The sequence below is a fragment of the Pinus tabuliformis genome, chromosome 2_2 (genome assembly GCF_031772625.1).
Source record: "Pinus tabuliformis cultivar Carrire ecotype Pingquan chromosome 2_2, CPIR1, whole genome shotgun sequence".
NCBI lineage: Eukaryota > Viridiplantae > Streptophyta > Pinopsida > Pinales > Pinaceae > Pinus > Pinus tabuliformis.
In genome coordinates this window covers 565,336,021-565,408,109 of record NC_142300.1, presented here as the reverse complement: position 1 = coordinate 565,408,109, position 72,089 = coordinate 565,336,021, and the positions used below count along the sequence as shown (strand labels likewise).

At 36.5% G+C, this 72,089-nt stretch overlaps 1 protein-coding gene across 1 annotated transcript; it reads left to right on the top strand.

Moving 5' to 3' along the window:
- Positions 1–38,953: 38,953 nt before the first annotated feature.
- On the top strand, positions 38,954–39,594 carry LOC149193919 (uncharacterized). The gene has a single exon (XM_089407057.1). The coding sequence runs from the start codon at positions 38,992–38,994 to the stop codon at positions 39,592–39,594; it is 603 nt and encodes a 200-aa protein (XP_089263183.1). The 5' UTR covers positions 38,954–38,991.
- Positions 39,595–72,089: the final 32,495 nt, after the last annotated feature.

The following is a 72,089-nucleotide window of genomic DNA, read 5'->3' as shown; positions in this document are numbered from 1 at the left end:
ATAACATGTCTTCTAAAATTTGATTTACTCTTTCGATCTTCCTATGTGTTTGAGGATGGTAGGCAATGTTAAAACTTAACTGGGAGCCTAACCCTATAAATAATGACCTCCAAAAATTTGAGGTAAATTTTGGGTCCCTCTCAGAGATGACTACTTTAGGTATTCTATACAATCTAAATATCTCCCTCATGAACACATCAACTACTTGAGCCACCTTGAAGGTGGATTGTATTGGTAAAAAGTGTGCAACCTTTGTCAACTTGTCAACTAAAACCATTGTGGAATAATGTTGTTTCCGAGTTCATGGTAATCTAGTAATAAAATCTAAGGTAATCACCTCCCACTTCCATTTTGGTATGGGAAAAGGGTGTAACAGTCCCACGGGGTGCTAGTTTTCCACTTTTACTAGTTGGCATTTGTGGAATTTAGTCAAATACCCTACTACCTATTTCTTCATTCTATGCCAAAAGAATTAATTTTTCAAAGTTGTAATCATTTTTTGATAACTTGGGTGCCCCATGTAAGGCATTTGATGTCGTTCATCCATAATGGTTTTCTTAATTTGTTCTTGATCAGGTATATATAGCGTTCCTTTATAAGTCGACAATCCCTCATAATTAAAGGAGTAATCCACCCATTTACTTACATCAATTTTTCTTTCTAAGTTTTTATATACCAAGCTATACTTCAAATTTCCTTTGGTAGCTTCCCTTAACATTTCCAGGACATCTGTCTAACTTTGATTGACATAAATTGCATGTACTTGTCTTGTATTTGTGCTTATGGCATATGTAACTTTATTCTCCTTACATATAATATGTTTAATTTCAAATTCATACTCACTCAGGAAGTCCATCCATCTGGCTTTCCTAGCATTCAGGTTTGGCTGACTGAAAAAACACTTAAGACTTACATGATCTATGACTAGAATAAATTTACTTCCAATCAAGTAGTGCTTACACATTTTAAGGGTGTGTTGTAGCTACTGCAACACCCTCCAAAATTTTGGCTTTCACTCAAATTTTGTAGCCTTCCTTGGTGTTTCCTTAATTGTTGCAAACACTCAAGCTCATTCCATGAACTTTCTCAAAGTTCTTTGCCCCCTTTTTCCTGATGGATTAACTATTGTATTTGAGCATGTTTGATAGTTATGTAATCTTTGTGAGCCTTTTCTGGTGGTTTCAAAGGTCGATCCTTGTGTAAATGATTTTTCCTCACGATGTAAACATATGTCTCACTCATACATAATGTCTTGAGTGCTATCACACAAGTGTCATCACAGTCGTCCCAAAGTCTATCTTAAGTGTCACACTTATCGCATATTGTCATGAGATAGTCTCACAGAGGGGAACAATTTGTTTGTTTGTTCCGATGATCTATGTTGTCGTGTCGTCAAAGTATGTTAAGTGTGAGATCACATTTTAGGTTCATCACGAGTCCATCTCCCTCCCACACTTCGCCATTTTCAGATTATCTTCCCAAATTAGAAACATAGCTTCATCGAGCCCTAACTAAGTTGCGCACTTTGTAGTCTCAACCCTTATTGATGTGACCTTTATTCTTGGAACTGGACAGTACGCACTCACTATCCTCAAGGGTTGTGATTCTATACAATTCCAGAGTCCAACAGCCTCCCTTGACCTCTAGAATTGCGCAGTTGTGCCTCTGAGTCTTCCTTGATTTTCAACCCTTAAATTTTCCCTTTCCTATTGGAACTGCATAATTCGTAGGGAGCCTAGCCTCCCTTGGCCTCCAAAACTATGTAGATGCTTCCTCTAGTTCTCTTCCCTTAACTGCAACTCACTTCTCCTAGAAACTGCGTAGATTTTCCCTTTAGACCTCTCTGTTGCCCATTCCCCCCTTGCCTCTTGAAACTATATAATTTTTCCTCCTATGGTCACATCCCAAAGCAACCACTACCTGATTGAACTACATAATTTTGACCCTCAATGGGCAGTGCACAATTTTTCTCCTTAGTGAGGACTGTGCAGAAAAGTTCCTCACTCAAGCCTGAGTTGCACTCTGCGTAGTCTCAGTGATCATATCTCTCCCTATCAGTTGGAATTGAACAATGCATAGTCATTGAGCCCTTCCTCCCAGTATGTGACCTGTCCCAGGCTCAGTTCATGGATAATATTACATCACCTTAGATTAGGGAGTTTTCGGATTGATGGCATCTCTTCATGAGTGAATTGTAGGAACATGTACACTATCAAGTCATGGCGAGATGATGAAGAAGGAGAAGAAGGAGGGAAGCATGCCTGCAAAATTTATTGTAGGTGAACTTACGAGTGGAACTATCAAGAGCAAGAAAAGGGACACAAGTTTGAAACCACCTTCCAGACCTTGCATCACCAAGCTATGCAGAGGAGAAGAAAATGAATATCCAAGTACACATCCAACAATCAGCTGCAATAGTGACATGGCATTGGCACATCATCAAGTCAGTCCATATCAACAGATTCATATACATTCGTGTCATGATTTGTCATGTTCCACATCACTAGTGTGGACCATGTATATTGTAATCAAATATATTGTAAAGTGGAATTCCAAAGGACACACATGAATATGAAGAGTCATGTAAGTTGAAAATTTATAGGAAGTTGAACAATGATAAGTGTAATCAAAGAGTCGTCAGGGGGAAGCATCACCCCTTAGTTATATATACCCCCTCATTGTATGAGTGAGGGACTTTCACCTTGGCTCCTCCCACAAGGCATTAGAGAGACCAACTAATTCTTTAAGGAGAAATGAGTTGCTTCAGTGTCCCACTACTGGGGCTAGTGATGTATAATGTAAATATGTGTCTTGGAACTTTTTCTTAATAAAAAGATCCTTTTAAGGCCAACATGTTCTTCATGAATGAAATATGAATGTTTGTAAGACTATTTTGTCGACGTTTGTATTTCATGTTTTCTTTCAAATGTACTAAGATAGTTGAACTATTTCAGTTATTTTAGTGCTTATCTTGTTGGGAATGTGTTGTAATGATTGTTATCGTTGTCCAATCCTTGTGGAATATTCCACAGGATACTCGATAGATCTTTCCTTCTTTATTAGTTATAATGATTGTTGCATCTACTGTGGACTATTTTGCTCGATGTTAGATGGAACTTCCCTTGTTTGTCAGTTGTAATGACTGTCGCATCTGTTTTGGACTATTCTGATGGATGTTGGATACGTCCTTCTAATTCATGTGTGTCTCTTCCTGGGTGGTACTATTACCTCTCACTTAGAGGCTTACTTTTCTCCCCCCAATTGTAGTAGAAGAACCTCGACACAGTTGCACTGCACACTCACTATGAACACTCCCCTTGATTTTTGAAGATACCATATCATCAATCTCTTGTGCTAACAATTAGAGTCAAGGAAAATATTTAAGGATTTGGAAAAAGAGCCTTTATACCAGATGGGACTCCTACACCAAATTGTGTGAGGTCTGATTGGGACTTCATATCGGGGAGATCCCCTAAATGTTGGCGGCTCCAGCACCATTAATAGGGTGTGAATTATAGTTTCTAATTTTGAGTCATAAACTGAGTAATTTTTTTCATGATCTTTTAATTTTCATGATTCATATGCTACAACATGGCCTTCTTGCATCAGAACTTCCCCCAAAACCTTCTAGGCAAGCATATTTACAAACCTCAAAGTTCTTGCCCATATCTACTATCTTTATCATTGGAGCCATTATGAGCAATTGATTAGGCTTTTGAAAACTTTCTTGGCATTAGAGGGCCAACTCAAACTTTATCCCATTCCTTTGGAGAGAGGTTATAGGACGAGCGAACTTGGAGAATCCATCTATAAACTGGTGATAATAAGCAACTATTCCCATAAAAGACCTGATATATGCCACGTACTTTAGCACTGACCACTCCAGTATAGATTTCACCTTTTCTGGATCTAATGTGATTCCTTCCTTTGAAATTATGTGGCCTAAATATTATATTCTCCTCTGATAAAACTCACATTTAGTGAATTTTATGTACAATTGGTTTTCCATCAAAGTTTTGAGCATTATGTCCAGATTTTATTTTTCTTCCTCAATAGTATTGGAATACACTAGTATATCATCAATAAAAGCTAGTATGAACTTATCTAGAAATATACTGAACACACCATTCATTAGACACATGAATGAAATGAGTGGATTCATGATTACAAAGGGCAATACTATGAACTCGTCATTCCCAAAACGAGTTCAGGATTCTATCCTCGATATGTCTTCTTCTCAAATTCTCAAGTAGTCGTATCGTGATCAAAGATCAATCTTGGAGAATAGAATTGCCCCCCTTACTTGATAAAAAAGGTTATATATCCTAGGTAGTGGATATTTGTTGTTTACTATCAATTTATTTAATTTCTTGTAGTTGATACACAACATAAACGTTCCATCCTATTTTTTACAAATAGAACCAGTGCCCCCAATGGAGATACATTGGGTCTGATGATGAGGCTCATCAATAAGTAAACTATATGGGTCACAATGCCACTCTCTAGCTTATTAAATTGAGTTTTCTCACATTTATTTACATATTTTGTTATATTTTGTTTAGTGAGAAGAATAAAGGTGAGTTACTATGTCATCTGGCCTAATGTGTGTTAAATGCAGGAACTAGAGCAGTTTTTGGCTGACTTAAGTGCATGAATTCAGAGTAGGAAAGCAAGAGATATTTTAGGAGTTGGTCTCCCTCCTTAACTCAAATCATTCGAATATTCCTCCACTATATCTCATCAGCTCAATGTCACTAACAGCCAAGCAAGTCAAGTTCATTGGCAACCAAGCTAGTGACATTTAAGGAAGAGTTATTCTCGAGTTAGGGAGCTAAGTATCCCTATTTTCTAGGGAGACACTGGTAGCTCTAGTTTTGTATAAATAAGAGAGCCAAGGGACTCATTAGGATTCGATTTTTTGTTATAGCCAAGAGGCCATTTTGAGATAAAACATTTTGACTATTATTGTTATGATGTACTTGACATTTTTATGATAATGAGAAATTTTGTTTTGATCTAGCACTGAGTTGACTTAGAGGGTTGAAGCTCTTGGGTTAGGGCCCAACCCTAGTAGCAGAAGTTCCCCTTTTGTATTGGTATTCTTATTGTAGAATGATAGTTAGTTGCTTGAGTTTATTTATGTTTTTTCCATTTAGCTTAGCAAGTTACTTGAATTGTTGCTTAACCTTGTTTCCATTAGTTTAAAGAGGTAGATTAGTATTGTATTTTAGTGGAGGAAATTGTACCAGAAAATCTTGTGAAAGTGGCCCCTATCTCATCTCCCTCATGGGCTCATGATTAGAGGACCCCACTGTTATAGACATTTTTGGGCCCTACAACCCCAAGCATGAAATGTCCATAAACTAAGGGCTCCTAAGTCCCTAAAGGTGTTGTTCCAACCCCTAAAAGAACAAGGTCAACTGATTACAGCTTCCCCAGTGGAGTCGCCATTTTGTTACAGGGAAAAGTGTCTATTTAGAACTACTCTATCCCACTAAGGTGTGACAGCTACCTTAGAAACAAACAGAGAAAAACTACTTTTGTATTTCCTTTATGAATTATAGATAGAGAGGAATAGAAAGAACCAACCTGTGTCTTGCGCTAATCCTTTGATCCAATTCCTTTTTTTTTCAAATGTTTCGAAACATACTTTCCCTTTATTTTAGTTGATCAAGTAATCCGCAATCGTGGAAGAAATTCAATTGAAACCCCGTCGTTCGCGGAGGCTTACGAGTCAACCGTCTTTGTCTCCAGAATCGAAGCCAGTATGGACAAAGTGAACTCGTTTAACCGATTCCAAATCTCCTATTAAAGTTAGAACAAGTGTTCCAACGACATCAGAGACTCCGGTTACTCCAAACATTTCTGGAATCCCTGCCTTTACAGAAGAAGTTCAGCAGCCACAGAAGGACAGTGATACTAATCCTAGTCTGAGAGTAAACACTTGTGTTACCGAACCAGTTCCATCTACAACCGGTTTGGAGAGTCTTGCTCTTCAAACATCTGTCGCTGCCGATTTCACCCCTTCTTCGGCACCAGAAATATTTTACGGACCTGACGGTCTTCCCCTTCCACCTGGTCTAATTGCCATAGAAGAAATTGTAGAAGATCCTCAAACAAGTACTCCAACGCACTTTGGAGTCGGGATCACTCTATATCCTTCTTCGTTAGAAGTTAGTCTACCACCAGCAGAAGCTCCTGTAGAATCGCTAGGTAATCTTTTGGATAGACTACAAATGTCTGAACAACCGTCAACATCTAGGACTGTGTCGTCTGACACAGTGACGACAGAACTCCCTGCTATCACTCCGACAATGTTCACTGGTATATCGTCTGTCCTGACTAGCTCTCAGTCGCTAGAAGGAGCCCACTCAGGGGCTATTTCGACAGTATGGTCTATTCCTATTTGTTCATCCGGAATAATAGCTGGAAACTCTTATGTTGAGTCTCAACAAATTGATCCATTTGGAGGTCAATTTGGGCAGTCTGGCCCCCAAGGGCAAACAATTCCCTTGAGTTCTGGATTACCACCGTATGGGGGGCAGTATACCCTTTCATTATCCCCTCCGGGAGGATATCCATACGGGAGTTCACAACAACATTCAGGTTATACTGGAATTACCTCAAGTGGTTGGGTACCTGTACTACCTCAACAACCAAGAGTTGTATACTCAATGCAACAATGCGTACCTATGTCGAATATCCCGACTACGCCAGCTATTGTGACGGTGTCGCAAGTTCAAGCGCTGCCTGTTGTATGCCAACCTCAAGTTTCTCAGGTTGTAATGCAACAGCCCCTTGACCCTGCGACTCAACCACAATCGCCGACTAGTGGAACGACACAGGTTCAGACGGGTACAATTACCCCTCATCTTGGTCAAACTGTTAGTATCGGGCAACAACACGTGGCTTCACAACCATGGCTGGTGCAATACCAACAACCGCAATTCCAACAAGTATACCAAGGTTCTGAGCAACAAATCTTTGCTAACAGTGGACAGCCGTACATTCAAAACGGTCAAAATCAACCATTTTACAATGGTCATGTCCACCAACCTTACCAAACATACCAGCATCAAATGCATTATGCCGGTATACAAAGACCAACTGCTCAGGAAATCCCATCTTATCCTGGGTATGCTTCACCTAACCTGAATCAGCAGTTACCATTTGTGGCAACTTTGGAGTTACCTGATTTAAACCGATTAACCAACGATCCAATTTCTTACGCCCCTTGGTGGCCAACGATTCCGCATAAACTTCCATCAGATATTCCTAAATTCAATGGAAATCTGGGTGAAGATCCATCGAATCACGTGATGACCTTTCATCTATGGTGTTCGTCAAATACCCTAAATGATGATTCGATAAGGCTTCGCCTCTTTCAGAGGACGTTAACGGGTCCGGCGGCAAAATGGTACATCGAATTGCCTAGAGCTTCGATCGACAACTTCAGTACCTTAGCCACAACCTTTTTAACCCATTTTCAATTACCAATAAGGTATGAAACGGGAATAGAACTTCTTACCAATTTCAAACAGACAACGGCCACTCACATATCTGATCATATACATGAGTGGCAACGTCGTCGTAGAATGGTAAAAACGTATGTCCCCGATCAGCTATTAGCTGAATGGTTTATCAAGTCATTACTGCCTTCCATCACGGAAGATGTGGCAAAGGGGGGAGTCGTAACAGAAGAGCAAGTTATCGCCCGTGCGCAATATCTGGATTTGATTTATACTCAGTCTGGCACGCTCTACGATAAAATACCTGACGCTCCTAGACCAAATTTCTCAGTCCCTCCTCCTCCTAAATCAAACAATGACTCTCATGCCGGCGATGGTGTGATTGGCGCAACAGACACGAGATCGACGAAGGCTACATCTAAAAAGGCCCGTAAGGTTTCTGGTCAAAATGCAAATGAGGAACTTCTTGCCTCGGAAGTAAATGCCGTGTCGACTGACAAGGGCAGACAATTGAAGCAACCAGGGGGCAAGAAGAAAAAGAAAGGGAGGAAAAAGAAGCAGGATGAGTCATCTCCTAAAAAACCTTCTGCAAACCTTTCTGGGCAAAGGAAACCCCCTACGGGGTGTCACATATGCGATGAGGATCATCAAACGAGAGATTGTCCACATAAAGCTGAAGTTAAGAAACTCTTTAAGAGTTCAAAAACCTCAGCGGTATTGACTGATCCGTTTCCGAACCCGGGAACCAAAATGGTTGCTAATCAAAATGCTTCCCGATCCCAAGTGCTTATGTTGTCTATCTCAAAGCAGCAAAATGATGCTTTGACAAGGAATAAAGATTATGGGAATCCACAGCTGTCGAATAACAAGGCTAATGAACAACCTAGTAGTTCGACAACAACTTTGACCGAAGTTGTGCCACCCATCATTCCTGAACCAACGATAAAGCCACCAAAGGGAGTAGTACACAAATCGACATTTAATCCTCGTGCCAAAGTAGCACAGAATTATAATATAGTAGAGGACCTGGCCCAATCGCCGTCCGCTATGTCGACACTTGAGGTACCGCAAAATTGCCCCTCCCAAGAGCAAGATTTATTATCAGCAATAGGTGGGATTGACCCAATGGATTCCAATCTTGTGGCTTTTGATCATAAAGGATATGACCCTCAGTTACCAACTCAACTAGCTTTCCTTATTCAAGTGAAAGCCCTCAACAAAACTGTTCATCGAACAATTATTGATGAGGGAGCATCTACATGTATTATGTCGATGAGTTGCTGGAAAAATTTAGGCTCACCACCCTTGTCGAGATCGTCAATGACATTAAAAGCATTTGATGGATGATCATACACTCCATACGGGATTTTAAGTAACTTGCAAGTTGAACTGGGGGGAAAAACAGTAGAAATTGGTGTTGAAGTAATCGACGGAAACCTCGATTACAACATCCTACTGGGAAGGCCCTGGATATATGCCATGGCTGCAGTTGTGTCGACCTACTTCAGGAATATTGCATTTCCCTTTCAAGGAGGAATTACAATCGTCAACCAACAAACATTTCTCCCCAATAGTTCACAAGTTACGGGAAGCATTCCAATGATCCATGGAAGCAATCATTCGCTTTAAAATATTGGAGTAGGCCTCCTAAAAGACCCTGCCTTAATGGGTACTTTTGCCCTACCGCCTCCAAGTAATCTGGCGGAACTGGCCACAGTGGAAGCCTGCAATGTGAAATCTTCTATATCTAATGGATTCGGAAGATTCCTAAACATTTTGTCAGCATGGATCATCACCATTTTAGAAATATTGTAGCAATCAATTTTCTTGGCTTGGGGGGCAAACCCAAATCAACGCTCATCGAGTGTTTGGATAGATAGGTCTAAGGAATATGGCACCTCTTCAGATCCTTGGTCGCATGTACATTCTACAGACAAAGGGATCATAGGAGAGGCACCATGGGAAGATTACCACCGTTGCTCCCATCTTCCGATTTACCACGAAGATTATTCCAGCAACCTTAATCATCCATCAGTTTTTGATTTTCTATCAAATACTATAAATACGGTGGATTTCGAGGATGGTTCTTATCTCGTGTCGACCTCGTTAAAAAATGAAACAAAGAGTCCTGAGGATAGTTCTTTTCCTATGTCAACCTCATTAAAAAATGAAACAAATCCCCTTTCCAAATCTCAAAGGTAAACCTTCATTCCAACCACCGAGTTGAATGTAATGAAGCTTGGGGGGCATGCACCTCGATTTGCGTTATTATGCTGGGGGCATGCAAACTTATCACGAGCAATGTTACTGTAGGGTTCAAGCTCGTTTAAAAAATAATAATGATAATAATAATAATAATAAACCCGCCATGAGCAGTGTTACCGCAGGGTTCAAGCTTGTTAAAAAATAAACCCGCATCGAGCAGTTTTAGCACATAGTTCAAGCTCGTTAAAAAATAAACATAAGACATGAGCAAATGTTTCCCCCCGCGTTTAAGCTCATTAAAAAATGAACTATTCCCCGGTAAATAACCATCATGAATGTAGTACTTCAGCCATTAAAGCCTTGGTCGTGTTTGCACCGTCACCTCCACTTTTTCATTGGCCGATCATTCACCTCCATTTGATTGTTTACCCATTTTGAGGAACAGCTGCGAAGAGTGATCTCACTAGCCATCCTTGTGACACTGTCGTGATTGGAAAATTCCAAACCTTACTTGGAATCAGCTACTACCCATTTTATCACTCGTTCCTCAAAAGACGAGTCTCCTTTAAGCTCTTTTCAACTGACTCGTAAAATATGAAAAGATTGCCGAGCCATTGGCCTCTCCAGCTCGTTAAAGGGACAGGAAGTGCTATCCCTCCTCTAGATTTTAATCTTTTTGGACCTGAGGGATTATTACACAAAAAGATCAAGCGCTTGTTTTGTTCGGCTCGTTAAAAGTATCGAAAATTCATCCCTTCTGTATTGTTTTATACTTTTTCAGACTTAAGGGATTAGATGACGAAAAAGGAATTTTGGAGTTACCTTTACGTTCCTTTTCAGACTCTCTAAAATTGAAAAGGACCGAGTTATCTTCGTCTTTAAACTCGTTAAAAAGATTAATAGCGACAAACTTGTCTTTAGACGAGAACGAGTTTCACTATCGCTAGGCTCGTTAAAACATAGCGATGGGTTTGCCCGAAGGGCAAATTATAGAACAAGCATATGTTATCCTCCTCAAGCTTGACAAAAATAAAGAGGTACTGGTCAGCAATGACTGGGGAAAAATTGGGAAGAAAACTCAAAGAAACTTTGTTGGTAGCAAGTCGCTCTTGAACATGACACTTCCACTCTGTGTCCGAGTCGGGTTGGGTTGTTTCATTCACCGGTCACATCACCATGGTCACGCCATACCATCCACATTTGGGGTTAATGCTACCAATCCATCACATCAGTGTCACCGATATGTTCAAGAGAAGTCATCTAGAGAAGTCACCTGTGTCTCACCCACTACCATACATTATACTCCATTCTTTCATGACCGCCACCCTGAACCTTATATCACCAGATCGTTTTCACCTCCATCAAAATCATTTTCTCCGTTCCGTGTCATTGATGTGGGATTCATTAAGGCCCTCCTGTGATGGATCACTTCTTGTCGACATCCGCTCATTATCCAAGAAGTTGATCTAGGAACACCCCAGTCAGTACTTTGAAGCTTGCATGCCTCAATGGCAAGTTTCTCACTTCTGGCGATAGGTTTACATCAATGGCCTTCGACCGAAAGATTTTGCGTGGTGTTTGACGCCAAGTACTTTATTCACACCACGTGAATTGTACTGTAGTACCTTGAGGGTCATTATCATTATCGGTGATTCCTCTCGCGCTTGTTAACAATTTACATCATTGGCTGGTAATCAAGCGATGTCTTTCCATGTTCGACTTCAGAACATTTCTCACATGGATTGACTTGTACTCCGAGTGAAGATCGAATGAGATTGAAGACCCCAGATCTAGTTTCATCCATCCGGGCTGCGATATATATTCAGGGAAAATAAAGACATCAAATGTACATCATTGCTTCAAAGATGATCATCCAATCAAAAGGATGATGGCTCTATCAGAATCATTAGTCTACACTCAGACGATTGTCTGTCCTATGTACATGAAAATGAATTTATAAAGCTGAGCATGGGAATGCCCACCTCAGCTAGATCATGAAAATATTATGAAGATAATGTATTGTATTGTATTGTATCTTATTACAGGTCTCCTCCCAGCATTGAAAGAACTTCGGATCCTCATAATAAAGCATTTCACCCGACATCAAAAGATTAACGACCTCATGCTTTAGGGGGCAACTGTTATAGACATTTTTGGGCCCTACAACCCCAAGCATGAAATGTCCATAAACTAAGGGCTCCTAAGTCCCTAAAGGTGTTGTTCCAACCCCTAAAAGAACAAGGTCAACTGATTACAGCTTCTCCCAGAAGTTCTCCATGAAAAACTACTCAGAACTGGTCAAAACTGGATCATTGCACTTGCTCCATGGCCAGAGTGCGATGCATTGCACCTTGTACACACGGGAAGTGCGTTGCATTTCAAAAAGCCCTTCTATGGGGTGCGATGGACGAGAAAAGACAAGTGGCGGAGACAGTTTGCGAGGTGGATGATCATGGAATCTTCCAGAAACTTCTCCTGGGACACTTGCCTCTCAGAATCGCCCAAGGATGAGTAAGAGATCAATGAGATCTCCAAGTGGCATCAAGAACTATCAGAGAGAAGACACTAATCAAAAACCCAGAGCTGACTCACACCTCTACAAATATCTATATATAGATCTCTCATCCCAGAGATCCGGAGGTTGGAGGCTGGAATTTTGCATATTGTAAGGAATTGTTGTTGGTTTCTAGAGACAAAACATCAGATTGTTGGGTGATTTATGCTTTGTTTGAGGTGAAGAGGGGCTTCTTTGCTGGGAGGTTGATGCTGGGTCGGAACCACTAGTTGTAACTCCTCTTGGATCTTTTCTTGTTTATCAATAAAAACTATTTGAGTTCTCCTCCATGCTTTTGTATCATTGATGCTAGTTACATTTGTATGGTTAACTTAAATCTGATCCTAAGTTGTTTAAGAATATAGATCCATGTCTTTGTATAGTGCTCTGCTTCTGTGATCTTACAGGTACTTTGTGAAGCTGGGCATGCAAGGGAGCAGGTAGCTGGAGACCATCAAAGAAGAGAGGGATTGGATCAAAGGATTAGCGCAAGACATAGGTTGGTTCTTTCTATTCCTCTCTATCTATAATTCATAAAGGAAATACAAAATTAGTTTTTCTCTGTTTATTTCTAAGGTAGCTGTCACACCTTAGTGGGATAGAGTAGTTCTAAATAGACACTTTTCCCTGTAACACCCACTCTCACAGCCCCAAAAATAGAGTCTTTCTTTTGTTTATTGTATAGTTTGAGTTTCGTTCTTAGCTAGAAAATTGTTTATGATTTCTTAGAAGGATATGTAGTTATTATCTTGTTTTATTAAGGTTTATGTAGATTAAAAGGAAATCAATTTCATAGATCTAGTCCTTAACATTAGATAGATCAACTTTCTCAAATTCAACTCATATTTTTCATGTGGACATGTAGTGATTTACAAATAAAAAGAGAAACATGTTTTATTGCAGGGATTGTTGATCTACAGGAAGGGGCTCCTCCAACCAGCTTCACCTAGGTCTTCTCCACCTTTTGTTGAGGCATACCAACCCATAGTATGAACCTCTATTTTCCAGCCACCGTAAGCAAGCTGCCTTAGAAAAATCCAACCTCCTTGGTGTGTTTGGCTTTCCCTTGGGTGACGTTCACCTTTCCTACACATTCTACAATTATCATGCACCCCTCTTACACCTTATATCACTATTCTTACCCTCCAAAACCTCTATGCTAACTTCCTATAGTAGTTCAAGACATCTTGTAGAATATTAGGACATCCTGTAGGAGTTTCCTATAACAAACCTGTAGCAGTCTGTTTTGACCTGAAATGATAGGATAGCCTAGTATAGGAGGAGGTTAGCTCACTAGCTTGGAATCCATGACCAAAAGTGCCAACTAGACTATCCTTCCCATTCATTTCCCTCCTGCAATATGATATAACATTAACTTTTATATTTCTAAAGTTAGGAATTAAGACTATTTCTACAAATGTGAATCAGATAGTTAATGGATGCATGTTTGAATTTTGAGATGATAGAGTAACTTTGTATTTTCAAGAAGTCCTGATAGCTAGATGATCAATTTCAAGATTAGCATAGTTCCTTTTTGCAAGTAATTTGTTTCATTTCATAGCTAGATGATTTATGGCATTTCATAACATTTACCATTTGGCAACTTTCATTTCCTAAATAGACAAGAATTTACTTTCCCTGCACTAGAACTACCTTTACATTCACTGTCAGTTGTTAAACTCCCTTTAGTTCAATAAAGGACTGGTCTAGAACCCTAATGGCCAAGTGCCCCAGTTGAGAAGCGACATGAGTAAAATAATGCATCTGATTTGTATATAGCACTGTCACCTCCAAGTTTGTATGAAACCCCTAGTTGATAAATTAGAGTTTGTAGCCCTTGGATTTGCATCATTCTTGTTGCAATAATTAGGCTCATCATCTAATATAACGCTTTTCTAGTAGTTCTTATAGTTGAATTATCAACTTCATTAACTTAGGTACTGTCATCCGGTATGGGGCCTTGGAGACAAGTGCAACTCCGAGTACTAATTCTGTAGAGAATTCTATATCTCTTTTAGGTGGTAACCCTACAATTTATTTCAGAGAAACATCAGGAAATTTTTTAACCATCTCTAACTCTTCCAATCTTGCTACCTTTCTCTTTGTATGGTTTTCTATCTTCATAGTAAAAATTTGACAACGTTTTCTAGCTGCTTTTTTAACTGTATGGCTGATATTTGTCGTAATGACACTGGTGTAGGAATGCCTTTTATAACTTGAATCTTGTTGTCATTGGATACATAGGTCACCATATTCTCTAAGAAATTTACAATGGATTTGTGCCTATTCAAGTTAACAAGGTTTGGTTTTTTGTCTAACTCAATAGGACAATTTTTTGTTTGGTGGGTAACCATTATTTTTTCTCTCATAGCTAGCTGTACTAGCCTAGGGTTTTTATACCTTTCCATTACCAGACTACACATTTCCACAATTTTTGGACTAATATAGCTTAGGCTAGCACTTGGGTCAATTAATATGGAAATACAATGATCATGAATTTTACCTTCCACTTCCGCCATCATGGAATGATGTTCTAATTGGTGTTCCTCTAATGCTACACCGATGCAAGAAATATTCCAAGACACATCATTCACCATGGAAGCTTACTAGATGTTCTAAATATTTTTTATGAATCTTGAGTTGTAGGTGAAATTTCAAAAAAGACGGGGCTCCCCACAGCCCCAACACTTCAGTGGTTCTTTTCCTTTCCCATTGGATTCCTTGCCAGGTTCCAGTTGTTTAGATATGATTTGGTGACTTTTGAAGTTGTCCATTATTCTTATTAAGATGTTGTATTTGTCGTCCTTTACCATTATTCTTCCCTTAATTGTTCCTTCCTCCTTTATTATTCTATAATGCACGCCCCTTCTTCTTATTGTTCCATAGCTTGGGATTATCAATTTACTACTCTGTTTGCTGGTAGCATATTCTAGTCTTAGGGCTTACCTCATCCACCATCTTTGGGTTATAATATTCTAGTCACTCCTTGAAAAAGGTTGGAAGACAACTTATAAACCATTGTACCTTAGCATTCTCCTCCATTGTGTATGGTACATATCATAATAGGTGGGTAAATTCTGTTATTAACTCATCCATAGAAATTTGGCCCAATTTCAGATCATAAAATTCTTTAGATCGATCATTAAAGTAGCGTTTAGTTAAATATTTTTCTTTAAATAACTATTGAAATTCTTCCTGACTAACCTCCTTCCCTTCCAGATTATGCACCATTCATACTTCCCTCCACCATAACGATGCCTTCCCTGGTAACTAATAAGTGGCTAACTTAGCCTTTAATTTTGGAGTGTCATCAAAATCTTGGAAATAATAGTTAATATTTAATAACCACACCTCTACTGCTTATTTTTTCTCCCCATCATAAGTTGGGGGTCTAATTTTCTTGAATTATCCATGTAGTTCCACTTTCAGTTGTTTCTCTAACTTATTAACTTCCTAGGAAGGGCTATGTTCTCCTCACTTTATCTTTCTTTTCCTACTAATTGCTTCTTCTTCCATATTTTCTCATCTAACAATCTCCTCTTTTCTTCATCTTTCCTCCATTCCCTCTACTGTATTGGAATTTAGCCTATTTGATAGGTTTTGTGTCACATGTTCTTACTCAGCATTCACTTTTCATAGTCTCTCTTGTTCTATGTGCATGTTGGTTATTTCATTGTGAAGTTCCCTCATCATATTTATAAACTCCCTAGTGGGAACTTGGGATTGTTTCCCAAAGTGTACATATATTTGTTCATTTCCAATGAGAATATCTTCTGGAAGTCCTACCATATTACTTCATCCTTTCTTCAATCACAATGCAACTCTATGACTCCCTTTCCTCCTCCGTGTAACATTCAAATCATTTTCTAGTTTCTACGAAACTAATGGTTGGCAAAGTCTTTGAGTTTTTGAACTTGGCTCTGATAACACTTTGTCATGTCTCTCTTACTAAATGATTTTTTTTTAGACAAGGCATCATTTCAACATATACCTCATCAAATGCTAAATTTTACATAAGAGTACATGTATATATTAATTTAGCTAACTTTAACATGAGGTTCATGTTGCTACCGTAAATCCTACTGAAAAGAAATTAATCAAGTGAGTGTTGCACTACTCTACTCCTCCATAAAACTTATGCACAAAGATGCATTTGTTGGATTACTTACTTCTTGATTTGTTTCGAGTGGAGATATCATTGGCGTAAAGGAGCTTAGACTCTTACCATATTGACATTATGACCAACTTATTTTCTCTCTAACCCCTTGATACATCTTTAACTTTCTCTTTTATTAACATTAATTTTTATGTAGGACCCCTAGTCCTATATGGTGGTTCCCACATGCTCATTAGATAGGTTGTAAATAATAATTATCAAGCAAGGTAATGTATTGTTTTTATATACATCGTTACATGATTTTGATCATAATATATATATATATATATATATATATATATAGATATATTCCGAAGAAGATATGGCCTTTTCAGCTTGTTACAAATGTGAAAGTTTCCTTTCTGCGATACAACTATGGTATAATTGTATTTTAATTAATCTTAATGGTTCTAGCTTGGTATATATTATTGTAAGATATATTAAACTTACTGATATATTAAACTTACTTCTTTTGGGACAATGTTTGGTACATTGACTATATTGAATCATTCTCCGTTGGTAATTATTTTACCCACCTTATAGATTAGAATATGTAATGACCTATCTTGGAATTATCTGGATGATTGTCCCGCTTGCACTATTATCGAAAGGATGATATTAGCTAACATATTAATTACCATGCCACAGAGCTTCTCATCCTTGTGCTACACTTGTAACCATATTGATTCAATGACTAGGAGGTGTCGCGACCATTCTAAGGTAAGTACCTCAGCTAGGATAGTCTCTGTGCTAAGTATTCTCATAACTTTTGATGGCGTTGAGGAGCTCTGCTCCGACACCCCTAGGGATTTCCTACTAGACACATTTTTGTTAAGATTGGCCCTTCTCCTTCTATGCAGAAACTGCTCTGAGAGTTCCAAGATAATCAACAGGTAAGGACAGTGGAAATGATTTATCGATACAGTTTTTTCTCCTCAAATATTATTCCTTTATTTCCAACTTAACTTATCATTCACCTTTTTTTGCTGCTAATATGTATTCCTTTTGGTTCCTTAGTTTGGCACTCTCACTAAGTTAGTTCCCTTAAAGCTCTTCTCAGGTAGGTTGGCATGTAAACAGGGTTTCTTTTTCCCTTTCCTTAATGTTCCAAGCTTGTAATTATTGCATTTTTTTTACACTTTTACCTTTTGCGACATATTTTTTTTATAGGTTTTCTCTTCTTGTGGTAGAAAAAGAAACGTAATATAAAAAACCCTACATGAATGTAAGTTTCCATCCCTTCCAAGGTTTTGTCTGCCTTTTTTTCCTTTAAGTAGGGTTAAAATATCTTATGGCTATCCCTCTTACTTACCCTAAAATTTTCTAACACTCAACATTATTGAATGCTTTTCTATCCTTTTGCAAAATACACGAGGACTCAATGCGGGTACTAATTCTGGTGGTACTTATCTTCTTTTCCATTCTTTCTTGAAAAGATGCGCAATTGTCAGGTCCTTACTTATGACTACACTCATGGAATCTTTCATTATTTTGCTTCTACGTCTCTAACCTTTCGACTAGGACCTAGCTTTTTCAATATTCAAATCTTTGAGAGTTTTCATTTATAATCTAGTTTTTATAGTGACAATTAATTCAAAGCCATGTTTTCTCTTTTCCACAGTACAGTTATAAAAATTGTGGCCATTTAGTGGCTTGTAACTCTATTCATTTACTGTGAAATACAAAAATTATTTCTATCTTTCCTTATTGTAAGGTTGCAACAAGGTTTTGATAATTATAAGGTCATTTATTACATCCATTGCACGTAACATTTTATTTTTGGTTACATATCTAATGTATGTGAACTTTATTTTTCCTTATATTTATATTTACCGCCATGATGAACATGTCATATTGGGGATGTAGTTACCCTCGAGAAATGTCTTCTCTTAGGTAATAATTGTTCGCGGAATACTTCTCTCATGACCTCTTAAAGGTATTTCCTTTTTTTTTTTTGGTGTATATCATTTGAACTCTCTTATCTATTTAATCTTGGCAGCAATTTTTAAAGGTTTTCCTCTTCTTGAATGTTTTCTTATATTTACTAAAACGTTTTGGGACTGAGCTAAGTGGAGTTTTACTATCTGTTCATTAGGCCCTCATCCATATGGTTTTTTTTTTTCTTTTCCAGATACATAATCCTTTGTCGTTTTACTAATACAATTAGTAATTCTAGTTGGTTCCTATTGTTATAGACATTTTTGGGAACTGCAACCCCAATCATAAATGTCCATAAACCAAGGGCTCTTAAGTCCCTAAAAGTGTTGTTCCAACCCCTAAAAGAACAAGGTCAGTTGATTACATCATCTCCCAGAAGTTCTCCATGAAAAACTACTCAGAACTAGTCAAACCTAGACCATCTCACCTGCTCCATGGTCAAAGTGCGCTATATCCCACCTAAATGCACATGGGAGGTGCGATGCATACTTAAAAGCCCTTCTATGGGGTGCGATGGGCGAGAGTGGACAAATGGCAGGGTCAATCTGCAAGGTGGAGGATCATGGAATCTTCTAGAAACTTATCCTGTGACACTTGCCTCTCTGCATTCGACCAGGGATGAGTAAGAGATCATCAATCTCCAAGTGGAATCAAGAACTATCAGAGAGAGGACACTAATCAAATCTCAAAAGCTGACTCACCCCTTTGCAAACATCTATATATGGATCCCTCATCTCAGAGATCCAGGGGCTGGAATTTTGTATCTTGTAAGGAAGTGCTGATGGTTTCTTGGTGCAACATCATAGTGTTGGGTGATATAAGCTTTTCATGATGTGAAGAAGGGCTTTCTTGCTAAGAGGATGACACTGGGCCAAAACAATTGGTTGTAATCCTCTTTGCTATTCTTGATTATTAATAAAGCTATTCAAGCTTTCCTCCACATTCTTGTATGATTGATGATATATGCATTTGCGTGGTCAATATATATCTGATCCTATATTGTTTATGATAGTAGATCTTTATTCTTGGATAGTGTTATGCTGCTTTGATTCCGCAGGCGCTCTTTGAAGCTAGGTAAACGAGGAAGCGAGTGGCAAAGATCTATCGGAAGGGAGAGGAATCAAGCAAGGAACCAAGCGCAAGACAGAGGTTGGTCTCCTTTGTTCCCCTCTTATCTACTTCTCATAAAGGAAAACGAAAGTGGTTTTAGTTTGTTTGTTTCTAAGGTAGCTACCAGCCTTAGTGGGACTAGCAGCTCTGCATAGACACTAGATTTCTCGATAACAAAATGGCGACTCCACTAGGGAGCGAATAGATTGTTTGTTTGTCTATATTTGTTTGCTTTATAAACTTATAGACGGAGCCTGAAGTCAAGCCAGCTAGCCTTCGAACTGCATTTGCTATGCAAATGCAAAGTAGATCAATGATACTTCAGTCTATCTCCGGGTTTTGTTTATGAACTGAACAATTGATTTACAAAATCTCTAATTGCCCTTGTGGTGGCTCTAGTAACCTCCTTAGATCTACCCCTGTGATTTATTTACTAATTACCACTTGCTCGGCCTAAATCCCTGAACTGTGCTACAAACTGTGATCAAGAACTGGATTAAAAGTCTCGCACTATACCATCGCACCCTCTCTTCAAGGATATCATTATGCATCACACTTCCCATGTGCTATAGGTGAGATGCATACTGGAATCCCTGTGTAACAGGTGCGCTGATCAGAAAGGGCTAATTTTGCCTCCAGACTTTGGTTTTTTCACTCTTTTCAGCTCTATTCAGGAGTTTTGTTGTCTGTAATCAGTATACCTCTGTTGGAAACCCGCTTCCTTACCATTATTCCACCTCCATTGTGCAAAGAACTGTAATTTTTTTTATGTATTATGAGCCATTTTCAGTTCTCTTTTACAAAAAAGTAGTGTAATTGAACTGTCGTTTCTTGATTTGAAAGTGTCACAAGTGTCGTTTTCAGTCATAGAAGATAATCCAGTTGTTCTTGATAGTCGATTACACTTTTACTCTTGTATTTGATTTTAATTAATAGTTTTTCAAGTGTCGAAAGCAAGTTTTCAATTCCAAATCGCAAAGTGTCGTCATTGTCTTCATTTTGTCTTGAAAAGAAACTTGTTAGTAATGTCACTTTGAAAAATAATTCAGATTTGTGCTTATCTTTCTTTTCATCATTCACACATTAAGAAGGCTGAAAACAAATACATGCATGTGCATTTGCATTTAGACTATTTGTTGGTTTGATTTAGGATAGTGCATATAGTGTGTGCTCTCTACTCTATGTTGAAAGAATATCGTCTCTCTTTCCTTAGTAGCTAGGATTTTCATTGCAAAAAGAAGATTAAACGATTGTTTATCATCTTAGATTGCATTTTAGGAATTGTATATCTACATCACGTGGTGAACCTGAAAGGAAAATTTCTTAAGCAATATCAACTGTAAAATAAATTTAATGAATCTAAAAACGCTTTGGAACCTAACGCACAACATTTAGAAGTCTAGGCTAGAGATGTATTCCGGCGTCGTAAAGCCTGGTAACTGTTGTTTTCATTGCTGGTTGGGTGATTCCTCCACTTTGAGACGATAAGTGCCAGTACGGACTTGTGCTCCCACGTACCATCGAGTATATATTGGGAGACCACAATAGGCTTTATCCTTTATCCATAGGAAGCCGTGTCTGCCGCCCTATCGATCGCAATGCACTGAACACAGCATTCGGGAAGATTGACTGCCGTACCGTAAAAAGTATTCTGCAGTTTTGCAATTGGTTTGGTAATCCCTCTGTCTAGATTTCCAGAGTAGTCTCTTTCGTTCCTTTTTAGACTCCTTAAAGGAAAAGGTCCATCTGAGCACTTGTCACTTCAAGCTCATTAAAAATCGAAGGCGAATAGAGTCATCTTTTGTTTTTTTCTCGACTCTTAAAAATTGAAAAAACAAGTTGTGTAAAAGCGTCTAAAATTCATTTAATTCAGAAACATATTTACCCTTGATTTTTAGTTGATCGAGTAATCCACAATCGTGGAAGAAAGTAAATCGAAATCGCTAGAAAATCTTTTAGATAAACTAGATATGTCTGAACAACCATTGACATCCAGGACTGTGTCATCTGATGCAACAGCGACAGAGCCTCCTGATGCTACTCCAACGATGTTCACCGGTATACCATCTGTCCCGGTAAGTTATCAACAACAAGCCAGAGTCCAATCAGGGAATGTTTCGACGACATGGTCAGTTCCTATTTCTTCATCTGGATTATCATCTGGTATTTCTTATGTTGAAACTCAACAAATTGATCCAATGTGTCTTCAAAGGCCAATCTACCCTTTAAGTACTGGATTTCCACCATATGGAGGGCAGTATGCCTTTTCATTGTTCCCTCCCGGAGAACAACCATATGGGAGTTCACAACGATGTTCACCGGTATACCATCTGTCCCGGCAAGTTATCAACAACAAGCCAGAGTCCAATCAGGGATTGTTTCGACGACATGGTCAGTTCCTATTTCTTCATCTGGATTATCATCTAGTATTTCTTATGTTGAAACTCAACAAATTGATCCAATGTGTCTTCAAAGACCAATCTACCCTTTAAGTACTGGATTTCCACCATATGGAGGGCAATATGCCTTTTCATTGTTCCCTCCCAGAGAACAACCATATGGGAGTTCACAACAAAGTTCAGGTCAAACTGGAATTACATCCAGCGGTTGGGTACCAATACTACCTCAGCAACCAAGGGTTGTATATTCAATGCAACCAGTCCACCCTGTGTCGAATATTCCCACTATACCTGCTATGGTGACTGCGTCGCAAGTACAAGCGCTACCTGTTTTATGTCAACCCCAAGTTTCTCAAGTTGCAATACAACAGCCTCTTGTCTCAATGACTCAATCACAACCTTAGGTTAGTGCCTCCTTATCTAAAGTGAATTATGCTCAAACAAGTACTATGACTCCTCATCTTGGTCAATCATCCAGTATTGGGCAACAGTAAATGGTCCAACAACCATGGCTGGTTCAATCTCAACAACCGCCATTCCAGCAATCATATCAAGGACCTGAGCAACAAGTCTTTGTAGGTAATGGGCAACCGCATTTCCAAAGCGGTTATCAACAACCATATTATAATGGTCATGCCCATCAACCTTATCAAAGTTACCAGCATCAAATACATTATGCTGGTATGCAAAGACCCACTGCTCAGGCGATTCCATCTTATCCTGGGTATGCTTCGCCTAACCTAAATCAACAGTTGCCCTTTGTAGCAACTCTAGAATTACCATATCTAAACCAGCTGACGAATGATCCAATTTCTTATGCCCCTTGGTGGCCGGCGATTCCGCATAAACTTCCGTCAGATATTCCTAAATTTAATGGAAATTCGGGTGAAGACCCATCGAATCATGTGATGAACTTTCATCTGTGGTGTTCATCTAACACTCTAAACGATGATTCGACTAGGCTTCACCTTTTTCAGCGAACGTTAACTGGTCCGGCAGCAAAATGGTATATCGAATTGCCTAGAGCTTCATTCGATAACTTCAGCACCCTAGGCACAACCTTTTTAACCCATTTTCAATTACAAATAAGGTACGAAATAGGAACAGAGCTTCTTACCAATTTCAAACAGACAATGGCCACTCACATATCTGATCATATTCATGAGTGGCAACGTCGTCACAGAATGGTAAAAAAATATGTTCCTGATCAGCTGCTAGCTAAATGGTTTATTAAGTCATTATTACCTTCTATCACAGAATATGTGGCAAAGGGAGGAGTCGTCACTGAAGAGCAAGTTATTGCTCATGCACAATATCTAGACATGATCTATACTCAGTCTGGCATGTTCTACAACAAAATACCTGATGCTCCTAGACCGGAATTTTCCGTTCCTCCCCCTCCTAAATCAAACAAAGGCTCTCATGCCAGCGATGGCGTGATAGGTACGACAAGCACGAAATCGACAAAGGCTACATCTAAGAAAGCCCGTAAGATTTCTGATCAAAATGCAAATGAAGAACTTCTCGCCTTGGAGGTAAATGTCGTGTCGACCGACAAAGGCAAACAACTGAAGCAACTAGGGGGCAAGAAGAAAAAGAAAGGGAGAAAAAAGAAGCAGGATGAGTCATCTCCTGAAAAACCTTCTACAAACCCTTCTGGGCAAAGGAAACCCCCTGCAGGGTGTCAAATATGTGATGAGGATCATTAGATGAGAGATTGTCCACATAAAGCTGAAGTTAAGAAACTCTTTAAGAGTTAAAAAACCTCAGCAGTATTGACTTATCCATTTCCAAACCCGGGAAGCAAATTGGTTGCTAATCAAAATGCTTCCCGATCCCAAGTGCTTATGCTGTCTATCTCGAAGCAGCAAAATGATGCTTTTACAAGGAATAAAGATTACAGGAATCCACAGCTGTCGAATAACAAGGCTAATGAACAACCTAGTAGTTCGACAACAACTCTGACCAAAGTTGTGCCACCCATCATTCCTGAACCAATGATAAAGCCGCCAAATGGATTTGTACACAAATCGACATTTAATCCTCGTGCCAAAGTAGCACATAATTATAATATAGTAGAGGACCTCGCCCAATCGTCGTCCGCTATGTCGACACTTGAGGTACCGCAAAATTGCCTCGCCCAAAAGCAGGATCTATTATCAGTAATAGGTGGGATTGACCCAACGGATTCCAATCTTGTATCATTTAATCACAAAGGATATGAACCTCAGTTACCAGATCAACTAGCTTTCCTTATTCAAGTGAAAGCCCTCAACAAAACTATTCATCGAACAATTATTGATGAGGGGGCATCTAGATGTATTATGTCGATGAGTTGCTGGAAACATTTAGGCTCACCACCCTTGTCACGATCGTCAACAATGTTAAAAGCATTTGATGGACAATCATACACTCCATACAGGATTTTAAGTAACTTGCAAGTTGAACTAGGGGGAAAAACAGTAGAAATTGATGTTGAAGTAATCGACAGAAACCTCGATTACAACTTCCTACTGGGAAGGCCCTGGATATATGCCATGGCCATAGTTGTGTTGACCTACTTCAGGAAGATTGCATTTCCCTTTCAAGGAGGAATTACAATCGTCGACCAACAAACATTTCTCCCCAACAGTTCACAAGTTATGGGAAGCATTCCAATGATCCATGGAAGCAATCATTCGCTTCAAAATATCGGAGTAGGTCTCCTAAAAGACCCTGCCTTAATGGGTAATTTTTCCCTACTGCCTCCGAGTAATCTGGCGGATGTGGCCACAGTGGAAACCTGCAAAATGAAATCTTCTATATCTAATGGATTCGGAAGATTCCTAAACATTTTTTCAGCATGGATCATCGCCATTTTAAAAATATTGTAGCAATCAATTTTCTTGGCCTGGGGGCCAAACCCAAATCAACACTCATCGAGTGTTTGGATAGATAGGTCTAAGGAATATGGTACCTCTTTAGATCCTTGGTCGCATGTACATTCTACAGACAAAGGAATCATTCAGTCAAATGATGTTAGGAGAGGCACCATGGGAATATTACCACCGTCGTTCCCATCTCCCGAATTACAACAAAGATTATTCCAATGACCTTAATCATCCTTCAATTTTTTATTTTCTATCAAATACTGTAAATACGGTGGATTCCGAGGACGGTTCTTATCTCGTGTCGACCTCGTTAAAAAATGAAACAAGGATTCATGAGGATAGTTCTTTTACTGTGTCAACCTCATTAAAAAATGAAACAAACCCATTTCCAAATCTCAAAGGTAAACCTTCATTCCAACCACCGAGTTGAATGCAATGAAGCTTGGGGGGCATGCACCTCGATTTGCGTTATTATACTGGGGGCATGCAAACTTATCACGAGCAGTGTTACTGCAGGGTTCAAGCTCATTAAAAAATAAACCCGCCTCGAGCAGTTTTAACGCGAAATTCAAGCTCGTTAAAAAATAAACATAAGCAATGAGCAAACGTTCCCCCAGAGTTTAAGATCATTAAAAAATGAACCAATTTCTGGTAAATAACCATCGTGAATGTATTATCATCAGCCTTTGAAGCCTTGGTCGTGTTCTCATCATCACCTCCACTCTATTTTGTCCGATCATTCACCTCCATTTGATTGTTTACCCTTTTTGAGGAACAACTGCGAAGAGTGATCCTGTTAGCCATCCTTGTGACACTGCCGTGATTGGAAAATTCCAAACCTTACCTGGAATTAGCTGCTACCCAAATTTATCACTCGTTCCTCAAAAAATGAGTCTCCTTTAAGCTCTTTTTAACTGACTCGTAAAATATGAAAAGATTGTCGAGTAATTGGCCTCTCCAACTCGTTAAAGTGACCGAAAGTGGTATCCCTCCTTTATATTTTAATCTTTTTGGACTTGAGGGATTATTACACAAAAAGATCGAGCGCTTGTTTTATTCGGCTCATTAAAATTACCAAAAATTCATCCCTTTTGTATTGTTTTATACTTTTTCAGATTTAAGGGATTATATGAAAAAAAAGGATTGTTGGAGTTTTCTTTACGTCCCTTTTCAGACTCTCTAAAATTTAAAAGGACCGAGTTATCTTTGTCATTAAACTCGTTAAAACTGAATAGCGACAAACTTGTCCATATAGACAAGAACGAGTTTCACTATCACTAGGCTCGTTAAAACATAGCGATGGGATTGCCCGAAGGGAAAATTATAGAACAAGCATATGTTATCCTCCTCAAGCTTGACCAAAATAAAGAGGTACTGGTCAGCAATGACTGGGGAAAAATTGGGAAGAAAACTTGAAGAAACTTTGTTAGTAGCAAGTCACTCTTGAACATGACACTTTAACTCCGCATCCAAGTCGGGTTGGGTTCCATTCACCGGTCATATCACCATTGGTCCACCACACCATCCACATTTGGGGTTAACGCTACCAATCCATCATGTCAATGTCGCCGATATGTTCAAGAGAAGTCGCTTAGATAATTCACCTGTGTCTCATCCACTGCAATACTTTTACACTCCATTCTTTCATGATCGCCACCCTGAACCTTATATCATCAGATCTTTTTCACCTCCATTAAAATCATTTGCTCTATTCTGTGTCATTGATGTGGGATTCACTAAGGCCCTCCTATGATGGATCGCTTCTTGTCGACATCAGCTCATTATCCAGGAAGTCGATCTAGGAACAACCCTTTCAGTACTTTGAAGCTTGCATGCCTCAATGACAAAATTCTCACTTCCAGCGACAGGTTTACATCAATGGCCTTCAACCGAAAGATTTTGCGTGGTGTTCGACGCCAAGTCCCTTATTCACACCACATGAATTGTACTATAGTACCTTGAGGGTCATCATCATTATCGGTGATTCCTCTCGCGCCTGTTAACAGCTTACATCATTGGCTGGTAATCAAGTGATGTCTTTCCGTGTTCGACTCCAGAACATCTATCACATGGATCGACTTGTACTTTGAGTGAAGATCGAACGAGATTGAAGATCCCAGATCTAGTTTCATCCATCCGGGCTGCGATATATATTCAGGAAAATAAAGACATCAAATGTACATCATTGCTGCACAGCTAATCATCCAATCTAAGGGATGATGGCTCTACCGAAATCATCAGTCTACACACAAACAATTATCTGTCTTATGTACATGAAAATGAATTTATAAAGCTGAGCATGGGAATGCCCGCCTCAGCTAGATCATGAAAATATTATGAAGATAATGTATTGTATTGTATCTTATTACAGGTTGCCTTCCAGCTCGAAAAAACTTCGGATCCTCATGATAAAGCATTTCACCCGACATCAAAAAAGATTAATGACCTCATGCTTTAGGGGGCAATTGTTATAGACATTTTTGGGCACTGCAACCCCAATCATAAATGTCCATAAACTAAGGGCTCTTAAGTCCCTAAAAGTGTTGTTCCAACCCCTAAAAGAACAAGGTCAGCTGATTACATCATCTCCTAGAAGTTCTCCATGAAAAACTACTCAGAACTGGTGAAAACTGGACCATGTCACCTGCTCCATGGTAAAAGTGCATTGCATCCCACCTAAATGCACACGGGAGGTGCGATGCATACTGAAAATTCCTTCTATGGGGTGTGATGGGTGAGAGTGGACAAATGGCAGGTTCAATCTACAAGGTGGAGGATCATGGAATCTTCTAGAAACTTCTCCTATGACACTTGCCTCTCTGCATTCGACCAAGGATGAGTAAGAGATCATCAATCTCCAAGTGGAATCAATAACTATTAGAGAGAGGACACTAATCAAATCTCAAAACCTGACTCACCCCCCTTGCAAACATCTATATATGGATCCCTCATCTCAGAGATCCAGGGGCTGGAATTTTGTATCTTGTAAGGAAGTGCTGCTGGTTTCTTGGTGCAACATCATAGTGTTGGGTGATCTAAGCTTTTCATGAGGTGAAGAAGGGCTTTCTTGCTGAGAGGATGACGCTAGGTCAGAACAATTGGTTGTAATCCTCTTTGCTATTCTTGATTATTAATAAAGCTATTCAAATTTTCCTCCACATTCTTGTATGATTGATGATATATGCATTTGTGTGGTCAATATATATCTGATCCTATATTGTTTATGATAGTAGATCTCTGTTCTTGGATAGTGTTATGCTGCTTTGATTCCACCGGCGCTCTTTGAAGCTGGGTAGATGAGGAAGCGAGTGGCAAAGATCTATCGGAAGGGAGAGGAATCAAGCAAGGAACGAAGCGCAAGACAGAGGTTGGTCTCCTTTGTTCCCTTCTTATCTACTTCTCATAAAGGAAAATGAAAGTGGTTTTAGTTTGTTTGTTTCTAAGGTAGCTACCAGCCTTAGTGGGGCTAGCAGCTCTGCATAGACACTAGATTTCCTGATAACACCTATTTAATTATCTATAGAGATTCTTATTTCCTAGTTTTTACTGATAAACATTCAATATTTCCATTCCGTGCATTTATCAATCATCTTTTCTTTAAATTAAGGATTAAACTAGATGTTAGAACATTATATATTACAGAGCAATGGAACACATAGAATATTGCATAAATATAAACACAGAAAACGCATAAAACCAGAGAGACACAGATATACGTGGTTCACCCAGTTTGGGCTATGTCCACCCTGAACAGCCAGTCCTTCCTTTCTATTATCTAGCAAAATGAAGAGACACAACCTACAACAAATCTGTTGTAATATCCTCTGTTTTCTCTCACAGTCTCACCTCTCTATTTCTCGCTTAGAGAATACACATCTATTTCACAACCTCAATACAATGCCCTCATACAAAGAGAGGGGTTGCCTTCTAGGGGAAAAAACCCTAAACTAAACATAAGTTCTACCATTAGATCATCTGCCTACTTAACGGCCTAGATTGACTATACTATACTTTTACAAGGCAATTTTACATTTGTTTTTAGCTTCGGGGACACTGCCCCCAAAACCGCCCACCGGGGGACCGCTGGCCCCCAGACCCCCCAGCCAGGGGGGATTAGCCCTCTGGGACCCCTGTGGGGGGGAAAGTCCCCCCCCCCCCCCCCTACACCCCCTCGTGTGGAGGGGTGTACAAAATTCCTAGGGTATACATCCGGCTAAAACAAAGACCTCTAAATAATCATTCTCCACACCCAACAATCTCCCACTTAGAGAATGATTGTAGCAACTCCATCGCTGCTTCATTTGATGGACAATGACTCCTCTTTGGACCTGGCTATTTCTCATCTTCAACATCATCCTTGAGGACCAATTGAAACTGAGCATATTCTTAGTTTCTCCCTGGTTACAACTTTTGTTAGCATATGTGCAGGATTTTGGCTTGTGTGTATCTTTTGCAACTTCAACTCTCCATCTTCCATCACTGATCGTATGAAATAATAGTTGAGTTGTATGTGTTTAGTCTTGGAATGAAATGTTGAGTTATTTTCAAGATGAATGGCACTTTGGCTATCACTGTATAATGTGCCCATATCATGCCTCTTAACCAATTCACCCATAAACCTTTGTAACTAAATCATTTCTTTACTAGCCTCTGTAGCAGCAACATACTCTTCTTCTGTTGTTGAAAGTGCAACAACACTTTGGATTTTTGAAACCCAATTGACTGCTATTCCACCTACAGTAAATACATATCCTGTAGTGCTCCTCCTGTTATCTCTGTCACCTGCCATATCTGCATCAACATATCCCTGTAGAGAAATGTTTGAACCACCAAAGCATAATACTTGATTTGTGGTACCTTTCAAATATCTGAGAATCCTTTTCATTTCCATCCAATGTTCCTTTCCTGGATTTTTCATGTACCTGCTTACAACTCCCACTGCATGTGCAATATCAAGCCTTGTGCAGACCATTACATACATTAAGCTTCCAATTGCTGATGCATATGGAACTTTAGACATATAATCCATGTCTTCATGGGTCTTTGGGCACATTTCCTTACTGAGTTTGAAATGGATGGCAAAAGGTGTACTAACTGGTTTTGCATTGTGCATATTAAATCTTTTCAACAGCTTTTGTATGTACTCATTCTGAGACAATGTTAATTTGCAACTTTTCCTGTCTCTAGTTATTCTCATACCAAGGATTTTTTTGCAGCTCCCAAATCCTTCATTGCAAATGAATTTGCCAATTTTCTTTTGAGCACACTTATTTCCTGCATGTTAGACCCTGCAACAAGCGTGTCATCTACATACAATAATAATATAATATAGCTGCCATCATTTTGCTTTTTCAGATAAACACAATGATCAGAGTGTCATCTAGTATAACGTTGTTCATATATAAACTTGTCAAATTTTAGATACCACTGCCTTGGAGCCTGTTTTAAGCCATACAAGCTCTTCTTCAACCTGCACACTAGTTTCTCCTTACCTTTTACCTCATATCCTTGTGGCTACTGCATATATATCTCTTCCTCCAAATCCCCATGCAGAAAGGCTGTCTTTGCATCTAACTGCTCAAGATGCAAATCTTCAACTGCTACTAGACTTAAAATAGTTATGATTGAAGTCATTTTAACAATAGGAGAAAATATTTCATCAAAATCAATACCTTTCTTTTGTGCAAACCCCTTCACCACAATTATAGCTTTGTACCTATGTTTTCCTCCATCTTCTTCCTTCAGCCTGTAAACTCATTTATTTTGGAATGTAGTTTTACCTGCAGGCAACCTGACTAAGTCCCAAGTTTGGTTATGCATTAAGCAATCCATCTCTTCTTCCATGGCTAGCTCCCACTTCTTCCTGCTTTCAACCTGCATTGCTTCTTCATAACATTCGGGTTCACTAGAATCAATTAACAATAAATAATATAATGAAGGAGAGTATCGTTCAGGGGGTATACTTATCCTGGTAGATCTTCTAACACCACTTTCAGGTGTCTGGGATGCCTTTTGCTGTTGTGGTGGTTGCTATTATTGTGGTTGCTGATTATTATTATTTTCAAGCACCTTTACTTTTTCACTGATCTCATCAAGAACTATGTATTCCTTGTTTTCTTTTTCCTGTTTCTTGTCCTGCAACTGATTCTTATGCAAGACCTTTTCATTGAATATTACATCTCTGCTCCTAATGATTTTGTGATTTTCATAATCATATAAGCGATAACCAAAATCATTAACACCATTCCAATAAAGGTACATTTCTTTGATTTTGCCTCAAGCTTTGTTCTGTTTTCTTTATTAATATGGACAAAGGGCTCACAACCAAAAGGCCTTAAAAAAGAGTAGTTTACCTTTTTACCTATCCATGCTTCCTCTAGAACACCACCATAAAAGGAACTTGAAGGCCCTCCATTTATTAGATAAACAACAGTATCTACAACATCTACCCAAAATTGTAAAGGCAATCCTGCATGCAATCTCATGCACCTTGCATGCTCCATGGTTGTTTTGTTCATTCTTTCTGACACACCATTTTCTTGTGGTGTTCTTAGAACTGTCTTCTCTTTGTGAATTCCATGCTCTGAACAGTACCTATCAAAATCTTTGCTGCAATATTCACCTCCATTGTCTGATCTGAGACACTTCAATTTCTTTCCTGTCTCAATCTCAACCAAAACTTTCCATTTCTTGAAAGTGTCAAATACATCAAATTTATTCTTAATACAATAAATCCATGTTTTTCTAGTTGCATCATCAATAAAAGTAACATAATAACAAGAACCACCGAGAGATGATACCTGAGCAGGTCCCATACATCTGTATGCACAAGCTCTAATTTTTTTCTCTTCTTTTCTTTCCCAACTCTCAGAAATCTGACTCTCCTCTGTTTTCCATAAATGCAATTCTCACAGAAGTCCAAATCAACATTCTTCAAACCTGGCAACAAATTCCTTGAGTGAAGAATCTTCATCCCCTTCTCACTCATGTGTTCGAGCCTATGATGCCATAATGCTACATCTGCTCCTTCGGAAGTTAAATCATTAACAAAGTTAGAAATACCATTGCATAAATACAATGTACCAACCTTTTCTCCTTTTGCTATTACCAGGGCTCCTTTGGTGACCTTCCAAGCTTTATCTGTGAAAGTTGTCACACAACCTTCACTGCCTAACTACCTTATTGAAATCAGATTTTTCTTCAGATCTGGAACATGCCTTACCTCCTTTGGTAGCCATTGGTTTCCATTCTACTGTTTTACAAGAACCTTACCCATTCCAACAATTTTACATGGTTTATCATCACCCAAACAGACTTGTCCAAAATCTCCTTAAACATAGTCATGAAAGTATTTCTTATCAGGTGTGGCATGGAATGAGGCCCCTGAATCTACCACCCAGGAATCAGTAATATTTTCGAAAGAAAGAATCAAAGCATCTTGTGACACCTCACCTGTCACATTTGCTTCATGATTGTTTTCTTTCTGCGCATCTCCTTCTTTTCCCTTCTGAGATCTACAGTCTTTCTTTAAGTGTCCTTTCTTTCTGCATTTCCAGCACACTATCCCTGATCTGGACTTGGATCTGCCTTTCCTTGATTTACTGCGATATCCTGAGCTCTCTCATCTTTCCATTTTTCTTCCCCTAGAATTTGCACTTAAAGCATTACCCGATGTCTCACTAGAGCTTTTCCATCACATTTCGTCGTGAAGGATAGCACCGACAACATCATCAAACTTTAAAGTACTAGATTAAGAAACAGAGTTACTAATGGCCATTACTAAACCATTCCAACTTTCTGGCAGTGAGCACAAGAATAACAGAGCTCTAACTTCATCATCAGAGTTTACCCCTACAAAACTTAACTGACTTGTAATAGTATTAAAATCATTTAAATGGTCTGCAACAAATCCACCTTCCGACATCTTCATATTAAATAACCGTTTCATAAGAAATGCCTTGTTTGAGGCCGAGGGTTTTTCATATAGTTTCGCCAACGCCTTAATCAAACCCTCTGTCATTATTTCCTTCGAAATGTTGAAGGCGACTGATGCTGCGAGGCACAACTGTACTGTTCCGAGTGCCTTTCTATCGAGAAGGTTCCATTCTTCATCTGTCATACCCATCGGTATCTTTGTTTTTTTGCCCAATGGTAGGTACAGATCTTTCTGATACAGATAATCTTCCATCTGCATCTTCCACAGTGAGAAGTTTTGGCCGTTAAATTTCTTGACCCTAAACTTACCATCTTTCGCCATTGCTCCTACTCGAACCAATAATTCTTCTCTCTTGCGAGTTTTTCAACCAAATAGACCTTCGGCTCTGATACTAGTTGTTAGAAAATTATATATTACAGAGAAATGGAACACATAGAATATTACATAAATATAAACACAAAAAATGCATAAAACCAGAGAGACACAGATATACGTGGTTCACCCAGTTTGGGCTACGTCCACCCTGAATAGCCAGTCCTTTCTTTCTATTATCCAGCAAAATGAAGAGACACAACCTACAACAGATCCGCTGTAATATCCTCTCTTTTCTCTCACGGTCTCACCTCTCTATTTCTCGCTCAGAGAATACATATCTATTTCACAGCCTCAATACAATGCCCTCATACAAAGAGAGGGGTTGCCTTCTAGGGCAAAAAACCCTAAACTAAACATAAGTTCTACCACCAGATCATCTGCCTAATGAACGGCCCAAATTGACTAGAAATTACTATACATTTACAAGGAAATTTTATGTCTGTTCGGGGGCACTGCCCCCGAAACCCCCGCAGGGGGACCGCTGGCCCTTGTACCCCCTAGCAGGGGGGGATTAGCCCCCTCGGACCCCCGTGGCGGGAACAAGTCCCCCCCCGCTCCACCCTGCGTGGAGGGGTGTACAAAATTCCTGGAGTATACATCTGGCTAAAACAAAGACCTCTAAATAATCATGCTCCACACCCAACACTAGAAGCAATAGTTTTTGTTTCCAGTACGAAGTTATCTTTTCTTACCTGTAAGAATCAACCATGCTTATATACATTTTCTTTTCTTTCCAAAAATGAGTAAATTTAAATATGATATAATTCTTGTACCTTTCTTCTAGCTTTTGAAATTCTACACCTACAACCTACATTCTATGCATTACAACACATATGATAGATTCAAGAGCATAGATTTCTCATTTTAACCTAAAATATAATTTCCTTTACATGGAGTCATAACATTTCATTCACCATTCAATATCATGTCTATGAATTTAGGATTATAATACTTATATTAAGAATTTAAGGAAATTTCAAGGGTCTCTCATGCCACCAAACCATTAGCTAGCAGAAGATATAGCTACCCAAGAGCTATTGTCTCTTTCAGCCACATTCACAATACCCTTCACAAACAAGGGGTTCTGATATACCCTAAGCATATTAATGCCTTGCACAAGGATTTCACCAGTGTTTATCTCCCACTGGTGCTAGGTTGGTACTATCTTTCTCTCCGACATCAACTCCTTCATAATACATACCAGGTTAACAACCTTTTTCTCCCGCTATTAACCCTCTCTCATTTTTCTCTAGCCAACTCTTTTCCCATTTTTAGTTATATTTTTCCCTTTTTCTTGGGATAACTGATCTTTTTCCTTGACTGTTTTCTTTTCTTGGCTGAAAGAGACTCAAACTCCCCCAAGTGGCCTTTGTATATTTATGGAACAATTATATAAAAATACTATTTCATTTTTTCTTTTGAAACAAACAAAACATGCAATTCATATATTTTTACTAAATACTCCCTAACTACATTCACACATAATTTGTTTAAAAAATTACATCTATCAAGGTCATCAATAATCTCAAATTTTAACTAACTAGTTTTTGTTTTTAACAAAAGATGAAAAAAAATAAAGTCATCATTGACATTACACTCTTCTTCAAAGGCATAGTGCACCACTCCATTGAAGACTTCTCTAACTGCAAGGCCTCCTTTCCATTGTTGAGGGTTTTTTACGTGAAGGGATCCTCTATCCATATAACCCTAATTAAACTTGAAGCAAGTGACGACCCAGTTGTGAAACCTCCTTAGATAGGTCATATTTGTGATGCCAAAGTCAAGATTATGTGCAAGGAGGGTCACCTAGTGAAGGTTAACATATCATCCTTGTTGTTTCCATCCTCTCAGTGGTGGAAATCTTAATCTATAGTGGTTTTTGTCACTACTATGTCTAACCCTAAATCCAGATCTCAAGCTATCTTTGCTAAGCCAAATTTTATCCTTGTTCATGGTGTTTTGGTTATGGCTAGTCCTCCTCCTTCGAGATCATAAATTATATTGGAAGATATTTATCTTGTGATAAGGTTTCAAGTTTTGTTTAAATCACTAAAATAAAATTTGATCTCGATATAAGTGGGGGTTTTTGATACAGTGGCATCTCTAGAGTAGAACTTAAAAGACAACATGGGAATCCCTTTAGTTATTCAACATCTGATCTATGGAGGTAAACAATTATAGGATTTGTTACTTCTATCTAATTATGGGATATCTAAAAACTCAAATATATTATGCTTTCGAGACTCCATGGGGGTTTTATGGGGTTTGGAAAGCCAACTTCATTTATCTTAGACAAGGATGCGGCTCGAGGAAAATATATTGAAATGGAACAACCTTCATCCCTTCCAGGCCCCAATATTGTCGAAAAGTCAGATCATACACCAACACTACATATCAATATTTAAGAGGTAAAATTACTATTCTATAGACTCCAATCCTCAATCATTATGTATATATTTAATGGTTTATGGTCCAAATAAGAAGATATACACCAGTGGGTCTTTTCAACTTGGACCAAAAATGGTGACATATATCTTTGCTTCAAAGGATTCTTTGTGGTAGAATTTGCATGTTAGGAGGATGCATAGAAAGTACTAAGGTATGGGTCTATGGTTTTGGGGTACTATCAAACTCTTTATATCCCCTAGGTTTCCATATATTGATTCTTCAATGATGGAAGCAACCAACTAACCAACTTTGACCATGTTTATATCTTGCATTAATTTTTTCATTGGTTTTAGCAATGAAAAAGTATAAAAAGATGAGAAATGTTACCACCATGTCTTGCATCTCACTTGAAAAGAAAAATATAAGAAGAAAATAACATAGATATTGTATGTAGTATAATTGAATAAATTGTATATCAAAGTGTTTATAACCCTAGGGTTTACAATATTAATCTTAAGGTTTGCAATCCTAGGGTTTATAATCCCACAGTAATATATTAAACTTAGGGTTTGATATATTAATATTAGTGTTTATAATATTAATGCTAGGGTCTATAATATCAATTCTAGGGTTTATAATATTAATCCTAGGGTTTATAATATAAATCCTACGGTTTACAATCATAGGGGTTATTAATCTTAGGATTTATAGTACTAAGGTTTATAATATTAATATGAGGGTTTATAATCATAGGGTTTAATATATTAAAATTAGGGTTTACAATATTAATACTAGGGTTTATAGTATTAATCTTAGGGTTTATAATACTAATCTCAAGACTTATAATATTTATCTTAGGGTTTAATATTAACCCCGGGGTTATAATATTAATCTTATATATGGTAATTATAATATAATAATATTAATTATTATAATTATTATTGTAATTATACTAAATCGTAACAGATTATATTGTTATTATATTAAGATTAAGACTATAAACTCCTTTTTTTCTCATTTATTTATTTTATATTTTAATTTTTCATATCAATTAAGTTTGACTGTATTATTTTTATTCTAGTTAGTTCTAGAATACTTTCATTTTAAATTAATAATAAAAATAAAATTTAGATTTTAGGCTTTTGTGATCTGTAATGTAGTAATCACATCAGTATTATTTGGTCAATATTTAGAACCTCCTAATGTGGTTCATTCTCAAGAAAAATAAATTTTGTTTGTTATTTATTTTTTTAAATAATATTCTAACAATAATAAAAATAATTTCACCCATTATTTTTAATTTATTTTATATATTTTAGTTTTAGTTTTTATTTTCTTATTACTATTCATTTTATATATTGAGTTTGGTTAATTCAATTTGTCCTTATCATTATTTTATTTTAGGTCTTTCCTTTGACTAAAACAATTTATTAATAATAATAATTTTAAATTTACTCATTATCTCCAGCTATTTATCAATTGTTTTTTATTTTAATACATTTATTATAAATAAGAATTATTTAGTCAAAACTAGTTGTTATATTCTTACAACTAGTAAGCTTATCTCTACTTTTATTTATTTGATGTCATGATTTGGTCCCTCATCTTATCCTAAAGATAAATAACACAAGTTGGATCAAAACAGGTAGACGGTATATTCTCCTATGTGATTATCACCAAAAAATTTCTTTTCAATCTAGTTATGGATCACAAAAGCTTAAATTCAGAAAACATGTTTATAATTTTAATATTTAAAATTTAATATATTGAATCCTAATATTAATGTTATTATAATATTATAATATAATAATAATAATTTTAATAATAACAATATAATTATTTTAATTTATATTAATTAACATCATATTAATATTAAATCCCTACCATAATATCTGGTATATCAACCACATTTATTAAAGTGGTTGTGCTAGTGAAATTATTAAGAGTAGGAAATTGGTAAGTTTCTTGCATGCTTTACATGATCTCAACTTTGTGACATTACTTGGGATCACCTTGATTAGTTGAAACAATACATAATGTGTCATTGGTGCAAATATTTCCATCCACTATTACCTATTAGCATCCCGGCCATAACTTTGATAAACTTGATAGCCTAATATATTTTTTAGATTTGTTAATGGAGCAAATATGTAATTTTTAGATTTGTTAGTTGGTTCGAAACGCGTCGACAAATGGTTTTCCATGTGATTTTCGCCGAAGAATCTCTCTCTAATTTTTAGATTTGTGAATGGAGTAGGGAGTCGTGTTGATTTTGGAACTAATCTCATAAGAAGATGAGCTCACAGAGAATGAGAATCCACATGGTAGCAGATAATGACATTTTCATGGCATCTTTCCTATCATCACAACACTAGATACTATTATTTGTACAAGGTGGGAAAATATATCATAACTCAGTTGTCAAAGCACCACACATACACACACACACATATATTGAAAAAGCATATCATAACTTACTTGTCAAACGAGTAGTGTGAACAACCATTACTTTTTTTTTTTGTAGGAAAACCACCCCACTTGGAATTACCCAGTATTGATGGTCTAAAAGAGAGCAAACTTTAATTCCTGCCAGAATGTATTTGGGTCTTGGGCAGTTAACTTGTTTACTTAAACCATCTCTTAGCCAAACAGAAAAGACAATAGCCCCAAACACTTGTTTCTTTTATTTTAAATTTAACTTATGTTTTTAAAGATTAAAAAAAATATTTCATAGATTTAAATATAATTAAAAAATAAAAAATAAAAAATAAATTATTTTGTATTAAGGTAAAGCTTCACCTCTAAAGGGAATGGATAAGGTAGAGATTGTGTCAAATATCGTTTATAAGACAAAAATAATATTCGTTTGTTTGCTTACGTTGATTTTTAACAGTAAAATAAATGAATCCTTTTGTTATCCTGATTGCTTACGTTGATTTTTAACAATTAAAATAAATGAATCCTTTTGTTATCCCGATTGCTTAGGTTGATTTTTAACGATTAAAATAAATGAATCCTTTTGTTATCCATCATGGAAGGAGCGATAGTCATAATCCAAAGTTTCACGAGTAGTAAATGAAATTGAATAACCCAACACGCAATATCCATGATTCAAACTCCATGTTGACACATATATATATGTTCCACACACCTACTTGCCAAACTATTAGTTGTAATGTGGAGGGTCCCTCCATTACTTGCGGACAAAGGAAGGGCCACAACTTTTGTCTTGTCTTCCTATTCTCTACGAGGTCATCGCAAGCAGCATGTCGATCCGTGTTCTACTTCTGGAAATGTGTCGACTAAATGTCGTACCCTTATCCCTTCCTCGTACTTACCTCTCCTGGATGTTACCCTATTCTTTTGCACTCAATTTCTCATAACGCGTCACAGCATCGACGGAATCACGAAAGTGGGGAGGTCAGGGAAAAGGGACACAAGTGGGTAAATTGTATTTCTATAAATCAAGGACAGTAGATGGGTAAATTGTACTTGTATAAATCTACTCACTTTGCCCGCCTCACTACCAAACCTTCCCTGAGCTTAAGTCGATTGCCACCTTCCCAAACCTTACCCTTCCCTGTGAGAAAAATGGAATCAAGAAGCAGATCTAGCAGCGCCCCTGTGATGCCCCTCACTCTTGGCCTTTCGAAATCCCACTCTCCCAAGCGCCATTTTAGTTCCCCATCATCTTCCTCTACTTTCAACTTAGCTCTAGCCACAACTCTTCCGCCTACTCGACCAGCCTTCAGCGGCGACTCTTCTTATTCTTCTTCAACTCATGCCGTCGCTTCGTCTTCTATCAATTCGGGCCTGCACAGATACACGTCGCAGGTTCGATCCGCAGGCCTTCCAGTTTCACCGAAAGGCGGTGCCACTATGAAGCCTATTCCCTGTGTTCCGCCTAGAAAGACGTGCATGTGTTCACCCACGAATCATCCAGGTTCGTTCCGTTGCAGTTTTCATAGAAATAGTAATCACTCCTCCTCCTCTACTGTGCATTCTCACTTAAACGCGAGAAGGTCTGCCATGACGAATTCGGTGGTAAGAATCGGCGGTGTGGAAGGAGAATGGGTGAGAAGAGCTCTCACTGCTCTCATACGCCCCTCGAGACACCACGTGCGAAGGAGAACGTCATTCCAGCCACAGCCTAGCAGGTTCTGCCATATGACCACGGCCCAAGAAGCCTCCTGAGGTTTGCATCGGGTTGTCTCCTTTCCAAGCTCTTGGCCTGTAGCGCGAAGTTTTCTTTTCGGTTAAGGACTTCGCCATTATATGGTCACATTCTGGCCAAAAAGCCATATCAAGGGAGAAGCGTTTGTATTGCGTGGTAATATAGTTGATACCATAGTTACCAAATTCGAATTCGAATTCGAATTCGATTCGATACGAAAAAAATTCGACCTTATAAAATTCAATATGGAAAAAATTCGACATTATATTTTTTTTTTTTATTTTTTTTTCCGAAGGTGGCAAAACCTATCAAACTCAGGTGTCAAACCAACAGTGAGGACAGCCATCTCTGGCTGCTATCCGCGAATGTCGGTTTGACTCATCACCGTTATCAAGGAAAACCACGCCACCTGTAATAACCCGCTGGTGGTCCGTAAGGGAGCAGGCTTTCACTCCTGCCAGATGCCTCTGGGTCTTGGGCCGTTAACCTGTTTCCTTACGTCCGAGGAAGACGAGCTCTTAGCCAAGCAGAAGCAGTGTTACGGCATACTCCTACTTAATTTTTATTTTTATTTATTTTTATTTTTATTTTTAATTTAAATTAGCAATCATTATATGAAAATTCATTAAATCTTTCTCTACCAAGTATATTTATGTTTACTTATTTCCAACGTTAATTTCTCCTATCTAAAATGTTTTAGACCCCTTCTCTCTAAAACAGCTTAGAAATAATGAAGATTAAAATGCATCAAATTATTATTATTGAAATTTGCCATTTTATATCTTTTTGTAATATAGAAGTTACTGTTTTTCTATTTCTTTTATTCACAAGTGCAAACTTATCTTCATAATTTTTTGTAATATAGAAGTTGTCGTTTTTCTATGCTTTTGTATATGAGTTATGCATTTGCAAGTGCAACTAAGGTTTCCATTTTCCATTTTTTATTATTTTTTTAATATTGGATTTATCCTTTTTTTTCTATTTTTTCATAAGCCTTATCCATTGTAAACTCAATTGTGTCATTTTATAATTTTTTGTAATATAGAAGTTACTGCTTTTCTATTTTTTTTATAAAGGTTGTGGATTTGAAAGTTTATCATTTTATATCTTTTATGATTTTTCTAATATTGATTTTTCTTATTTATATTAGGGAACTGCAATTTCTTATTTTATATTTTTCATTTGATTCATTTGCATTTCACTATGCCAAGTTGGGTTCAATTTATCTATGAGTTGGATTGGTTTTTTTTTGGGTTTCTTTGTTTGTAGCGCTTCATGCATAAATTATCATCCAGTCTGTATGTCAATGATGGGAGAACCTATGAGCAAAAGGTCTCAGCTTAATGATTGGAGAACCTCTCAGCAAAAGGTCTCACGTTGGCATTACAGTCCACGTAAAGTTACCCTTGGGTTTCAAGTTAAATATTGTACAGTACATAATTTAATATATGCACCGACTGCACAGAGCCTTACGACTCCTGGATTTATAATTTAGTTGAATTCAGGAGAGGTGTGTGCCTCGTTTTCACCTTTGAATTAAAAACAAAAAAAATTAGGATTAAAGATCGCTGTATCATTTTTCAATTATCAAATTTCCACGACTAAAACTCGAATTACTTTATGATTTTATCCAGCAGCGATTTGTGAACGTTCCGATCGATGGTTACACAGACACAGCATAGTGGCAGCAGCACAGTGGACGCACAGCATAGTGGCAGCGCAGTGGACGCACAGCATAGTGGCAGCTGACCAAAATTTTATTCAAACGCTGACCCGTACCGAATTGGAAAACGACGAATTATTCGTTGTACCGAACGGAATCAGCGAATTTCCGAATTTTTTTTTGCTGGTACGGCCGAACTTGGCAACTATGGTTGATACAAGGCATCCAAAAAAAGGAACTTGTCCTGACGATGAACCACACTAGTTGGTTCGAAACGCGTCGACAAATGATTTTCCATGTGATTTTCGCCGAAATCTTTCTCTAACATAATATGGATCACAGAAGCCTAAACTCCATTAATTTACTGAATTGTAAAATGTGTAGATATATATTCATTGAACTTAGTGAATTGTAAATGGCAACTATGGTTGATACAAGGCATCCAAAAAAAGGAATTTACTGAATTGTAAAATGTGTAAATATATATTCATTGAACTTAGTGAATTGTAAAATGTATAAGTATATATTCATGGTTGTTACGTGGTTGTTGATGTTTTATTGTCGATGGATTGGGATCAACTTATGTGTTAATGTAGAAAAATCACAGGTTAACATTGGAGATTTGGGCAATTAAATCATGTGGAGTAGGAATTAAATCCCACACACAAATAGGCTCTGATTTGTTTGGTTGTAATAATGGTTAATATTAAATATTTTTTCTTCTTGTTACAATTTAGCAATGTTTTTTCTTACTAAATCATAAGTTCTTAATATATTTAATTATTAAATATATTTTAATTTTAATTTTAATCTAATTAATAATAATCAATTTATTATTATTTATATATATAATTTTAATTTATTATTATTTATATATATAATTTTTATTTTTCGTTTTTATTTATTAATTTTTATATTATTCTCCTCAACGTACCATATGAAAAGCGATAAACCATTAATATATTTAATTGTTAAATAATTTTAATTTTAATTTAATTAATAATAATCAATTTATTATAATTTATATATAATTTTTATTTTAATTAAATATTATTTTTCTATTTTATTTATTAATTATTATATTATTTTCCTCAACCTACCATATGAAAAGCGATAAACCAATAATTTTTTTAAATATGACGCTTAGCATTTATTTTGTGATTCACGTCATCTTTGAAGTAATCTTTGCATTGCCGTCCATAAATTTTTCCTTAGCTTTTCGACTACGGCCCAGTTTTTTCAATTTCTCAGGTTTTAGACTCCGGTGCAGTTTGTCATCGTGCACGCGAACAGGATTTCGGATAGGGATTTCCGTGATATGTTACTGGGACCTGTTTCAAAGAAACCACCTACACTACTTCGCCCACAGACGATTGTTAAACCAGAAATAAACATAAAATTAAACAGATGAGATAGCAACTCCACTTTCCGTTGAACCGAACACCAATTATTTGAAGCGTCTTGTGGACACCTTAACCCACCTTTCAGTCATAAAATTCAAACGTAGGTGAAACCTCAACATCATCAACTCAACTGACATAGTCGACGCTTATTAATATTAATATAATTTAAAATTCCAGTTCATTTAAATATTAAAATAAAAAATAAGATATAAAAATAATAATAGTACTAAATAAATATATATATTTTTATGTAATCAATTTAAAGGTAAAATAAAAATAATTTTATAATAAAAAATAATATTTTTAGTTCTTATTTTTTAGTTATTTTTGATTGATTTATTATTATTATTATTATTATTATAATATAGATTTATATTAATTAATTTTATTTAATATTTTAATTTTAATTTTAATTTTAATGTGATCTAATTTGTCCTTTAAACCAATTAGAAGTAACAAAAAAGTGCTTAAATCTTATACTTTTAAAACATATTTTAATGGGAGATTTAAATAAATTATTTGAAGATATATGTTAACTAATTTAGATAAATATCCATTTCATATATATATATATATATATATATATATATATATAAATGTTAAAATAAAATATTTTAATGTTTTATATAAAATAATATTCATTATGAGATATCACTAAAATAATTTGATACCAACTAATATTCACATGTACTTAAAAATATATCTATAATAAAAAAAACAATTTTAATCAATGGTGATAAAGTTTTAATTTTAATTTCAATTATGTATATATTATATGACATTAAAAAAAAATATGTATATATCATGAAATGAAAATTTAGGTTTATATCATAAATGTAAGATGGTTAAAAAGTTTATTTGATCCTATATATACTCTATATAGCATTCAAAAATACAATTTAAACAATGCTAAATTACACATTTTATTTTGCACTCTAAGAAAATTTGGGCATGAAGAAATTTGATAGCTCATGTGAGATCCCTAATTAAGATGGATCTATGTTGGTAATATAAATTGGATGGTTAAATATGACCCATGTATATATATATATATATATATATATATATATAAGATTTGGTCTCTCTGCTCATGTTAGATTCGTACTTAAAATGGATCTATGTTGGTAATATAAATTCAATGGTTAAGTTTGACATATATATATATATATATATATATATATATATATATATTATGGACGAAATGACTCTTTTTCAGATAATTTTTCAGATTAATTTTGCCTAAAATTTAGTAAAGACTTTTAAGTCATAAATTTTATTTAACATTTCAATTTTTATGTGATTCAATTTGTGAATTATGTCCATCCGGTCTTGGATAGACGGTGATTGGGTGCTCTGTTAATGCACTCCTTGATGTGAAGTCATATGTGATCTATTAATGCACTTCTTGATGGGAAGTCATATGTTCAGTTGTCAACCCCTATGGGATGATATATTAGACATGATGAAGATGTAGTCATGCTAAGCTTACAAAAAAATTTGTGAATATATAATATGATTCAATTTCTATTTTAATAATATAAATTCAATGGTTAAATTTGATGAGTATTTTGTGAGCAGATATATACTTATAATATGATTCAATTTCTATTTTAATAATATAAATATAGTCATTAAATTTGATGTGGATTTTGTGAGCACATATATATACAGAGTCTAACTAGTAAAATGACCCCTCTCCACATTTTCTTTTCCTAATTAATTTTGCCCAAAATCTAGTAATTTTCTTTAAGAATCATAACAAAATCTAGTATGTATATGTGTGTGTGTGTGTGTTTTGGGGGGTGGGAGAGGGGGGCAGGAGGATTTCATTCTTTCCTCCCAACTACAGGTGATAACCCCAATTGATATATAAATATAGATATAGATATAGCTTGTGTGAGAGAGATATACAATTATATATGTATACATGCATGATATAGATATCTAGTACATATATATTTATAATTCTATATTTTAGATTTAAGCAATTCTAAATTCGAGTTGTGAAAATAAAGAAGTTAGGCACAAGATGAAACTATAACATAATCACATAAGGCATGGTGCTTATAAGACATTGAGATAAACACAAACTGTGCTCATAGTATAAGACTCACTACAACGACTGTAGATCATTGAGCATGCTAGAAAAAGATTACATCCACCCTAACTCATAGCATGTAATCCCACACCATGCACCCTAAATCCTAAACTTTCAAGCTTGAATTGAAACTCATGTGCTCTTACATGGGCCATCTGTATGTAGTCTATGAAGATAGAGTAATTAGATTAAAGGGTCTCTTAGTTGTTCACTAAAAATAATAAAAGTGACATAATTTTTTTTTGAGATTTTTATGTAGTTTGTCTAGTGTTAGTATATTCATGACAGATCTCATTTTTTATAAAATGGATCTATTTTGTGATTGGAAATGGAAATATCAAATGAATAGTAACCATGCCTCTTGTGCATTCCATAAATTTATGCATCCCATAAATTCATAATTGAATCTGAACAAGATTAGGTTTAGGACTTTCAAATCTTGAGATGGTGGTTAGAGAGATCAATCCTTATTAAACAATAATGAATTTATTCAAAAAAACATACCTTGTATATTATTATTCCTTTCCCTTTATATTATTATTGCTTCAAATATTTGAATCTTCCCAAACCCTTATTTAAAAGTAAAAGCAATTTCAAATTTATTTTATTATTTATAAGGTCGCTTTTCAATCCAAATTATCAAATTGAAAGGTTAGGGCAATTTCTCCTCTTTAAATACATTACAACTAATGGGCTTGACTATGCTAATAGAAATCATCAAGTTGAAAGTTTTGGGAAATTTCTCCTCTTTAAATACATTACAACTAATGGGTTTGACCATGCTAATCGAGAACTTGATTCAACATGACTTTCAAAAATTTTAAAATTACCTAAACAATAATATATATAATTTTCTTTCTTGCCTTTGAAGATTTTTTTTGATAAAAAAAAGAAGTTCCGGATTTTTGGCAGGAGCGAAGCGAGAAGAGATCATGGATTTTTCCCCAGTCGCTGCCGCTCCAAGGCCTGTTGGCCCCTTCCCCTACCCTCGAAGTGCTGTTGTCGGCTCGAATGGCCGTCGATGCAGGCCCAACGAAGTCGCCTGGTGGTTTTTGGATGCGTCGTTAATGTCTGCCGTTGTTAGTGGCCCGGTGGCTTACGCGGGCTCAAGGGGGCACATGAAGTCAGCCACCACTGAGATCTGCGGAAGGCCCCTGGTGGACTCTGCGTCGAGGGGTTTAAAGAAGAAAGAAGAAGGCGGCCTCATCGGAAGGGTCACCCCGTGTAGAAGGGCAGGCAGGTTTTCACGAAAATGCTCAGATTGGAGTGATGGCATCCCTGTTGCAGCGGCCAGCGTTGTCCAAAGGGAAAGAAGCGGGAGTGTGAGAGATTTAAGAAGTTTGGACATCCAGCACCAGGTCCGGTTACCTCTTCTTTTCGGAACCAAGGAGGATGTGGGGCAACTGTTTGACAAAATGTCCCATCGAGTAGTATCCCCTGTTAGGAGCCTGATTTCACTCTCAGCTCATAAGGAATGTGTTGAAAGGGTTGTAGGTGTCCGGTATAACCCTCAAGACTCGGTGGAAGAATGGCCTATGCACAGAAGCGCGTACACCAGTCCTCTCGGACATCAGGGTCACAGCGGAAAGCAGAGAACAGCTATCTCGGTTCCTCTTTTGATTCAGCCAGAATTGTTGGAAGAATCTCAGGAATTTCAAATCCAAGTTAAACTACAGGGAAAGACAAGGATGCATTGGGTTCGAGCAACAGATCTAGTCCAGGATCTACTGCAAAAACTGGAATGCCAGCTGGGGATCCCCTCCTCCCTCATCAGATTGTTATATAAGGGTAAGCAACTAATGAATCCCCTACCTCTCTCTTTTTACAGCATTCATAAGGATGCCTCCATCGAGGCTTCTTTTCGTTTAAGAGGTGGTTCCTTTGGGCAGAACTCCTCTGCCCCTTTTTTCTCTTACAAAGATGCAGCTAGCAAAGACGCTGCCCAACCTCAGTCTTCTTCGAAAACAACCCTTCCAAAAGGGGCTCCAAAGCCTTTTTTGGTAGATAAATCAGAGGAAATTCCCTCCCTCAATTTCACTCATCCTGAGATTGAAAATCGTTTACAGATTTTCGAAGAATCGGCACTCATCTGCAGATTTAATGGGCTTTGGCCTCGCACAGCAGAACTTTACCAATGGATCCACTCCACTTGGACCAAAAAAAGCAAGATTTACTTATGTTCAAAAGGATTCTTCATTGTAGTTTTTGACTCAAATGACGATTACCAGAAGGCCTTAATGGAAGGCCCTTGGTTCTGGGGTGCGGCTGGGCTCTTTCTCACCCCCTGGTTTCCAGACTTTGACCCTTCTACAGCAGTCATCACCAAGCTTCCCATTTGGGTCAGGCTCCCGAATCTTCCAGCTCATCTATGGCATACATCTATTTTCATAGCCATTGGAGAATCTCTGGGATGGTTCCTGGCTGTAGACAGCTCAAGAAAGGAAAATGGTCTTTACACCTACGGCAGACTTTGTGCAGAAATAGACATCAGTAAAGGACTACCGGATCAGATTAATCTCAAGATTGGAGATTTCCATTGGACTCAAACCTTGGATTACGAGAACACAGCCTTCAGATGTCGCCATTGCCATCAAACGGGGCACCTCCAAAGTACATGTTCTCAGTTCCTCCAAAAAAAGAAGAATCTAAATCGCAAACCCAAATCCAAGCGATGGAATCCTTGTGAGCCTCCCCGCTCAATGTTCGATCTATATTTCTCTAGCTCGGATGAGGAGGAAACTGAAGATGTTTTGCAGAATGATGAGGCTACAGTAGCAGATGTGAAGAATGATGTGATTCCAATGGACACTCCCTCGGGTGCTCCAGCAGTATCCGCTGACCCACAGCTTTCTCAAAAACGTACTCATTTGTCTTCTTCCTCAGATTCTGACAAGGAGCTTCTGCTGCCTATGCAGAATAGTCTTCCGATTGTCATGGCTCAGTGAAACTCCACTGGATGGGTCAAAGTAAACAAGAAAAAAGGCAAATAATGTCGTGTGGCTGGAAATGACTCCTCGGGGTAGTTCTCTGAGCCGAGTTCTTTCTTTTTGTTCTCCTTTGTCTACTTAGTCCTTTCATGGAATGTCTCTTAGCGCGAGGTGGTTTGCCTTTCACCGGTGGCTCCCTTGCTTTTCTGCTTCGCTTGCTTGCAAGCTTGATTGTACTATACTTTTCTTTTCTTAATAGAATTAGTCTTTATTCAGAAAAAAAATATATATATAATTTTCTTAAATCATTAACTAATTTCAAATTAACCATATATAAACAATAACTAAAAAAACATGATTTAATATATTTCTTCTTTTAACCAAGAATATGATTTTACTTGATTTCATATTACTTTATAATCAAAATATAATTGACAAAAGAAAAGAAAAAACTTATATCAAAGCTTGCTCTCTGACAAAATTAATATAGATATAATAATAACATTTAAATGTTTTTAAAAAATAACCCGCCATAACAAAAAAAAATTGCATTACAAGATGGATATGATGGATAAAAGTGGTTCTCGAATTTATGAAATGAATATAATATTTATATCAAAGATTTTATATATATATATTCACTTTTATATTTAATATATATATATAACGCTAACTCAAAATAATAGAAATACTTCAATTAAACACTTTGAATGTAATTTTTCTCGAATGTCTCGAATGTTTCAATTAAATGTTAGCACTACATCAATTAAACACAAGAAATATAACTTTCGTGAATGTCTTAATTAAATGTATTTGTTTTTATTCTTGTTTTATATTTATTAAGAGAAAAAGTTTATTTATCAAAAATTATGTTTGAAATGTTTTAAATTTAAATTGAAAATTTAGTATTTTTAAATAATTTTTAAATTTATTTTTATTTTTAGAGTTAAATTTGTTTTTACATTATAAAAATAGATGTAAAAATAAAAATAAGATATAAATGAAAAGGACATATCACAAATTGAGCAGTCTTTAGGAATTAAAGCGAGGAGGAGGAGGAGGATTAGGGACATATAGCTCAGCGGTTAGAGCCTTTATCGGGTCGCAGGGTTCGAGTCCCGCTATGTCCGTCAGTCATCATCCTGGAAATTTCCACAAGCCGGTCCCTAGTCTCATGTGTAGCAAAGAGTCTACGTTGCATGTTGTTCGAGGGGCTGATGGGAGGTGAGGAGTGGCGGTGCGCTGTCTCTCCTGTGAGGTTCCCGTCAGGGTATGGCAAAGGGATGATGATTTGAGCTCGGATGGTTGGGTGGGTTTCAGGTGGAACTCCCTGGCTTGAAGCAGGAATGTGCTGTGTTGAAGTCTAAAAAATATAAGTCAAGGATGGAAGGCTGGTTCAGGGAGTGTTAGAGTCAGGAGATCAAATTTTAATGTCCGGAGGTGGTCGAAGGAAAATATTTGAGTCAGAGTGGTACTGTAAGAGTTGGATGTGCTGAATCCATCATCTTATATAAAGATAAAGGTTGGAGGTGATTGTCTGGTTTGGAATGATTTTCTGGTCTGGAACCATTTTCTGGTCTGGAATATTTGTTTATTTTTGCCGGGGTTTATAACTTTTGGGCTGTTGGCGGTTAAGGGGTTGTTGGCAGGGTTAAAGGTTTAGGGATGTTGGCGGGAACAAGGGGATGTTGGCGGGTAAAGGATTGGAGTTGTCTGAAGTCAACATCTCTCATCCTCTATAAAAGATAAGGTTCTTGGAGGGCTCTTTGGGATGTTTAGTTTGAAGGTGGGGTGATGGGGTTGGCCAAAGGTTCAAGGCTCAAGGCTGGCCGAAGGTTGGTCAAAGCTTGGTTAAAGATTCAAAATCAATAAAATGTAAATAGATAAATATCCCATACACATTCTTTATTATTTTTTTCACTTTCATTATTATTATTATTATTTCTTTCATAAATTTAATTATTTACTAATTAATATTATAAAAAAATAATATAGATTATCCATTACCATAACAATTTATAGGGTATCTATGAGGCACATGCCACTTTATTTATTTAAGTTTAGTTCCTATAAGGTCTCTGATTTGAACCTCATTGGGAGGGGTTTATAGTGGGAGCAAATTGTGGCATTATGCTATCCCATGGGGTGTTCACAGTCGACTGAGTCTTGCACAATCTTTGTGACAACATCCCTCTATTGAGTGGAAACTTATTCCATCCAACATTGGTGTTGGCCTCGGTCTACGCCTAGCATAGCCTTGAAAATAAAAATACTAATAGATTCATTTGTTATGTACCCTCTTATATTCAAAGAGAATACAATAAAAACCAAGAAAAAAATGAAATTTATCAATATCATTATTGAACTAGTGTATAACATGTCAACTAACATGTGATTTAAGAATCCCAAAAAAATTGAGAACACGAGAAAAACACAAAGACCTAGCATTGTTGATGTTAATTCCCAACCTATAATCTCAAGTACACATAATTATAGATTGACATTATGGTTTTGGTTGCCTCATCCTTTCTTTCTAGAGTCTGTCATTCATCACTTGGTTCCTTAACCATCACTTCAATTCCCCAACTAGATTTAATTAACATCTCATACATTCTACCAATGAGGTTTAATTAATCTCTATAATATGGCTTATGTAACCCTAATCTCACTAGCCCCTATCGATTTTGTTTCCTGTTGGAGTGTCTTTCCTTTGAAGGCACAATGCACCACTCCCTTAAAGGATTTTATAACGATAGGGCATATTTTCAGTTGCTAAGGATTCACTTACACAAAGGGTTCCTCTCTGCCTCTAGCCTGATCAAAGTTGAAACAAGCAAAGCCCCAAACATGAAACCTCATAAGATAGCTCAGATCCATGACGCCAAAGTCAAGATTCTACATAAGGAGAGCCACTTGGAAAAGGTTAGTAGATAGGCCTTATTTTTTCCTTCCTCTCGGCACCATAGATATCAATCTCCAATGGTTTCTTTTGTTGTTGCGACTAACCATAAATCTAGATCTCAGGCTATCTCTATTAGGCCACCTTCTATCCTTGCTCCTGGTATTGCTATTGCAGTTGGTCATCGTCCTTTGAGACCAGAAAACATGTTAGAAGTTCTTGCCCTTGTGGCAAGGTTTTAGTTTTTCGTTAGATCACTACAAGGAAATTTGATGCATATCTAGGTGGGGGTTTCTTATATAGTGGCGTCTCTAAAGAAAAACCTAGATAAGCACTTGGGAATCCCTTCAGTTGTGCAACGTCTAATATATGGAGGTAAAAAATTACAGGATATATCACTTTTGTTCTATTATGGGATCTCTAATGTAACTGACTCCTCCCACATTTACACACTTTTATCGGTTTTCCCGGGCTAAACATGAGTTGAGGGTCACTATGAAAAGACTCAACCTCCTATATGACCTTAAGTAAATGGAGTTTAAAACTTAAGACCTTACTGACTTCCCTTAGGTTCCACAGACCTCCAGGAGTAACCCAACCCCTCAAGATGTCCAACCCCTGAGTTAACTCTCTGTTTCACTGACCTAGAGTCTCAGTCACTCCCTTGCCTAGGCCTCTAAGTGACTGTAACCCTCCAATCACTCCCATGGGCTTGCTTCCAAGTGATTGTGGACTTTTTTAGTAAGTTCTATGCTAATGATCTTGAATTCTTAGCCACGTTTTTAGGGCTAATATTCAGGCCCCTGCCCAGAACTTAGTGAAACTTCCAAAAATGATGAATCACATAAAAATAAGGCTTCCAAATCAAAACTTAAACTAGAACTTGACTTAACCTCCCCAAACCTTCATTGACATTCTGTCAAACATATGACGGACATGCAACCTACAGGTCATGAATGTACATCTAAACATAATGATTTGAAAACTTATATGAGTATTAACAAGAAGGATTTATGCCTTCTCATAATAATTGTCATAACACCAATTAGGTCATCCATTCATTGAATGAAATGTGATAAGATCCATACTTAGATTTGTCATTTAACCAAATAGATAAAAATGATAGAACAACCATTAAAGGCACATAATAAAAAGCAAAATTACTTATCAAAGACAAGAAAATCTTAGCTCTTATTAACCATATGTAAAAGCCAACAAAGTCAGGGACTTCAACATACCACCTGACAATAGATTGGGTTGAACCGAATCTTTCTCTCAACCAATCACCCTCATGCCATATTCCAAGCATAAATGTGGGATCTCATGGGATAAACCAATCCATAAACAACCAAGAGAATCCAAAGGTTAAACCACCTCCAAACTCACCATACTGTGATCTCACCTATACTGGTCTCGAGATCACAAAACTAAACTGAGCTTGAATGCCTCAAAATTCCTTCACCGTCACTTGAGGAATTTTCCTGTCTCCACCCACTCATTCAGGGCTTCCGAGAGAAGACCATGTCCACCCCCAACCCTTGTGATTTTCTTGAGACCACCTCACATGGATCCAAAACCTTCCATAAATCCAGAGCTCAACCGAGAAAGAATCCCATCACACAATGGGTATCTAGAAATGGCAAGGCAAGGCTAAACGCCACTATTAAAACACGTAAAAATCCATGCAACTGGCAATAATGAAACCAAATACACACATGAACATACCATGCATGCCAAAATGAGCTAGGAATCATACATACAACATGTTACTTGGAAGTATTCATGCTAAATCTTCTTGATCCAACCTTTCCTTTCTTGGTCCTTGCTTTCTTTATCCTTCCTTTGCTTGCTTTATTTCTTTCTCCTCTTGGTGCTCTTCTCCTCTCTGAACACCAATTCTTAAAATGAACTAACAAAATACTACTAATTCATGCTCTGATGTCTGTTTATTATTAATGCATCTAATTTCTTCATTTTTCCTTAATTTTTATTCAATTTCCTCGTCACATGCAACTTGTGACCTTTCACCTCCCTTTTCTCATGTTTTCCTTTATTTTCATAAATAAAGCGCCAATAATACCTTTTTTCCTTTTCAAATCCTTTTCCATTGCCTTTGCCAATTTCCCTTAGCCATAATATACAACAACTGAAGCCCACTAGGATATTCTGCCCAACTTTCAACTTGGAATAGGTGTCCCCTGACATTGGTCTTATTTTTCCTTTATTAATTTTATTACATGAACTTTTAACTCGGTGTTGTTACGGACCCCTCCCCCATAGGGAAACACCGTCCTCATTGTTCTATGACACCAAAAACCAGCAAAACTACTAAAAACCAAAACATACTACCATCGAGATTTATAACTTAGCTCGTTGCAGTATTTACAATGAAAAACCTATTCAAAAGAAAAATAATCATGACAAAAACTACAACATAACAACCATAATGCTTATTGGAGCTTTATAACCAAGCTCATTGTGGTATTTACTATAGAAATTCCTTATAGATTCAAACTACGAATTGTAATTTACTTAAAAAATAGAATTGAATATACTGTACTCATCAATGGAAACAATTAAATAATCACGAAGCATAGAAGAGAAAGAATTCAATCAAAACATTACACAATTATTTCCTGGGGAAATCCATAGCTAAAAATAATTGATATCTGTATATTTCATTAGTCAGAAAATATGAGACAATGCAGTGCTCAAGCTTGAGCAACCTTTGCACTATCTCTATTTGTCTCACAACTTCTTAGACAAGCCCAAGCCAATACTTAACTAATTGTATGCTTACCCAAGTCCATATTTCCTTGCGTTGTTTCCTTGGGAAGTAGCCCCTTATTAATTAGGGAAATTCCTCAATTGGAATTGCACAATCATCATAGGCCTTCCTCTAACTGCATGCACCACCTGTACAATTTAGATGATTATGCAAGTGATAGTACATTGTCCCTGAACTCTAATTTGAACTGGATAACTCTCATATCTCACATGCATGAGTTATTTATGAGTGAGTCATCATTTTACTGGTTGATCACTATAGGTAGCACCACAATACATTGTAGGCAACACCACACTACTAGAACTCCCACTATTTCCTCCAATAGTTGGAACTAGTTTAACTGAATTTAACTAAGTTAAACTAAATTAATTAATTATAACTCAAAATAAACTCCACTAGGGCTCCTATAATGTAGGATACACTCTACAAGACTCAAGTTAGACCCTCAAATTGAATTAACTAAGCCAACTAAGTCAAATTAACTTAGTTAACTAATACAAGTTGTCATGAGATGTGGAATTACAATTGTATTCCCAATTTAATTCAAGGACAAAATTAAATTAGGATTTTCTTATTGCATTTTCAACACTCCCTCTTAACAAGAAATGGATTATCTTCTACCCCAATCCTACCTCTATGAAACTTGATTTTCATCTTGACAATTTCTTTGTCAAAATATCTGCATCCTGTTCCTTTGTAGGAATGTACTCCAACAACATGATTCTCCATTGCACACAATATCACAGATGGTGATACCGAATGTTGATATGCTTGGACCAATCATTAAAAATAGGATTCTTAGAGTTTTGCGCAACTCTTATTGTCAGAGTAGAACATGGTAGGATCTATTTGTTGACCAAATAACCCGACAAGGATCTTCCACATCCTGATAGCTTCACAAGTTTCATGACTAGCAATCATGTACTCTGCTTTTGCCAAACTAAGTGCAAATGATCTCTTCTTGTTGTTGTACTACGAAACTCCTACTAACCCAATACTGAAGATTCCACCTGATGTTCTCTTCCTATCAGATGGACTACCTACCCAATCTGCATCTATGAAGCCTTGAAGCTTCACTCCCTCTGTCCATCTGTACCAAATACCAAACTGAGTGGTACCTTTGAGGCATCTCAACACATGTTTAGTTTCCTTCCAATAGAGTTTGGTTGGCTTAACCATCTCTTGACTAAGATGGTTAATTGTAAAACATATGTATGGTTGTGTGTTCACCAAATACATAAGTGAACCCATAAGATGCTTGTCAATAGTAGCCTCCACTACTTCACCTGAGGTGGAATCTTCCTTCCTCCAATTTCTTGCTAGAAGAGTCTTCATGGGTTTGCTGCTCTCCATGTGGAACTTCTTCAGTATATCATTGGCATACTTCCCCTGAGAGACAAATAGTTCCTCATCTCCTTCCAATACTTTGATACCAAGGAAATAATTCATGAGCCCCAAGTCCTTCATCTTGAATTATCTTCAAGATCCTCTTTGCAAGATTTTACTAGCTTTTGATCACCTGTTAGGATTAAATCATTGACACATAATACTATAATCAACAGTTTACCTTCAACAACAATATGGTAAAGGTTCACATCCACTTCACTTTCGGTGAATCCCAACCTGGTGAAATAGTTGTCAATCCTAGTGTACCAAGCACAAGGTGCTTGTTTCAATCCATACAGTGCTCACTTGAGTTTGCACACATGCAAATCTATGTTGAAGGTACGAAATCCTTCGAGCTTCTCAATGTGCACCTCTTTCTCAATCACACCATTGAGGAATATTTTCTTCACATCAACTGATGTATCTTCCATCCCATCTGCGTTGAAAGTTCTAGAATAGATATGATTGAAGAGTAGCTTGTTATTGGAGCAAAGGTCTCCTCATAATCAATTCCCTCCACTTGAGAGAACCCTATGACCACAAATATGGCATTTTTCTCCTCCACAATGTCATTTGCTGCCTGCTTTACCTTGTAAAGCATGGTAAATTTTAGGGGCGAATTTTAGCCCAAGGGCGAAATTTAATGGTTTTTTCATTTTGAAGGGGCAAAATTTTTATAAAACACCCATTTCATACATTTAGCCCAACTTTTATTTAAAAAAAAAATATTTTTTTCATTTTAGCCCAAGAAAAGGGGCGGATAAACTATGAAAAGACTCATGTGACTGGATTCCCCTAGTTTGGGAAGTTATATTCCATTACAATCGCCTGATTTTTTACTTTGCAATGTTAAATTTGTTTGCAATCGACCATTTTGTGGTTTGGGAGGTTGTATTTGGTCCCAATAAATAAAAATATAAATAAAGTGGAGGTATGGTAAATAAATAAAACCTCTTTTTATACTTACTCCAAAGGTATGGTACATAAATAAAACCGCTTTTTATATTTAGTCCATAGCCCTCTTTCTATTTAAGAAGGCTAAAAAAGGAGGTTTTATTTAAGTGAATCCTATGAGCCAAATACCACATTTATAAAAGAGGTATGGTAAATTAATAAAAATATAAATAAACGAGAGCTATGGTAAATAAATAAAATATTTTTTATATTTACTCCATAATTCACCTTATATTTAAGGACACTAAAAAAATGTGTTATATTTAGGTAAATCCTATGGGCCAAATACCATGGGCCAAATTATTATTAATACCATGCAAAAAAGAGTTATTAACCCTAATATTAGCATTGATAAAAAGAAAGATGGCACATGGTATTGACCCATGGTATTCATGTCGAATGTAGCCTATTTAAAGGGGGGAATTAAACGAGCATAGATCCATCTTTACTTTGGATATACTAAGCCTTGAGAGGGATCAAATATCGTGATATGCAAACTAGCATAGAGTGAAAAAATATTTGATCCCTCTTGGGGCTTGATAGATCAAGAGTAAAAATGGATCTTGTAATTTAATGTCACTTAAACATTTTAACTTGGTTAAAATAAAAAAACAAAATAAAAATCAATTATTAATTTTATTAATTTTTATAAATTACTAATAGTAGTTTTTAAGCTCTAGGTTTATGATAACCCATGGTATTGACCCATGGTAATACCATGGTATTCATTTGAGCATATACTATTTAAAGGGGAATAGATTTGGTCCCTCTAAGAGTGGTAGATGTGGAGTTAAGATGGATATAGGTCGAGTTTTATGATAATGAAGATATTAAATAGACTTAGGAAATTATATTGTAAAAAAAATATTAAGGTGAATGGTTAAAGCTACATTTAGTCACTTCACAAAATTTAGTAAAAAAATACCAATATCTCCATTAATATTGGTTTTTCTGATTTAACAAAAAATAAATTCTTAACAGTGAAACCTTATCACTCTTTCTGCATCACCCTCACAGAAGAGAGATAGTTGCTGCCCAGATTTCCCACCATTTTTCAAACGTTCTCAATATGATATCTTCATGAAAAAATATAGGTACTAATGTTGGATTAGTTTTAGTTGTTTAAAAAATATGATGGTTTGTACAACCTTTCATCTTCTCTGTTATTCTTAGTTTGTCGTAATGATCTGTAGGGTTTTGGCCATTGCACCATATTGTCCTAAACGGTAGAGATTGTGCACCAAAAAGGAAATTAATCCACATGTTACAATGTTGTTAAAAAATGAAAGACTTATGAAGGTAGTGAATTATGCTAATAAGAAATTTAGATTGGAAGAGACGTAATTAAATTTTATTATTTAATTGAAGATTTCCAATTAAAATAATAATAAATCTACATTTATATATTTATATATTGATTGGAAGGATTCTGATAATGGTCACTTATTTCCATTAGATCCCCTTCGGGTCTTTGGTATACCTACTACTTTCTTATATTATATAGTTTCAGCTTGCTACTTGTTGGCATGTTGGGGTAAACAAACTTGATGTGTTTTTTTTTTATCTCACGGTTGGAGTCTATGGAATAAGAAAGAAATTTGATAGCTTGACAAAAGTGGTAGAGAAAATATTAATCTCTCTTACCTTGATAAAACTGGTGGTCAAGATCAACACCTACAAGAACTTTGTTGTGGAATATTATAAAAACTAATAGAGGGATATGAAAGAGTGTACAATAAGAACCTTGCCAAACACGGCCACTGAAACTTGCAACATTGTTTGTAGGAAGAGAAAATTATGTTTCTTTTTTCCAAACATGTATGTTAGTATATTACATGAATATGTTTTCCTATTATCATATATGGTTTCATACTTTAACAAAACATTCGCCAAGACTTCATAATGTTTTATTATTCACTGAAAGATTTACCAAGATCTTATAAGATTTTATAATTCAGTGAAAGTTTCACCATGACTTTACAAAATAATATAATCTTGTGAGAGATTCGCCAAAAAAATTATATATACATATTATATTATTGATAAAATCACCTCCCATTTTTCCTATGTATCATAGGGATTCACCCATTTATTATACATATAAATTTAAGGTGGTTCTTAAAATTTTCCCTGTTGTAAATCCATCTGGCACTTACCACTGACTTGTTTGTTGGTCTTGGGACAATTTCCCAAACATTATTTCTAATAATGGAGTCATACTCCTCAACCATGGCATCAACCCATACTAGTTTTTTCACTACTTCCTCAAATGAGGATGGCTCAATCTCTACATTCTCCCTCATCAAAGACATGTATCTAGTGTATCAATCGGGTGACGTCCTCTGTCTACATTATGACGTGGGTGTTCCCACATTCTCTGTAGCATCATGCATCAGATTGTCAGCATCTTTAGTGTGCTTCCTTCCATCTCTAGAAGTCTTTGCATGAGTGGGTGCTTCCACTCTTTGCTCCTCTGCATGTGGCTACTCCACATCATCCTGAGGTTCCTCCTTTGGAGATAAAATATCTACTTCTCCATGCAATAGAAGCTCCTTATTAATGTAAGATCTCATGGCCTTCTCTTCATCAAATTTCACATCTTTATCAACCATTGTCATTTTGTGAGATGACAGGTACACCCGATAGTTGTGAGGTGTATTAGTGTACCCCATAAATATTCCCAACTCAGTTTTTGGTTCTAGATTTTCCTTGCATCCTTAGTAACATTACAATAGACTGATGAACCAAAGATTCTAAAGTGTACCACATTTGGTTTCTTACCTAAAAAAGTGTCTTCTGGTGTACTCATCCTGAGAATCCGTTGAGGACTCCTGTTATGCACATATACAACGGTGCTGCATGCTTGATCCCACGAGTGCAATGGCAAGCCCTAATCATGTACAGCTCCCATAATACTTATGTTATTCCTTTTAGCCATCCCATTTTGTTGTGGGTTATGGGGTGCTATTAACTCTTGTTGAATTCCTTTTGATGGAAAAAATTTCTTGAATTCATTCGACACATATTCTCCACATTATCACTCCTGAGAGATTTAACTTTCCTGCTAGTATCTTTCTCAACAATTGCTTTAAATTCACAAAATTTAGCAAACATATGATCTTTCTTATGTATGAAGAAAAGTCAACACTTACGAGAAAAATCATCTACAAATATTACATAATACCTGTGCTAGGTCATGTAGGCTGTCAAGAATGGTGCACACATGTCTACGTAAACTCTTTAAAGAATCTATGGCGCTTGATTTTCCTTATCATGAAATGTAGCTTTGGTGTATTTCGCCAATCCACACCCTTTGCATGTGTCTCTCTACTCTAGTGTACCATTGTGAAGTCCTATACAAATTTGATGCATGATCTTCAAATCTCTGTGGTGCAAGTGACCCAATATTCTATGCCACAACTAACCGATGTCTCGGCTATGAACCTTCTCTATTTTTTTTCTCAAAGCAACATAATCTTCTACATCAAATTTGTAAAGGTTCTTCACTTGAACCCTGATCTGCTTCACTTGTCCTGAGTTTATGTGATGAAGGAAAGTATTTCCTTCCCTAAATATCACATCGTAGCCACGGTCCTCCAACATGGCAACTTAAACCAAATTCTTCTTCAAACCTGGAACATACATGACATATTTTAATGTGAGAGGAGAACCAAACTCCTTCTCAAAGGTAACTATACCAATGTTGGTCACACTATACCTCCCATCATCTCCCATTTCGATGTGCATCTGGAGGTCCTTTTCCTCCAAGTCACTGAATAATTATTTGTTGTCAGTCATATGGAATGTGGCTCCATTATCCAGATACCACACACTACCCATCACCGATGTCAAAGTGCAAGTGATGAGGGTGAAATCTAGCTTGAATTATGAAGTAAGAGATTCACCTGCCACTCCTCCTAAGGTCTTCTTGTCAGCCTTATTGTGCGGACACTTCATGGCATATTGTCCTAGCTCTTGATAGTGAAAACATTTAATCTTCTACATGTTCTTTTTATTGCTGCCCTCACCGGAATATTATTTGGAATGGGATGACTTCACTTTCCCTTTCTTTTCCTTTACGAATAAGGCACAATTCTCCTCATCATCATGCTTGAATGAGGATCCATCTTTGGTGTTCCGTCGAATCTCTTCTTGTACCAATTTAGATCACAAATTCTCCCACTTTGGTAGCTTCTCCCTCCCATTTACTGAGTCTTGGTAGATGTGCCAGCTCTTGGGAAGGCCTAGTAGTGCTAGGTTGACCATATTGTCTTCAGAAACTGTAACACCAACACTTCCAATCTCATCCCAACATTGGGTGAACTTGGTCAAGTAATTTGATATTGTTTCACCATTCTCCATCCTGATTTTTCTGAGCTTGTCCTTTAGTGCCAATTTCCTGTGGCCATTGTTCTTTTGAAATAGGTTTGTCAAGGCCTTCCATATTACATATGGATTTTCCTTATTGTGTATATTTAAGAAAATATGATCTCGAACTCCTTCTAGGATAATCCTTATAACCTTTGCAACACATTTTCTCCACACTACCAGATCCTGAGCATAAACTATTGGAGGCTTAGGAATATCTTTGTCTATTAATTCCTTAAGCCCATTGTCTTCCAAAAATGCCTTCATTCTGTCCTTCCAAGAAGTTTGAGCTACCCTTAAGGGCATATTTGAGTCTTACTCCGTAGAACAACATTCTGCTGGATCTGAAGTATAATACTACAAATTCAATTTCACCTGCAAAAGAAAAACTCATATTCTCCTCTTCTAGAATGATTTCTTCTCTGATACCATGCAAAAATTCCTTGTATATTCAAACTATTAATTGTAATTTACTAAAACAATAGACTTGAATCTACTCTACTGATCGGAGGAAACAATTAAAATCGCGAAATCATGAAGCATACAAGAGAAAGAATTCAATCAACATAATACACAATGATTTCCTAGGGAAAGACACAACTAAAAAGCACTACTATCTATATATTTCATTAGCCTAAAAATATGAAAAGATTATAATTCTTTTCTCAATACCAAGCAACCTCTGCACTATCTCTATCTGTCTCATAGCTTCCTAGACAAGCCCATGCCAATACTTAGCCAATTTTATGCTTGCCTAAGTCCCTATTTCCTTGCATTTTTTCCTTGGGAATTAGCCCCCTATTAATTATGGAAATTCCTCAATTGGAATTGTGCAATCCTCATAGTCCTTCCTTTGACTACATGCACCACTTGTACAATTCAAATGATTATACAACTAAGAGTAAATTGTCCCTGAACTCCAATCTCAACTGGGTAACTATCATATCTAACATGCATGATTTATTTATGAGTGAATCATTAGTTTAGTCATTGATCACTATAGGCAACACCACACTACACTGTAGCAAGCACCACACTACTATACCTCCCACTAGTTCCTCCAACAATTGGAACTAGTTTAACTGACTTTAACTCAGTTAAACTAAATTAATTAATTACAACTCAAAATAAACTCAATCAGGGCTCCTATAATATAGGATACACAAAAGATGAATCAAGTTAGACCCTCAACTCGAATTGACTGAGCCAACTAAGTCAAATTAACTTAGATAACTAACACAAATTGTCATGAGATGTGGAATTACAATTTTATTCCCAATTTAATTGAAGGAAAAAATTAAATTAGGATTTTCTTGTAGCATTTTCAACATTTACGTCCATATACATATATACATATACTAAAAGAATTTACCTCAACTAGAAAAAAATGAAATATAAATAGTCCGGATATGATCATCCATATGCCATGTAGCTTCATCGGGTCCAAAGTCCTTCTACTGCACTTTAAATTTCTCGATTGCTCTGTTCTCGAGCATGAGCTATTTTCATTACAATATGCACTAAGGTTCTAGCTAGAATTCTCCTTTTGGTTCCAACTGCAATACAAACCAATCAATAACATGATAAACATTATCTTTAAAGCAATGAAACATCGAAAAGATCATGGAATTTCACTGTCAGAGGTAGCGCAAGTTTGTAGGACACTAGTCCAATCCTATCAAGAATTTTGAAAGGCCCACAATATCGTGGTGCTGACTTGGCACCTGATACAATACCTTGTGCTAGTCCGTATAATTTTTTTTTCTATCTTATGCTTCTTATAACCTACATCTATTGTTCCATTTCTACCAACATATCTGGTCCAATGACTACCATGTTCACTGGATAACTCCAACTGATGGGAGTATTACAACTCCACCATAGAGTTGCCTCAAACATACTCATCCTCAGCGACTCCTGATAACCATTATTGTAAGCAAACTTGACCAATGGAAGTTACTCCTCCCATATCCTCTATTGGTGCATGACATATATCCTCAACATATCCTCCAGAATCCTATTGACCCTCTCTATTTGTCCATTTGTCTGTGGATGATAAGTTGTCCCTAAGGCCAACTCTGTCCCCAAACCTACAAACAACTCCTTCCAGAACATGGAATTGAACTTAACATCCTTTTTTGACACAATCTTCTTTGACACGCCAATCAATCTCATGATCTCCTTGATGAAGACCTATGCCACCTCACTAGTTGAATAAGTAGTTTTCATTGGAATGAAGTGAACTACCTTGCTCAAAACAATGTAAACTTTGAAACGGGAACTATAAACTCAAAACGGGAACTCTGGCCAAAAAACCCCAAAGAAACATCAAAAACAGTGCTAAAAACGAAAAGTGTGTATATTGGAACGATGTCTTTTTTTTTAGGTGTCAATTTTGAATGTGTTTTAAAAATGGTGGTGACTACGAAATTTACTACGAAATTTTCGTGCAAAATATAGCTTCAAAACGAAAGTGATGCTACTAGAATAACGTTTTTTTTATTTACTCCATAATTCACCTTATATTTAAGGACACTAAAAAAATGTGTTATATTTAGGTAAATCCTATGGGCCAAATACCATGGGCCAAATTATTATTAATACCATGCAAAAAAGAGTTATTAACCCTAATATTAGCATTGATAAAAAGAAAGATGGCACATGGTATTGACCCATGGTATTCATGTCGAATGTAGCCTATTTAAAGGGGGGAATTAAACGAGCATAGATCCATCTTTACTTTGGATATACTAAGCCTTGAGAGGGATCAAATATCGTGATATGCAAACTAGCATAGAGTGAAAAAATATTTGATCCCTCTTGGGACTTGATAGATCAAGAGTAAAAAGGGATCTTGTAATTTAATGTCACTTAAACATTTTAACTTGGTTAAAATAAAAAAATAAAATAAAAATCAATTATTAATTTTATTAATTTTTATAAATTACTAATAGTAGTTTTTAAGCTCTAGGTTTATGATAACCCATGGTAATACCATGGTATTCATGTGAGCATATACTATTTAAAGGGGAATAGATTTGGTCCCTCTAAGAGTGGTAGATGTGGAGTTAAGATGGATATAGGTCGAGTTTTATGATAATGAAGATATTAAATAGACATAGGAAATTATATTGTAAAAAAAATATTAAGGTGAATGGTTAAAGCTACATTTAGTCACTTCACAAAATTTAGTAAAAAAATACCAATATCTCCATTAATATTGGTTTTTCTGATTTAACAAAAAAAAAAATTCTTAACAGTGAAACCTTATCACTCTTTCCGCATCACCCTCACAGAAGAGAGATAGTTGCTGCCCAGATTTCCCACCATTTTTCAAACGTTCTCAATATGATATCTTCATGAAAAAATATAGGTACTAATGTTGGATTAGTTTTAGTTGTTTAAAAAATATGATGGTTTGTACAACCTTTCATCTTCTCTGTTATTCTTAGTTTGTCGTAATGATCTGTAGGGTTTGGGCCATTGCACCATATTGTCCTAAAAGGTAGAGATTGTGCACCAAAAAGGAAATTAATCCACATGTTACAATGTTGTTAAAAAATGAAAGACTTATGAAGGTAGTGAATTATGCTAATAAGAAATTTAGATTGGGAGAGACGTAATTAAATTTTATTATTTAATTGAAGATTTCCAATTAAAATAATAATAAATCTACATTTATATATTTATATATTGGTTGGAAGGATTCTGATAATGGTCACTTCTTTCCATTAGATCCCCTTCGGGTCTTTGGTATACCTACTACTTTCTTATATTATATAGTTTCAGCTTGCTACTTGTTGGCATGTTGGGGTAAACAAACTTGATGTGTTTTTTTTTTATCTCACGGTTGGAGTCTATGGAATAAGAAAGAAATTTGATAGCTTGACAAAAGTGTTAGAGAAAATATTAATCTCTCTTACCTTGATAAAACTGGTGGTCAAGATCAACACCTACAAGAACTTTGTTGTGGAATATTATCAAAACTAATAGAGGGATATGAAAGAGTGTACAATAAGAACCTTGCCAAACATGGCCACTGAAACTTGCAACATTGTTTGTAGGAAGAGAAAATTATGTTTCTTTTTTCCAAACATGTATGTTAGTATATTACAATTTAATGAATATGTTTTCCTATTATCATATATGGTTTCATACTTTAACAAAACATTCGCCAAGACTTCATAATGTTTTATTATTCACTGAAAGATTTACCAAGATCTTATAAGATTTTATAATTCAGTGAAAGTTTCACCATGACTTTACAAAATAATATAATCTTGTGAGAGATTCGCCAAAAAAATTATATATACATATTATATTATTGATAAAATCACCTCCCATTTTTCCTATGTATCATAGGGATTCACCCATTTATTATACATATAAATTTAAGGTGGTTCTTAAAATTTTCCCTGTTGTAAATCCATCTGGCACTTACCACTGACTTGTTTGTTGGTCTTGGGACAATTTCCCAAACATTATTTCTAATAATGGAGTCATACTCCTCAACCATGGCATCAACCCATACTAGTTTTTTCACTACTTCCTCAAATGAGGATGGCTCAATCTCTACATTCTCCCTCATCAAAGACATGTATCTAGTGTATCAATCGGGTGACGTCCTCTGTCTACATTATGACGTGGGTGTTCCCACATTCTCTGTAGCATCATGCATCAGATTTTCAGCATCTTTAGTGTGCTTCCTTCCATCTCTAGAAGTCTTTGCATGAGTGGGTGCTTCCACTCTTTGCTCCTCTGCATGTGGCTACTCCACATCATCCTGAGGTTCCTCCTTTGGAGATAAAATATCTACTTCTCCATGCAATAGAAGCTCCTTATTAATGTAAGATCTCATGGCCTTCTCTTCATCAAATTTCACATCTTTATCAACCATTGTCATTTTGTGAGATGACAGGTACACCCGATAGTTGTGAGGTGTATTAGTGTACCCCATAAATATTCCCAACTCAGTTTTTGGTTCTAGATTTTCCTTGCATCCTTAGTAACATTACAGTAGACTGATGAACCAAAGATTATAAAGTGTACCACATTTGGTTTCTTACCTAAAAAAGTGTCTTCTGGTGTACTCATCCTGAGAATCTGTTGAGGACTCCTGTTATGCACATATACAACGGTGCTGCATGCTTGATCCCACGAGTGCAATGGCAAGCCCTGATCATGTGTAGCTCCCATAATACTTATGTTATTCCTTTTAGCCATCCCATTTTGTTGTGGGTTATGGGGTGCTATTAACTCTTGTTGAATTCCTTTTGATGGAAAAAATTTCTTGAATTCATTTGACACATATTCTCCACATTATCACTCCTGAGAGATTTAACTTTCCTGCTAGTATATTTCTCAACAATTGCTTTAAATTCACAAAATTTAGCAAACTTATGATCTTTCTTATGTATGAAGAAAAGTCACCACTTACGAGAAAAATCATCTACAAATATTACATAATACCTGTGCTAGGTCATGTAGGCTGTCAAGAATGGTGCACACATGTCTACGTAAACTCTTTAAAGAATCTCTGGCGCTTGATTTTCCTTATCATGAAATGTAGCTTTGGTGTATTTCACCAATCCACACCCTTTGCATGTGTCTCTCTACTCTAGTGTACCATTGTGAAGTCCTATACAAATTTGATGCATGATCTTCAAATCTCTGTGGTGCAAGTGACCCAATATTCTATGCCACAACTAACCGATGTCTCGGCTGTGAACCTTCTCTATTTTTTTTCTCAAAGCAACATAATCTTCTACATCAAATTTGTAAAGGTTCTTCACTTGAACCCTGATCTGCTTCACTTGTCCTGAGTTTATGTGATGAAGGAAAGTATTTCCTTCCCTAAATATCACATCGTAGCCACGGTCCTCCAACATGGCAACTTAAACCAAATTCTTCTTCAAACCTGGAACATACATGACATATTTTAATGTGAGAGGAGAACCAAACTCCTTCTCAAAGGTAACTATACCAATGTTGGTCACACTATACCTCCCATCATCTCCCATTTCGATGTGCATCTGGAGGTCCTTTTCCTCCAAGTCACTGAATAATTATTTGTTGTCGGTCATATGGAATGTGGCTCCATTATCCAGATACCACACACTACCCATCACCGATGTCAAAGTGCAAGTGATGAGGGTGAAATCTAGCTTGAATTATGAACTAAGAGATTCACCTGCCACTCCTCCTAAGGTCTTCTTGTCAGCCTTATTGTGCGGACACTTCATGGCATAGTGTCCTAGCTCTTGATAGTGAAAACATTTAATCTTCTACATGTTCTTTTTATTGTTGCCCTCACCGGAATATTATTTGGAATGGGATGACTTCACTTTCCCTTTCTTTTCCTTTACAAATAAGGCACAATTCTCCTCATCATCATGCTTGAATGAGGATCCATCTTTGGTGTTCCGTCGAATCTCTTCTTGTACCAATTTAGATCACAAATTCTCCCACTTTGGTAGCTTCTCCCTCCCATTTTCTGAGTCTTGGTAGATGTGCCAGCTCTTGGGAAGGCCTAGTAGTGCTAGGTTGACCATATTGTCTTCAGAAACTGTAACACCAACACTTCCAATCTCATCCCAACATTGGGTGAACTTGGTCAAGTAATTTGATATTGTTTCACCATTCTCCATCCTGATTTTTCTGAGCTTGTCCTTTAGTGCCAATTTCCTGTGGCCATTGTTCTTTTGAAATAGGTTTGTCAAGGCCTTCCATATTACATATGGATTTTCCTTATTGTGTATATTTAAGAAAATATGATCTCGAACTCCTTCTAGGATAATCCTTATAACCTTTGCAACACATTTCTCCACACTACCAGATCCTGAGCATAAACTATTGGAGGCTTAGGAATATTTTTGTCTATTAATTCCTTAAGCCCATTGTCTTCCAAAAATGCCTTCATTCTGTCCTTCCAAGAAGTTTGAGCTACCCTTAAGGGCATATTTGAGTCTTACTCCGTAGAACAACATTCTGCTGGATCTGAAGTATAATACTACAAATTCAATTTCACCTGCAAAAGAAAAACTCATATTCTCCTCTTCTAGAGTAATTTCTTCTCTGATACCATGCAAAAATTCCTTGTATATTCAAACTGTTAATTGTAATTTACTAAAACAATAGACTTGAATCTACTCTACTAATCGGAGGAAACAATTAAAATCGCGAAATCATGAAGCATACAAGAGAAAGAATTAAATCAACATAATACACAATGATTTCCTAGGGAAAGACACAACTAAAAAGCACTACTATCTATATATTTCATTAGCCTATAAATATGATAAGATTATAATTCTTTTCTCAATACCAAGCAACCTCTGCATTATCTCTATCTATCTCATAGCTTCCTAGACAAGCCCATGCCAATACTTAGCCAATTTTATGCTTGCCTAAGTCCCTATTTCCTTGCATTTTTTCCTTGGGAATTAGCCCCCTATTAATTATGGAAATTCCTCAATTGGAATTGTGAAATCCTCATAGTCCTTCCTTTGACTACATGCACCACTTGTACAATTCAAATGATTATACAACTAATAGTACATTGTCCCTGAACTCCAATCTCAACTGGGTAACTATCATATCTAACATGCATGATTTATTTATGAGTGAATCATTAGTTTAGTCATTGATCACTATAGGCAACACCACACTACACTGTAGCAAGCACCACACTACTATACCTCCCACTAGTTCCTCCAACAATTGGAACTAGTTTAACTGACTTTAACTCAGTTAAACTAAATTAATTAATTACAACTCAAAATAAACTCAATCAGGGCTCCTATAATATAGGATACACATAAAATGAATCAAGTTAGACCCTCAACTCGAATTGACTGAGCCAACTAAGTCAAATTAACTTAGATAACTAACACAAATTGTCATGAGATGTGGAATTACAATTTTATTCCCAATTTAATTGAAGGAAAAAATTAAATTAGGATTTTCTTGTAGCATTTTCAACATTTATGTCCATATACATATATACATATACTAAAAGAATTTACCTTAACTAGAAAAAAATGAAGTATAAATAGTCCGGATATGATCATCCATATGCCATGTAGCTTCATCGGGTCCAAAGTCCTTCTACTGCACTTTAAATTTCTCGATTGCTCTGTTCTCGAGCATGAGCTATTTTCATTGCAATATGCACTAAGGTTCTAGCTGGAATTCTCCTTTTGGTTCCAACTGCAATACAAACCAATCAATAACATGATAAACATTATCTTTAAAGCAATGAAACATCGAAAAGATCATGGACTTTCACTGTTAGAGGTAGCGCAAGTTTGTAGGACACTAGTCCAATCCTATCAAGGATTTTGAAAGGCCCACAATATCGTGGTGCTGACTTGGCACCTGATACAATACCTTGTGCTAGTCCGTATAATTTTTTTTTCTATCTTATGCTTCTTATAACCTACATCTATTGTTCCATTTCTACCAACATATCTGGTCCAATGACTACCATGTTCACTGGATAACTCCAACTGATGGGAGTATTACAACTCCACCATAGAGTTGCCTCAAACATACTCATCCTCAGCGACTCCTGATAACCATTATTGTAAGCAAACTTGACCAATGGAAGTTACTCCTCCCATAACCTCTATTGGTGCATGACATATATCCTCAACATATCCTCCAAAATCCTATTGACCCTCTCTATTTGTCCATTTGTCTGTGGATGATAAGTTGTCCTGAAGGCCAACTCTGTCCCCAAACCTACAAACAACTCCTTCCAAAACATGGAATTGAACTTAACATCCTTTTTTGACACAATCTTCTTTGACACGCCAATCAATCTCATGATCTCCTTGATGAAGACCTGTGCCACCTCACTAGTTGAATAATTAGTTTTCATTGGAATGAAGTGAACTACCTTGCTCAAAACAATGTAAACTTTGAAACGGGAACTATAAACTCAAAACGGGAACTCTGGCCAAAAAACCCCCAAAAAACATCAAAAACAGTGCTAAAAACGAAAAGTGTGTATACTGGAACGATGTTTTTTTTTTAGGTGTCAATTTTGAACGTGTTTTAAAAATGGCGGTGACTACGAAATTTACTACGAAATTTTCGTGCAAAATATAGCTTCAAAACGAAAGTGATGCTACTGGAATAACATTTTTTTTTTTAGGGTCAATTTTCAAACTTTTTAAAAAATGCTAATAAAACCAAATTTTTATGTCTCAAACAAAGTTAATTTTTAAGGGAAAAACACATTAATGTTTCTGGTAGAATATCATTTTTCTTTCCTAAGTATAAATTTAACATGTTTTCAACCACACCATGCTAGATACAAAAGAAATTGAAATTTTTTCAACTATAAAATTGAAAAACCATGACATTATGAACAAAGTATATCACTGAATGAAATCAAAAGTCTTTATTTGTATATTGAATAAAACAGACATTATATCTCTAATTTGATATTGCATTGTAGATATTTAAACAATAAAATTTATCATACTTAAGACATAATCCAACAACATAAAAATGCTTCATAACTTCTCATTTAACAACATATGGAAAACATTAATTTTATTTGAAGATATGATGCATACATCAGTTATATAATCTGTCTTAAACAATTATTCAAAATCACTCATATTTTCTTGCACACCATCACAATTCACATCTTCAGATGAGTGACTGGATGCTGACGAAGATGTTCCATATTCTTCTCTTTCATCAACTAGTGCCCCATCTGAGTCCACATGCATGCCCAACATTCCAGCTTTCAAAAGTCTTCTAGATCTACGACTAGTTTCAACAGACTCCCATGTCAACACTATTCTTTCTGGTAACAACCTTTTCAGAATCTCTATCATCTTGAAGCGAAGAGTTCCTCTCTTTGTTAAATTGAAGTCATAAACAAGTATGTCAACATCCTCCAATTGTAATATGTTTGTGCGGCGACGATTTATATTTGTACCCTTTCTTTTTCTTTTTCCACCATTTTTTTTGTCAACTACCATCTCTGGCTTATACACACCATTGAATGGGTGTGTATTTGTGGCATACCAATGTACTTCAACACTTGTAACATCCTCATTTTCTGTAAAGACCTTTATAACTTTAGCAACCCAAAATGGATAGCCTTTGGGATCTCCATCTGCTAGCAGTGCAATCATGCAACCCTCCTTAATATCATGTACTGAACCCCTATAAAGGTCTTCCATGGCTTCACGTTGTGCACGAGATCTTCTGGAACCAATATACATCTCTCTTTCCATTGCCTGTGAAGAATTAATAATACCTTGAGTTTGTTGCTGTTCAACAATGTTTACTTCCTCTTGTTCATTCGACACATTTTGTGGCCAAATAAATGGATTTTTCAAAGGTATATCTTCATTGGTTGTTGTTGAAATGATATCACTTTGATTATTGAAAAATGACTCCCACCAAACTGAATCAGCAATGTCAAAGTACTCATATGTATATCTAATACATTTTTTAATTTCTTCTAGGCAATCAGAATAATTTATATGTCTATTCTATCTGCGTGCATTCTGAACTTCACCAACTGATTGTAATAATAATATTTTTGATGCAAATATTGGACGATCTGGAATGAACTTCAAAAATTGCAAACCTGATGACGGTGCCCATTCTGTAGTAGTTGAAAACTTCTTGCCCCATATTAGTGTTTTCCCATCAATTTTTTTTATACGAAATTGATGTTGGAAGCTAATATCATTAAGTTGTTCAATGCATTTCCCCTCACCATATGATCCTAGAATAAACCTTCGCATGTCAACAGTTTCTTCCAACACTTCAAAAGCAGGCTCTGGCATGTATGATTTCTTAATACATTCAATTAGTGATGGCAAGCTCCCAACTTCTTTCCTCCTCAATGTGACTGAAAAACGACTGAACATCTGATCAATATGGTCATGAGTGTGCCCAACAAGAAGGAAACCAACCTTTACCTTTTGAAAAATTCTCAATTCAACAAGCATGCTCAGATACACAAAAACAACCTGATTTTTGTTTTCACGGCAAGTGTTGTCCAATTGCAGATACAAAACTTCAGGAAGATTGCCAGACCAATGAGAAATCACATCATGAATTATGGTTATGGTCAGATTTGCATCATTATGAATATTTGGAGCTGTGAAGTACACCCTTGGCAACATTTTCCCATTGAAGACCATACAACCGACCAAGTGAAACTGAATAAAATTTTCCTCTTGTAGATTTTTGGGTGTGCGAACAAAATGTGGTAAAAGTGTTTTCTTCTGGTCCATACCATCAATTATCAAACCCAAATATTTATTTGGATTATCATAACACTTCTTTCGATGCTTGTACAACTTCTTCCTTTCATTTGTTTGTTGTTCGCGATGCTCCTGAAGTTCTTTGACAATTAAATCTACACAACATAAAAGAAATTCATTAAGAAATATGTTTTCATAGTTGATGACTATACAATTTTGAAAGTAAAAGTTATGAACACTTACCTCTTTCTGAGCCTTCACATTTGTCCCTTTTTGATTTAAGAGAAGCACATGTACTGCAAATCCCCATCCTTGTCTTCTTAGGAATATGAACATTATTGAATTCTTTCTTCCATATCTTCACAAAATATTGATATGTAATAAATTGGCCCTGTCGCTCAGCACTTTCTGCATATTCTTTGTATAAGTTGTAGATTTCTCGTCTTGAAAAATTATCTAGAATATGTATTGTCTCTCTATTTGGCATACACTCTCCATGCTTTGAAAAGAAATCTTTCATCCATGACATTGCAGTATTTGATAATGGCCCAAACTGTCTTTTATAACGTACTTCTGAATAAAATGTGGGATCCTTTTCCAAATTTTCTTGAATTCTCGAGAGACGAAAATTCCCAATTGAATGAAACATTTTGAAAGCTTTTCTACACAATAATAAATTCCTAATATGATAATCATAACCTGACAATGTAGATTGCATGCAGCCAACTAAATATGAGTTTTGCATGCTTTTATTCATTGACAAATATCTCTTCCTGCTTTCTAATGCAA

What these genes read in the sequence shown, in the direction of transcription:
- LOC149193919 (XM_089407057.1), top strand. Translation starts at nt 38,992, where the DNA reads ATGGAATCAAGAAGCAGATCTAGCAGCGCCCCTGTGATGCCCCTCACT.